Genomic DNA, 72089 nt, shown 5'->3' on the forward strand with positions numbered 1-72089 from the left:
AAAAAGGCTTGGCCCGCGCACAAGTCCCACAGGACTGCACAAAAGAACGCACATCACGTGATAAAGAAGGCCACCAAAAGGACCTACCAACCAAGTCTCTGGTACCAAAAATACCAGGATGACCAGTCAACACAGAACAGTGAACCTCAGAAATCACTCTACTAGTCCATCTGTCAGGAACAAACAGTTTCCCCACTGGACAGCGGTCAGGTCTGTCAGCTTGAAATTCCTGAAGAACCCGTCGTAAATCAGGGGAAATGGCAGAAAGAACCACCCCTTCTTTCAGAATGCCGACCGGTTCAAGGACCTCAGGAGAATCAGGCAAAAAACTCCTAGAAAGGGCATCAGCCTTAATATTCTTAGAACCCGGAAGATACGAGACCCCAAAATCAAAACGGGAAAAAAACAAGGACCATCGAGCCTGTCTAGGATTCAGCCGTTTGGCAGACTCGAGGTAAATCAAATTGTTATGATCGGTCAAGACCACAATACGGTGCTTAGCTCCCTCAAGCCAATGTCGCCACTCCTCAAACGCCCAATTCATAGCCAACAACTCCCGATTGCCGACATCATAATTGCATTCAGCAGGCGAAAATTTACGGGAAAAGAAGGCACACGGTTTCATCAAGGAACCAACAGGATCGCTCTGAGACAAAACGGCCCCTACCCCAATCTCAGAAGCGTCAATCTCAACCTGAAACGGAAGAGAAACATCCAGTTGGCGCAACACCGGAGCAGAAGTAAATCGACGTTTAAGCTCCTGAAAGGCAGAAACAGCCGCAGAGGACCAATTCGCCACATCAGCGCCTTTCTTCGTCAAATCGGTCAAGGGTTTAACCACGCTGGAAAAGTTAGCAATGAAACGGCGATAAAAATTTGCAAAACCCCAAAATTTCTGAAGGCTCTTTACGGACGTGGGTTGAATCCAATCATGAATGGCCTGAACCTTAACCGGATCCATCTCAATAGATGAAGGAGACAAAATAAAACCCAAAAAAGAAACCTTTTGTACCCCAAAGAGACACTTAGACCCCTTCACATACAAAGCATTGTCACGAAGGATCTGAAATACCATCTTGACCTGTTCCACGAGACTCCCAATCATCAGAAAAAATCAAAATATCGTCCAAATATACAATCAAGAATTTATCAATATAAGTCCGGAAGATATCATGCATCAAAGATTGAAAAACAGATGGAGCATTAGTGAGCCCGAACGGCATCACAAGGTATTCAAAATGGCCTTCGGGCGTAATGAACGCAGTTTTCCATTCATCACCCTGCTTAATCCGAACAAGATTATGCGCCCCCCGAAGGTCAATCTTCGTAAACCAACTAGCCCCCTTAATCCTAGCAAACAAATTGGAAAGCAAAGGTAAAGGGTATTGAAACTTGACCGTGATCTTATTCAAGAGGCGATAATCAATACAGGGTCTCAAGGAGCCATCCTTCTAAGCAACAAAAAAAAATCCAGCTCCCATCGGTGAAGATGGCCGAATATGCCCTTTCTCCAAAGACTCCTTAACATAACTCCGCATAGCGGTATGTTCAGGCACAGACAGGTTGAAGAGTCGGCCCTTAGGGAACTTACAGCCTGGAATCAAATCAATCGCACAATCACAGTCCCTATGCGGTGGAAGAGAACTGGACTTGGGCTCATCGAATACATCCTGAAAATCAGACAAAAACTCTGGAATTTCGGAAGAGGAAGAAGAGGAGATGGACATTAAGGGAACATCATTATGAACCCCCTGACAACCCCAACTAGTCACAGACATAGACTTCCAATCCAACACAGGATTATGTACCTGCAACCACGGAAAACCCAACACGATAGCATCATGTAAATTATGCAACACCAGAAATCGACAATCTTCCTGATGGGCTGGCGCCATGCGCATGGTTACCTGTGTCATGAATCCCAATGGCTAGGGATAGCACAGGACAAGCAAGGTACAAATATATAACGGACGAGCTCTAGGGTGATGGAACCTGGGCTGACCGCTGCCCTACGCCTGACAAACGCAACTAGAGATAGCCAGGGAGCGTGCCTACGTTGGTTCTAGACGCCACGCACCAGCCTAAGAGCTAACTAGTACTGCAGAGAAAATAAAGACCTCACTTGCCTCCAGAGGAACAAACCCCAAAAGGTATAGTTGCCCCCCACATGTATTGACGGTGAAATGAGAGGAAGGCACACACATAGAGATGATATATATAGGTTTAGCAAATTGAGGCCCGCTGTAAACTAGAAAGCAGAACAATACAAAAGGGGTCTGAGCGGTCAGCAAAAAACCCTAATCAAAAAACCATCCTGAGATTACAAGAACCCATGTGCCAACTCATGGCACATGGGGAGAACCTCAGTCCACTAGAGCTACCAGCTAGCATAGAGACATAATAAGCAAGCTGGACAAAAAACCAAACAACTGAAAATCAGCACTTAGCTTATCCTGAAAGATCTGGGAGCAGGTAGGCAGGAACAAAACAGAGCACATCTGAATACATTGATAGCCGGCAAGGGAATGACAGAAAGGCCAGGTAAAATAGGAAACACCCAGCCTCTGATGGACAGGTGGAAACCAAAGGCCGCAACCCACCAAAGTCACCCAGTACCAGCAGTAACCACCAGAGGGAGCCCACAAACAGAATCCACAACATACCTGTGTCCAAAACTGAGGCTTATTTTTAGCCAAAGGTGAAGCATCAATGCCCCTTAAAGGAATAAGGTTCTGCAAAGGCTGCAAGGGAAAACCACAACGCCTGGCAAACTCAAAGTCCATTAAGTTCAAAGCGGCGCCTGAATCCACAAACGCCATGACAGAAAATGATGACAATGAGCAGATCAAGGACACAGATAACAGAAATTTAGGTTGCACAGTACTGATGGTAAATGAACTAGCGATCCTCTTTGTCCGCTTAGGGCAGACTGAAATGACATGAGAAGCGTCGCCACAATAATAACACAACCTATTCTGACGTCTGAATCCTTGTCGTTCTGTTCTAGACAGAATCCTATCACACTGCATTGGCTCAGGACTCTGCTCTGAGGACAACGCCACAGCGCGCACAGTTCTGCGCTCCCGCAAGCACCGATCAATCTGAATGGCCAGAGACATAGAATCACTCAGACCGACAGGCGTGGGAAACCCCACCATAACATCTTTAACTGATTCAGAAGGACCCTTTCTGAAAATTGCCGCCAAAGCATCATCATTCCATTTAGTCAACACAGACCATTTTCTAAATTTCTGACAATACAATTCTGCCGCCTCTTGACCCTGGGACAGGGCCAACAAGGTCTTCTCCGCTTGATCCACAGAATTAGGTTCATCATTTAATAGTCCTAAAGCCTGAAAAAAGGAATATACATTAAGCAAAGCCGGATTCCAAGATTCCAGGGAAAATGCCCAATCCTGTGGATTGCCACGCAGCAGGGAAATGACGATTTTAACCTGCTGAATGGAATCACCAGAGGATCGAGGTCTCAAAGCAAAAAACAGTTTACAGTTGTTTTTAAAACTCAAAAATTTGGACCTGTCACCAAAAAACAAATCAGGAGTAGGAATCTTCGGCTCTAAAGCAGGAGTCTGAACAATATAATCAGAAATTCCCTGTACCCTAGCAGCAAGCTGGTCTACACGAGAAGCTAATTCCTGAACATCCATGCTAACACAAGACTCCTCAGCCCCCCAGAGAAAAAGAGGGAAGAAAAGACAAAACAAACTGCAGAAAAAAAAATGACTCAACACCTTTCTTCCCTTCTTCTGAGATGCATTTAACTCATTGTTGGCCAGTTGTACTGTTATGATCCGGTGACTTTGGAGCCGTATGAAACTTTCTCTGGAATAGGTGGAAACTGTACTGACCGCAAACCCTGAACTAACACCGCAACTAGAAGTAGCCGTGGGGTGTGCCTAACAAACCCTAGACACCTCGACACAGCCAGAGAACTAAATACCCCTATAGATGGAAATAGGAATACTATCTTGCCTCAGAGCAGAACCCCAAAGGATAGGCAGCCCCCCACAAATATTGACTGTGAATAGGCGAGGAAAGACACACGCAGGCAGAAAACAGAATTCAGCAAAATAGGCCACTCTAGCTAAATAGGGAAAGATAGGACAGAATACTAAGCGGTCAGTATTAAAACCCTTCCAAAAATATCCACAGCAGATAATACAAAAAGTTCCACAATCTAACTAAAGACATGGAATGTATATCTGCAACTCCTGAGAATCCAACAAGACTGAGAAAATACAGACACAATCTAAGCTGGACAAAAAAATGAATAGCACTGAATTATTGAGCACACAGCATGTGTGCCACAGAAACAAAACCAGACACTTATCTTTGCTAATTTGGTAGCAAGGCAGAAGGGACCAAACAAGGACCAACACCTCCCAACAACCATGGACAACTGGCAAGGACTAATGAATCCTGCATGCCTAAATACCCCAGTCAGAACTGCAATCAGCAGAAACACCTGACCAGGACTGCAACTCAGGGACAACTGCATTACCACCTACAACCACCGGAGGGAGCCCAAAAGCAGAATTCACAACACCACCCCCACCCTCTGCTCAGTCCAGTTCATTCACACCGTCTATTGCAGGGGAGAAGCAGAACATTCCATCACGCCTGACAAGGAGGTGCAGTCTCTTAAAGTGACAGCATGTTCCTTACTGTCCATAACAGCACCACCCTCTTACACTGCTGCCGTGGAAGGTGACTGGAGAAAATAGAATTAGTCTTACCGGTAATTCAGTTTCTAGGAACCTTCCACGACAGAACTAATTTCCCTCCCTATCTGACATTCTTATTGGATGATTCCTGCACTTGAGTGGTAACTATACATGCTACTGTGTGCAGAAAAAACACTGGTGGTTGCAGGGAGGGGAGGGGTATTTAACCGCTGTTTCCTGTCCCCTATAAGCCTATGTGCACACGTTGCGGATTGTATGCGTTTTTGCTGCTTTTTTCTCCACAAAAATGCATGCACAACACAGCCCATTGAATTCAATGGGATTCCGCAATGCTGTGCTAATGCTGCGTATTTTTCTGCCACAGAATCGCAGAAAAATTCCTGGCATGCTCATTCCTTGTGCGGAATCGTGGCGATTTCGCACACATAGGAATGCATTGAAACGCTCACTTTACTCGTGGCTATGCCGACCATGCGTAAAGTGAGCGCTTCATGTGTGGTGGTACCCGGGTCTGGAGGAGAGGAGACTCTCCTCCAGGCCCTTGGGAACCATATTTCTGTTAAAAAAAAATTAAAATAAAAAATATTGATATACTTACCTTCCGATGGCCCCCGGAGTCCTCCCGCCTCTTACCCTACGTTCACATTAGCGGCGGGCGCCGCATGCGTCATGCGCCCCTATATTTAACATGGGGGCGCATGGACATGCGTCGCACTTGCGTTTTGCGCCGCATGCGTCGCTGCGGCGCCCGCGTCCGGGCGCAGAGGACGCAGCAAGTTGCATTTTTGCTGCGTCCAAAATCAATTAAAAAAAGGACGCATGCGGCGCAAAACGCAGCGTTGTGCATGCGTTTTGCGGCGTTTTTGTTTGCGTTGTGCGCTGCGGCACCGACGCTGCGGCGCACAACGCAAATGTGAACGTACCCTTAGTGGTGCACGCGACGGCTTCTGTTCCCAGGGATGCATTGCGCGAAGGACCTGGGATGACGTCGTGGTCACGTGACCGTGACATCACAAAGGTCCTTCGCGCAATGCATCCCTGGGAACAGAAGCTGCCGGGAGCGCAGCTGAGATCGAGGCAGCATCAATAGTAAAAAGTTGGTCACACTTGTCAAGCACTATGCTTGACAAGTGTGACCAACCTGTCAATTTTCCAAGCGATACTACAGGTCGCTTGGAAAACGCTAGCATTCTGCAAGCTAATTACGCTTGCAAAACGCTAGTGTTTAGCGGGAAAACGCATGCCAATTCTGCATGCATTATATCCACGGCAGGGAGTTGCAGAATTGCTCCGGAAATTTCAGCGGCAATTCAGCAACGTGTGCACATAGCCTTAGGGCGGGGAGACATCCTCCAATACTGCTGTTGTGGAAGGTACCTAAAAATCAAATTACCGGTAAGGCCAGGATCACACATACGCGAGATACGGCTGAGTCTCGCAGGTGAAAACCCAGCTCTGGCGCCGACACTCCGGAGCGGAGCGTGCAGCTCCATGTATTGCTGTGCGGCTGCACGTTCCACTCCGGAGTGGCGGCGCCAGAGCTGATTTTTCACCTGCGACACTCGGCCGTATCTCGCGTATGTGTGATCCCGGCCTAAGACTAATTCTATTTTCATTCCTCTCATGCCACTTTGTATTAATTCTTGAAAATCACCTCAAGGATAAATAAGCTACCTGACAGAAGTTTTCAATATGTCCGAGGGTGCTGTTTTTAAAATGTTCTCACTTTTGGAGGTTTTACATTTCACGATGACCCTAAATAGGACAGTCCCAACTTTAATATTAAGACCTTACCATCTGTCAAGTGATCTACATGTGGATAAGGGTAGAGAAGCACTGAGCCCGGCTAGTAGACCCACAGCCATGTCCAGCTCAAAGAAAAGGCAGGCCACACCTTTTATATGCAAACAAATTGGAAACAGGAACACCGAGACTGCTGTGTATACATCAGAATCACAGGAGACATGGGACTGCAGCATATACACTTCAGGAGGAGACATGGGGCTGCGGTATAGACATCGCAGGAGACATGGGGAAGGAGACGATGGGGTTTCGACATAGACATTACAGGAGACATTTGGCTGTGGCACCGACGCCGCAGGAGACACTGGGGCTAAGGCTACTTTCACACTAGCGTCGGGAACAACCCGTCGCTGTGCGTCGGGCCGAGGTTCCCGACGCTAGCGTGGTCTCCGCCGCACAACGGGGGCAGCGGATGCATTTTTCCCACGCATCCGCTGCCCCATTGTGAGGTGCGGGGAGGTGGGGGCGGAGTTCCGGCCGTGCATGCGCGGTCGGAAAAAGCGGACCGTCGGGAGCAAAAAACGTTACATGTAAGGTTTTTTTTCCCGACGGTCCGCTACCACACGCCCAAGCGTCGCAAAACGGACGCGACGTTTTGCAATGCGTTGCAAATGCGTCGCTAATGTTAGTCTATGACGAAAAAACGTATCCAGCAAGAACTTTTGCTGGATGCGTATTTTCGGCAAAACGACGCATTTGCGACGTATTGCAGTTAACGCTAGTGTGAAACTAGCCTTACTCCATCCACAAAGCACATCCTGACAATGGCACTGGCAAGTATCAGGACGTAATCTGTTATTGCACGCGCAAGGATAATTTAGAAGGCTGACAACCGTCAAAATGTAGCTGCTGCCCCGAGCACTGCCGACCCCGGGATTCTGTCCAGGGGCCAGAGAAGAGGTCATCGAGGCCCAGGCCAGAGGTTCCCCACCCCTGCTGTAAGTCAATGGGAGGACTAAAAAATATAAGACCCGCCAAGGTTTTTTTGTGTGTGTGTGTGTGCTTTTTTTTACTGAAAATAAATGCTAGTGTTTTCTTAATTTCTTGATAAATATTTTTAAAAAAGTTTGCAACCCTCTGAAATAAAAACGCTGGCAAAAGACACATCAGGATTACAAAACTGCAGAGAAAAGGAACGAATGCTGAGGCGTCTTTTGCTTGGAAAACAGACACGCAGTGTGAACATGCCCTAATTTTATGCTGCAGAATCCAAGTGGAAAATAAACAGCTAATGAGCCCGACATGTGCTTTCTCTGAATGCCACCAGCAAGTGTTTCTCTACGTGGAGGAAAATATTGTAGAATCCTGACAGGAGGTTTAGAACAAGGTGGCAGTGACCGGCATGCGTGAAGATGAAGAACTTTGGCAGTGAGGAGCTTTGTCATGCACATTTGTTGCCGTCATCCTTGGACTTTCAGCCATGAAGTCACAATGTGACACCGTGCAATTAGCCCTAATGGAGCCATAGGCAGCGCAAAGATGAGAGCATGGGGTGGGCGATGCTCCGTGCCGTGGGCGTGGGCACTGCTGAGTAACCAGAGTCCTTAAATTCCCGGAGCCTCAGTGCAGAGTACCGGACTCTGGTGTGTCATCATGTCGGACCTGACCCTGTACTTGGACCTGCTCTCCCAGCCCTGCCGCGCGGTGTACATCTTCGCCAAGGCTAACAACATCCCCTTTAAAAACCAGAAGATGCTGCTGCTCCTAGGTCAGTCGGGGGTCTTGTGAAGTGAGGGCGGGGGGCAGTTCTTGGCATGAAACTTTTGAGACTTGCAGCTGCTGCAATGCGTTCTCTGAATAGATGGTGTCAGAAGTGTGCGGGCTGATGGAAAGGATGCTCTGCCTCTTAGTCCGGCACCGACTGCTTCAGTGCCGGACTAAGAGGCAGAGCATCCTTTACATCAGCAGTCAGGCAGGTAGCTGGGTCAGAGGTGACTGTCCGGTGTGGCCCCAGGGGCCCCTGCACTGCAGCCCTGTTAATCGGTGACGTGGTAGATGATCCATGCACCCAGGAGCTTTTTGTGAGGCAGCGGCATAAGGGGCACAGATCGCCCAAAGCCGCAATGGTGACTGATTCTGGGGCACTTTATCCCCTTAGTGACAGGGCCAAATTTTTTAAATCTGATCAATGTCACTTTATATGGTAATAACTCTGGAACACTTCAACAATTCCAGTGGTTTTGAAATAGCTTTTTTCGTGCCACATTATAATTTAAGATAATGGTAAATTTAGGTAAAATTAGGTAGATATGTTTTGTGTTTGTTTATAAAAAATTCAGAAATTTGAAAAAAATGGAAAAAAAATTTGCAGTATTCAAACTTTAACCCCTTAACGACCGCCGATATGCGGCAGTTAAGGGTACTTAAAGGGTACTTAAACCACAGCACTGTTAAAAAGTGTTTAGCGCCCCCTAGAGTCGAATTTTATCCGGGGTCTCGGCTGCCGAGGGTAGAAGAGACACCAGAGAACATGGGTTGCGATTGCTGGTATTAACCGTATACCGGCGACCGCAAAAAAAATAAAAGTCTGATGTGCCATTTAATTTCTCTGTTTTCCGATGTAATCGCACATCAGAGGAGAGAGAAATAGGGTCCCCAATCCCTCCCCAGTACCTCCCGGTGCTCCTCTGCCCTCCTGCTTCCCCCCCCCCATGGGTGCTGCCATCTTCTCCCGGGAAGAAAATGGCTGGCGCATGCGCAGTGCACCCGCTGAGATCTGCCAGCCGGCACCCAGCAGATCTCGGGGTCTTAGCTTGGTTTTTACCAACCCCGGGTTGCGATCACCAGTATTAACCTTATACTGGCGACCGCAAAAAAAAGAAAAAAAAAGTCCGATGTGCCATTTAATTTCTCTGTACGATGTGATCACACATCGGAGGACAGAGAAATAGGGTTTCCGATCGCTCTCCGATACTTACCAGTGTCTCCAGCTGCTCCTCGGCCCTCCTGCTTCCCCCCATGGGCGCCGCCATCTTCTCCCGGAAAGAAAATGGCAGGCACATGCGCAGTGCACCCGCCGAGATCTGCCAGCCGGCACACAACAGATCTCGGGGTCTTCGCTGCCGGGGGTAGCTAAGATCCCAAAGAACATGATTCGGGTCGGTTTTTACCGACCCCTGGGTTGCAATCGCCAGTATTAACCGTATACCGGTGACCGCAAAAAAGAAAAAAAAAAGTCAGATGTGCTATTTAATTTCTCTGTCCTCCGATGTGATCGTAGTGCGCCCGCCGAGATCTGCCGGCCGGCACCCGGCAACAGTAGGAAGATTTTTTCCTATTGGTTAATTTTGGTCACTGTGATAGGGTCTATCACAGTGATCAAAATAAAAAAAATAGTAAATACCCCCCCACTTTATCACCCCCTTAGTTAGGAAAAAAATAATAAAATAAAGAAAATGTATTTATTTCCATTTTCCAATTAGGGTTAGGGTTGAGGCTAAAGATAGGATTAGGGTTGGGGCTAAAGTTGGGGCTAGGGTTGGGGCTAAGGTTAGGGTTAGAGTTGGGATTCGGGTTAGTGTTCGTAGTAGGGTTGGGTTAAGGTTGGGATTAGGGTTAGGTTTGGGATTAGAGTTAGGTTTGTGGTTAGGGTTATGGTTAGGTTTGGGATTAGGGTTAGGGGTGTATTGGGATTAGGGTTAGGGGTGTTTGGGGATTAGGGTTGGGATTAGGGTTAGGTTTGTGGTTAGGGTTATGGATAGGGTTGGGATTAGGGTTAGGGGTGTGTTGGGGTTAGGGTTGGAATTAGAATTGGGGGGTTTCCACTGTTTAGGCACATCAAGGGATCTCCAAACGCGACATGGTGCCACCATTGATTCCAGCCAATTTTGCGTTCAAAAAGTCAAATTCTGTTCCCTACCTTCTGAGCTCTGCCGTGCGCCCAAACAGTGGTTTACCCCCACATATGGGGCATCAGGGTACTCAGGACAAATTGGACAACTTTTGGGGTCCAGTTTCTCCTTTTACCTTGGGGAAAATAAAAAACAATTGGGGGCTAAAAAATATTTTTTTGTGGGGAAAAAAAAGATTTTTTATTTTCACGGCTCTGCATTATAAACTTCTGTGAAGCACTTGGGCGTCCAAAGTGCTCACCACACATCTAGATAAGCTCCTTGGGGGGATCTAATTTCCAAAATGGGGTCACTTGTGGGGGGCTTCTACTGTTTAGGCACATTAGGGGCTCTGCAAACACAGCATGATGCCTGCAGACCATTCTATCAAAGTCTGCATTTTAAAACGTCACGACATCCGTTCCGTGCCCCGATGTGTGCCCGTATAGTGCCCCCCCCCCTACATATGGTTTATCAGTGTACTCAGGACAAATTGCACAACAACTTTCATGGTCCAATTTCTCCTGTTGTCCTCGTGATAGTAAAAATTTGGGGGGTGAAAAGATAATTTTTGTGGAAAAAAAATTATTTTTTATTTCACGGCTCTGCATTATAAACTTCTGTGAAGCCACACATCTAGATAAGCTCCTTGAGGGGTCTAGTTTCCAAAATGGGGTCACTTGGGGGTTTCTACTGTTTAGGTACATCAGGGGCTCTGTAAACGCAACATGACCCCCACAGACCTGTCTATCAAAGTCTGCATTTTAAAACGTCACGACTTCCTTTCCGAGCCCCGATGTGTGTCCAAATAGTGTCCCCCCCCCCTACATATGGGGTATCGGCGTACTCAGGACAAACCTGACAACAACTTTTGGGGTCCAATTTCTCCTGTTACCCTTGTGAAAATAAAAAATTGTGGGCTAAAAAATCATTTTTGAGGAAAATAAAACTATTTTTTATTTTCATAGCTCTGTGTTATAAACTTCTGTGAAGCACTTGGGGGTTCAAAGTGCTCACCACACATCTAGATAAGCTCCTTGGGGGGACCTAGTTTCCAAAATGGGGTCACATGTGGGGGGTTTCCACTGTTTAGGCACATCAGGGGCTCTCCAAACGCGACATGGTGTCCGATCTCAATTCCAGCCAATTCTGCATTGAAAATGTCAAACGGTGCTCCTTCTCTTTCGAGCTCTGCCGTGCTCCAAAACAGTGGTTTACCCCCACATTTGGGGTATCAACGTATTCAGGAGAAATTGCACAACAAATGTTGTGGTTAATTTTCTCTTTTACACTTGTGAAAATAAAAAAATTGGTTCTGAAGTCAAATGTAAAAAAAAGTTAAATGTTAATTTTTTCCTTCCACGTTGCTTCAGTTCCTGTGAAGCACGTAAAGGGTTAATAAACTTCTTGAATGTGGTTTTGAGTACCTTGAGGGGTGTAGTTTTTAGAATTATGTAACTTTTGGGTATTTTCAGTCATGAACACCCCTCAAAGTGACTTTAAGGCCGGGATCACACATACGCGAGATACGGCCGAGTCTCGCAGGTGAAATCCCAGCTCTGGCGCCGACACTCTGGAGCGGAGCGTGCAGCTCCATGTATTGCTGTGCGCAGGGCCGGACTGGGACTAAAATTCAGCCCTGGCATTTGAAGTCACACAGGCCCACTTGTCGCCTGGTGACTGTATAATATCTTTGTACAATTGTAGGTTACAAGAAGTGAGGGGAGTGTAACACGACTATATAACATATAATTACAGCTGTATCCAGCATTACAGCTCAGTCCCCATAGAATGTAATACAGCACTGCCCCATAGAATGTAATGCAGCACTGCCCCATAGAATGTAATGCAGCACAGCCCCCATAGAATGTAATGCAGCACAGCCCCCATAGAATGTAATGCAGCCAGTCCCCATAGAATGTAATGCAGCACTGCCCCATAGAATGTAATGCAGCCCAGCCCCATAGAATCATGTAATGCAGCACTGCCCCATAGAATGTAATGCAGCCCAGCCCCATAGAATCATGTAATGCAGCACTGCCCCATAGAATGTAATGCAGCCCAGCCCCATAGAATCATGTAATGCAGCACTGCTCCATAGAATGTAATGCAGCCCAGCCCCATAGAATCATGTAATGCAGCACTGCCCCATAGAATGTAATGCAGCCCAGCCCCATAGAATCATGTAATGCAACACTGCCCCATAGAATGTAATGCAGCCCCACAATCCAGTTATCACTCATTGATATGTAATAATAAAAAAAAAACCACTCTACTCACCTTACCTCTTGCCCTGCGCTGCTGCTCCTGGCTCCGGTCTCAGCAGCTGCAGTCTGCCCGCCCGGTCACACAGCAGGTGCGCGATGATATCACGTCATCGCGCACCCGCAGTGTCAGCGGCAGGCAGAGCGGGGAATGATGGGAGAGGGAGCATCAGCAGACGCTCTCTCCTCCATCATTGCATTCAACTGTACCGGCGTCTATGACGCGGTATAGTTGAATGCGGGGCCGGGAGTGTGCCCTCAACGGGGGGAGTGTGCCGACAGCGGCACACTCAAGCGGCCCACTACTGCCACCGGCCCTTCTGGCATTTGCCAGAACTGCCCGATGGACAGTCCGACCCTGGCTGCGCGGCTGCACGCTCAGCTCCGGAGTGCCGGTGCCAGAGCTGGGTTTTCACCTGCGAGACTCGGCCATATCTCACGTATGTGTGATCCCGGCCTAAATGTGAGGTGGTCCCTAAAAAAAATGGTTTTGTAAAATTTGTTGTAAAAATGAAAAATCGCTGGTCAACTTTTAACCCTTATAACTTCCTAAAAAAAAAAATTGTTTCCAAAATTGTGCTGATGTAAAGTAGACATGTCGGAAATGTTATTTATTAACTATTTTGTGTGATGTATCTCTCTGATTTAAGGGCATAAAAATTCAAAGTTTGAAAATTGCAAAATTTTTTAACCATATATCCATTTTTTTCATAAATAAAGGTAAGAAATATCAAATACATTTTATTACTAACATGAAGTACAATATGTCACGAAAAAACAATTTCAGAATCGGCGCGATCTGTTAAAGCGTTCCAGAGTTATAACATCATAAAATTACCATGTGAATTGTAAAAATTGGCCTGGTCATTAAGCTGCAAATTGGCTCTGTCACTAAGGGGTTAAATGATTATCTTTTTAATCAAAATAGTCACAGCACAGAAAAATATTAATAAATAACTTTCCCTCATGCCTGCTTTATATCAGCACCATTTGTAAAATTTTCTTTTATTTTGTTAGCCTTTTAGGTTTAAAAATGTAGCCGCAATTTTTCCTTTTTATCAAGGAAATTTACCATTTAATTTTTTGAGGGACCTATTCAGGTTTGAAGTGACTTTGGGGGTCCTATATATTGGAAAACCCCCAAATATGATACAATTTTTAAAACCACACCCTCCGACATATTGAAAACTACTGTCAGGTAGTTTATTTACCCTCCAGGTGCTTTGCAGGAATGAATGCAAAGTGACATGACAGGAATGAAAAAGTTTGTTTTCACCACCTAAATTTTGATAACTTTTGAATAAGTGCAGCGCCCCAGGGTCCTGGTCGTTGCAGTAATATCATTCTCCTCTAGGGGGGAGTGATGTTACGTTTGGAGGCAATAAAGGAGATCTCTTTACCAGGTATCACAAACATACAACACATTTCATACTCCAGCCCACCAGGGGGAGCTATGCTCCTATTTATTAGGGCACTCTTCACACTTAGGTAAAACTGGTGGCCTGGAGAGGAAGGTAGGCAGTTGCTATCTGAGCTCCACTCAGGAAGTTGGTCCCTGACAGGGGTGGGAGCCTGTCAGAGGCCTAGACGGAAGGTCACGGAGCTGCGCCTGCCCCATGTGCGGCAGTTCCTAAGAAAGGACACGAACAGAGAACTGTATTGTAGAGAGGGTGAGAAAGAAGTCATAGCAAAAGGAGCGGAAACCAGAAGGAGTTCTGCCCTGCACAGGCTGCCTCCTTCTGAGACGCAGGATCCGGTAGCCGGAACACCGAGGGAGCAACAGTCCTTTATGCCTTGCTCCAGAGACTGGCAGGACAGCTAATTTCACGTTACTGATCCGCCCCATATCCAGGAGGCAAGGTGGCACCCACGAGAGGTCGGGGCATGATAGAGTCCATGTAAAAAGCCTCATGTCACCGGTCATACGGGTTGTCCTATCCATCAGGGGGACAGAGAGAGAGACATAACATCTAGAACATCTGTGAGGACCTTATGAGAGGCTCAGCAATAAGGTACTACAACACCAAGGCGCTAGAGGAAGGCTACTGATTTCCACCTGGATAAGGGGACTCTGGACTTGCCTCCAAACCGACCGGACTCTGCCTGCCCTGTGATCTGGTGCTCTGGACTGTGGATGCTGAAGCCTTCAGTAAAAAGGTAAAGAGACTGCAACCTTGTGTCCTCGTTCTTCACTGCACCTTTCACCATCCACCATCCACACACTGGGAAGCCCTGGGGATACACTTCACCTGTGGGAAGGTACACCATCTAGCTGCAATAACATCACCCCAGCGGACCCCTTAAAGCAGCGTCTGTCACCCTGACCGAATACTACAGGTGGCGTCACGAACATATCCCTTTAAAGACCTTTCCCTTTTACACGGACGTCCCTTGGGCCACGGACCGGGTCAGCCACCGTGACATCCACTTTGATAACCGAAGGACCCGGTACCGAGTACCCCTAGCCCTACACGGGGGTGATCCACAGGCCTCTTTAGCCAGCAGACTGTAAGGTCATTATTTGGGCATGAACTGCCATGGCAAACATCAGGACCGCAGTCAAGATCTCAGGGTGCCAATGGAGTGAAAGAGAAAGCCCCCACAGTCTAACCATTTAGATGCTGTAGTCATTATTGACAGAAGCATTTAAGGAGTTAAACGACCATAGTCTGAGCCAACATTGATCGTGGCTGATGCAGCAAGTTGTCAGCTATAGTGTCCAGCGACAGCTGCTGGATTATCACCTGTATATGGGGATGCTAGTTTCTTATGTCTCAGGTCAGTAAAAAGACATATTGGCGGCCATTAAGGGGTTATCTATAAATCCGCTCTATCTGAATTGGATTGTTGCAGAGAAGTGAGGTGGTTACAGAGCTTTCTGCAACCAAATCTGCAGCATGTGAATTCAGCTTTCAGTAAACTTATATTGCAGTTTTTTCGTTTCAAATATAGATTTAAATTAGGGTTTTAGCAACAAAGTTTAACGTTTGTCCAGGACTTTTATATTGATCTGTGAGGGTATGACCCAACTGACCCTCTGTTCAGACATTGATGACTTATACCTGACGATAGGACATCAATGTAAATGTCACAGGTAAGGCTACACCACGCAGTACTCGGCAATCTCCGGTAGTCCCATGAAGAATGAAAGGAGCGGAGATTAATAGGCTCCACCACTAGGGTTGAGCGAAACGGATCGGTCATTTTCATAAATCGGCGACTTTTAGGCAAAGTCGGGTTTCACGAAACCCGAACCGATCCTAGTGTAGGATCAGCCATGCCGTACACGATCAGAGCGCCAAAGTCGCGTTTCATATGACGCTGTTACCGCCGTTTTTCAGCCAATGAATGAGGATGCAGAGTGTGGGCAGCGTGATGACATAGGTCCTGGTCTCCACCATCTTAGACAAGGCCATGGCAGTGATTGGCTTGCTGTCTGCGGCGTCACAGGGGCTATAAAGGGGCGTGCACGCCGACCGCCATCTTACTTCTGCCGATCTGAGCATAGGGAGAGTTTGCTGCAGTTAGTGCACGGTGCTGTGCAAACCAACTGCTTTTTTAAAAGCAAAATTCCTGTTGCTCCTTTCTGCACAGTTACCTATCTTGTTTATTTGTCCACATTTTTGTGTTCAGCAGTCCTTTTTATTGCTGCCATACTTGTCCTGAGCTCATTGTAGGGAGCTTCCTATTTTTTTATTTTTTTTTTAAATAATAATTCCAGCCACTTTCTGGCACGTTCAAAAAAAGGGAGATTAAAATTCGCACACAGTGTATATTCTGCTGTACTGCTAGTGTGTCGTATATATCAGGCAGCCACTTTCTGCCACGTTGATAGTTTACAGTTATACCACTGGGCCAGAGTTGTGGTTCTGTGTCTCCCCCCCAAAAAAGGGAGATTAAAATTCGCACACAGTTTATATTCTGCTGTACTGCTAGTGTGTCGTATATATCAGGCAGCCACTTTCTGCCACGTTCATAGTTTACAGTTATACCACTGGGCCAGAGTTGTGGTTCTGTGTCTCCCCCCAAAAAAAGGGAGATTAAAATTCGCACACAGTGTATATTCTGCTGTACTGCTAGTGTGTCATATATATCAGGCAGCCACTTTCTGCCACGTTGATAGTTTACAGTTATACCACTGGGCCAGAGTTGTGCTTCTGTGTCTCCCCCCCAAAAATGAGGAAGTCTGGTGGAAAAGGCCGTGGGCGGGGGTTGTCAGCTGGTACTGATGGTGGTGCTGCATCTGGTGGTAGTGGCAAAAGAACAGTAGCACCTAAGGCTGGAGGTGTTGAGCCTGCGTCATCGTCTGGCTACACAAGGCCTCGAAGGCTCCCTTACCTGGGAGTAGGAAAACAGCTTTTAAAGCCGGAGCAGCAGGAAAAAGTTTTGGCTTTCCATGCTGACTCAGCCTCTAGCTCTTTGGCCTCCTCTTCCCAAAGTTCGAAATGTCACAGCAGCCAGTCGTCAGTGGATGCTCCCGGTCAGTAACAAGACATTTCCTTGTGTGCTTCTCCCAAACCAAAAGTGAAGGATGCGTCAGGCGACACAACAGGTTACTCCATGGAACTCTTTACACATACCGTGCCTGGGTTAGAAAGGGAAATTGTTCCCTGCCCATTACAAGAAGATTCGGACATGGAGTGCACTGATGCACAGCCACAGCTAGATTATGATGCTGTTCCATTGAGTCAGATCACTACATTGCCCTCGCAGTTTGCTGAGCCACAATCTGACCCTGATGAGACTATGGTGCCCTGTCCCGAACGCTATAGTACCTTACACGGTGACACTGAGGAAGGTGCACATGACATTGAGGAGGAGGAGGTGATAGATGACCCAGTTGTTGACCCAGATTGGCAGCCATTGGGGGAAGAGGGTGGCGCTGCCAGTAGCTCAGAAGCGGAGGAGGGTTATCCGCAGCAGCACCAATCTACATCGCAACAGCTGTCATCTGGCAGGCCCGTATCAGGCAAAAAACGTTTGACAAAACCAGTTTTAGGACAGCGTGGCCATCCTGTGAAAGTTGCACAGCGTGCAATGCCTGAAAAGGAATTCCATAGTAGGAAGAGTGCAGTGTGGCATTTTTTTTTAACCAAGATCCCAATGATCAGTCAAAAGTGATCTGTAAAAAATGCTCAAAGACCTTTAGCAGAGGGAAGATTCTTAACAATTTAAATACAACGTGCATGCATAGACATTTAAACAGCATGCACTTGCAAGCCAGGACTAACTACCTAACGTCCCTTACCATTGGTGCACCAGGTCTGAATGAAGGTAGTCAGCACCGCAACATTGCTTCCCTCACTGTAAGCCCACCGATTAGTACACCAGCATCAGCAAATGTGGAGGGATCGTCGCTAGGCCAAAGCAGTCAGGGAGTCAGGTTATTGGTAGGAAGCACCGTATGTAGGCTAACATCACCAACTCACTCTCAATCTGCCATGTCCACAACCACCACCACCACCGCTAGTTCCACCATAGGCTCTCCAGTCCAGCTCACCCTAGAAGAGACTCTTGTTAGGAAACGAAAGTACTCATCCTGTCATCCGCATACACCGGGTTTGAACGCCCACATTGCCAGACTTATCTCGTTAGAGATGATGCCCTACCGGTTGGTTGAAAGCGAAGCTTTCAAAGCCCTGATGGCCTACGCAGTACCACGCTATGACCTACCCAGTCGCCACTTCTTTGCGAGAAAAGCCATCCCAGCCCTCCACCAGCATGTCAAAGACCGCATTGTCCATGCACTGAGGCAGTCTGTCAGTGGGAAGGTGCACCTCACAACAGATGCATGGACCAGTAGGCATGGCCAGGGACGTTACGTGTCCATCACGGCGCACTGGGTTAATGTCGTGGATGCAGGGTCCACAGGGGACAGCAATAGTGGGACAGTTCTGCCTAGCCCACGATCTAGGAAACAGTTGGCTGTAGACGTTCGCCACCCCACCTCCTCCACCTCCTCCTCCTCCTCCAGAAGCGAAAGCTCGTCAACAGAGCGCTGTCACACGACCACTCCATCCGCAGCTGCCAGTGTTGCACACGAGGTGTCCCATTACGGAACAGCTAGTGGGAAGCGTCAGCAGGCTGTGTTTGAAATGAAGTGTTTGGGCGACAACAGACACACCGCGGAAGTTCTGGCCAAGGTCTTGCAGCAAGAAACTCAGTCATGGCTGGGCAGTGTACATCTTGAGGCAGGCAAGGTAGTCAGTGATAATGGAAGGAATTTTATGGCTGCCATAGCCCTTTCACAACTCAAACACATACCTTGCCTGGCTCACACTTTGAACCTGGTGGTCCAGTGCTTTCTTAAAAATTATCCGGAGTTACCAGCCCTGCTCTTGAAGGTGTGAAGACTTTGCTCGCACATCCGCCGGTCGCCCGTACACTCCAGCCGTATGCTGAACCATCAGCGATCGCTCAATCTTCCACAGCACCGCCTAGTTATCGACGTTGCAACAAGGTGGAACTCCACACTGCACATGGTTCAGAGGCTGTGTGAACAGAGGCGTGCTGTCATGTATTTGTGGGAGGATACGCATACACGGGCAGGCAGTTGGATGGCTGACATGGAGTTGTCTGGTGTGCAGTGGTCCAAGCTACAAGACCTCTGTCAAGTCCTTCAGTGTTTCGAGGAATGCACACGGCTGGCAAGTGCAGACGACGCCATCATAAGCATGAGCATCCCACTTATGCGTCTGCTGATGCAAAGTTTGACGCTCATCAAGGAGCTGGCGTCTGCAGCCGAGGAGGAGGGAATCCTTGATGACAGTCAGCCATTGTCTGGTCAGGGAACTGTCCAGGACGAGGTGGCGGTCGAAGAGGATGAGGAGGAGGATGATGGGGATGACTATGTATGGGTGGAGGATGCTTCTCAGGGGCCACTTGAAACTGGTGGCGTTGCAAGGTCAGGTACAGGTTTCTTGCGGGACACTTGTGATGTGGATTTCCAAGAAAGTGCTCCTCAACCCAGCAGGACCAGTGAATTGACACCAGGAACATTGGCCCACATGGCTGAGTATGCCTTGCGTATTCTAAAAAGGGACCCCCGCATTGTCAAAATGATGACCGATGACGATTACTGCTTGGCCTGCCTCCTGGATCCACGCTATAAAGGGAAAATGCAAAACATCATGCCACATGAGAACCTTGAGCAAATATTGGCTACCAAACAAGCCACTCTTGTAGACCGTTTGGTTCAGGCATTCCCAGCACACAGAGGCGGTGATGGTCCTCACACTTGCCGTAGGGGGCAACATGACAGAGGTGCTAGAGGTGCCGAAATCCGAAGTGGCGTTGGACAGAGGGTTTTTCTGACAAGGTTGTGGAGTGATTTTTCAATGACCGCTGACACAACAGGTACTGCTGCATCTATTCAAAGTGACAGGAGACAGCATTTGTCCAGTATGGTTACAAACTATTTTTCATCCCTTATCGATGTTCACCCTCACAGGTCATTCCCCTTTGATTACTGGGCATCTAAACTAGACACCTGGCCCGAATTGGCAGAATATGCATTACAGGAGCTCGCTTGCCCTGCTGCCAGTGTGCTTTCAGAAAGAGTCTTCAGTGCTGCTGGTTCAATAATGACCGAAAAAAGGACACGTTTGGCTACCCAAAATGTAGATGATCTAACCTTCATTAAAATGAACCAATCATGGATTGCCAATTCTTTTGCCCCACCTTCCCCTGCTGACACCTAGCTTGGGTGATAAATGACTCGCTTTTGCCCACCTCTTACTGACTTTGCCAATTCCTCCATTTGCAGCTGCTGAATGTCCACCATAGGCCATTTTTATACCTCCCTAAATGGGCTGACTCCCCCCATAGGACCGTGGTCACCACTTGGCGCAAGCACCCGTGCAAGTGCCGTTTGCCTGGACAGGTGGGTGTACCCACTCTACCTTTACTAAAGAAAGCTGTGTTTGAATCTACAGGCTTTCAGCCTCTATCAACAATATGAAACTGCATTTGGCCTGGTTCTTGGTTTGGGCCTAGTTATGTCTGCTGCTGCCTCTTGGTTTCCTCAAAGAAACAAATCTGTGTTTGAATCTACAGGCTTTCAGCCTCTATCAACAATATGAAACTGCATTTGGCCTGGTTCTTGGTTTGGGCCTAGTTACATCTGCTGCTGCCTCTTGCTTTCCTCAAAGAAACAAAGCTGCGTTTGAATCTACAGTGTTATGATCCTGGTGGTAAAGAACACATGAACTGACCTGATGGGCAATCAAAAATAAGAACAAGCTCTGGGAATGTGGGAACTTTACTGACCGCAATCCTGATCCTATCAAACACACACTATAGGCAGCCGTGGAGCGTTCCTGACTCGGCCTAGACGCCTCTACACAGCCTGAGAAACTAGCTACCCCTAGAGAGAAACAAAGCCTCACTTGCCTCAGAGAAATTTTCCCCAAAGTGTAGGCAGCCCCCCTAGATAATAACGGTGAGTTAAGGGGAAAACACAAACATAGAAATGAAAAACAGGTTTTAGCAAATGAGGCCCACTAATAACTAAATAGTCAGAAGATAGCAAGGAATCTGTGCGGTTAGTATAAAATACTACAAAAATTATCCACGCAGAGAATACAAAAAGACCCCCACACCGACTCACGATGTGAGGGGCGCAACTCTGCACCCCAGAGCTTTCCAGCTACCAATAAAATAGCATATAAGCAAGCTGGACTGAACTCATCATATACTGAGAAACATTTTCAAGAAACAATGAGCAAAAATGGACTAGTATGAACTTAGCTTCTCCAAGAGGAGACAGGTCACAAGGGAAGTCCCAGAGAGATCTGAACCAGTACTGAGTACAACGACAGCAGGCAACAAGTAAAGGTCCAGGTGGAGTTAAATAGGCAGCAAGCCTAGCAGGAAACGAGGCAGCTGGAGTCCAGCTACAGACCAGCCGTAACACTCAAAGCCACCAGAGGGAGCCCATGAACAGAACTCACAAAGTACCACTCATGACCACAGGAGGGAGCCCGAGAACGGAATTCACAACACTACAGGCTTTCAGCCTCTATCAGCAATATGAAACTGCATTTGCCCTGGTTCTTGGTTTGGGCCTAGTTACGTCTGCTGCTGCCTCTTGGTTTCCTCAAAGAAACAAAGCTGCGTTTGAATCTACAGGCTTTCAGCCTCTATCAACAATATGAAACTGCATTTGGCCTGGTTCTTGGTTTGGGCCTAGTTATGTCTGCTGCTGCCTCTTGGTTTCCTCAAAGAAACAAAGCTACGTTTGAATCTACAGGCTTTCAGCCTCTATCAACAATATGAAACTGCATTTGGCCTGGTTCTTGGTTTGGGCCTAGTGACGTCTGCTGCTGCCTCTTGGTTTCCTCAAAGAAACAAAGCTGAGTTTCAATCTACAGGCTTTCGGCCTATATTTAGAATTTGAAACTGTATTTGGCCTACTAGTTTGGTTGGGCCCTACTAACGGTGTCTGCTGCTGCTTGTTGTTGTCCTCCACTGAACAAAGCAATGCTGCCTGTTTACTCCTGTAACCAATTTTTTCCTGCTTTTAGCCTCCTTTTTTATTTTGGGCCTATATCTGTGTTTCCTCCTCATCCTGCCTATTACCCAGCCACTGCTTGATGGGTCTGCTGGTACATTGACCCAGACCACTACATTCCCCTTGCACTCTACACAGCCAGAATCTGACCCTGCTGAAAGTCAGGTCCCCCTTCCCGCATACTATACCACCTTACACGGGGACAAAGAGGAAGGTGCATATGAAAGTGCAGGTTCCTTCATCAGGTGGGGGGGCATACTCGTTGGCGACGTCACTGTCACAGGGCCCGTCATAGTACGCAAAAGTGTCACTGCCGGTGGGAGGCGCCACCGCCAGCAAACACAACGCCGTACTTTGAGGGGCCCTGTGCCAGTGGCAATGCGAACGAGTGTGCCCCCCCTGCTTGCTCAGGATCACAACACTTGCAAAGTTGAAATACTTACCTCTCCCTGCTCCACCGCCGTGATGTATTCCACATTTCCTGGGCCCAAGAAAAAGTTGAGCCAGCCATCCACCCCCCCCCCCCCCCGCAACTTTAACCAAATGACCCCCAATTTTCAATACCTAACTATTATTATAAGGTTAATTAAGATTGTCAAGCTTAAGTAACAATAATTGATGTTTTTTACATTAAAATGGGCTCTGTAGGTGTTTTCCTGTCCTCCACTCACTGCTGACTTTTATTCCCCATTGACTTGCATTGGGTTTCGTGTTTCAGTCGGCCCCCGACTTTTCGCAATGATCGGCCGATTTCACCCGACCCGACTTTTGACAAAGTCGGGTTTCACAAAACCGGACTCGATCCTGAAAAAGTAAAAGTCGCTCAACCCTATCCACCACCACTTCATTGGGTTGATGTCAGGACTCCAGTCAAGTTCTTCCACAATCTGCCCAACCATGCTGGACCTTGCTTTGTGTAGTGTGCACAGTCATCCTGGGACTCTAAATTGCAAAGCCCTAAAAAAATAACTCCATGGCAGTATCCCTCATCCACTAAGCTTTAAAATTAGCACACTACAGTAGAGCAGGTAACATTCTCTTGGCTTTCCTTAAATCCAGACTCTTCCACCAGAGACAGAAGTGTGATTTGTCACTCCACAAAATATGTTTCCACTGCTTCAGATTCCAGTGTCGGCGTGCTGTACCCCATTCCATCTAGGCGTTGTGCTTGGTGATATAAGGCTTGTATCTGCTGCTCGGCCATGGAAATCTGGTTAACCCCATGTCTGCAGCTTAATAGCTTTCTTTGACATGACAGGTTCCCCTTAAAGGGGATGTCCGGCCTTGGGGTACAAGTCTGCATGGTGTGACACACTTGCAAATCCTCACATCACATGCACTGCGCACTGTGAGGATTCTCCGATGGCGGGTACGTAATCACAAGTATCTGATTTGCATCCACACAGTTACGTGCCGACTAGATGGTTGCGGCCTTAGAATTACTCTAGACTTGTACCCTAAGGCCGGACAACCCCTTTTAGTATTTGCTGCAGACATTTCTGCACCAAGAAGTGTCTCTTGTCAGAAATAATGCATCGTAAAATATTGTGTTTTTCCGTGTTTATTTTACTGCATTTGAATGATGTGGGAAAAAAATCTCTCTGTGTGTGTGTGTGTGTGTGTGTGTGTGTGTCTCTCTCTCTCTGTGTCTCTGTCTCTCTCTCTGTCTCTCTCTCTGTGTCTCTCTCCCTCTCTCTCTCTCTCTGTGTCTCTCTCTCTCTGTGTCTCTCTCTGTCTCTATCTCTCTCTGTCTCTCTCTCTCTCTGTCTCTCTGTGTCTCTGTGTCTCTCTCTCGCACTCTCTCTCTCTGTCTCTCTCTCTGTGTGTCTCTCTCTCTCTCTCTCTGTGTCTCTATGTCTCTCTCTCGCACTCTCTCTCTCTGTCTCTCTCTCTGTGTGTCTCTCTCTCTCTCTGTGTCTCTATGTCTCTCTCTCTGTCTCTCTCTCTGTCTCTCTCTCTCTGTGTGTGTGTGTATCTCTCTCTCTGTCTCTCTGTGTCTCTATGTCTCTCTCTGTGTGTCTCTCTCTGTCTCTCTGTGTCTCTATGTCTCTTTCTGTCTCTCTCTCTCTCTCTCTCTCGCACTCTCTCTCTCTCTCGCACTCTCTTTCTCATTTCTGGAAATATTCTGACCTGGATACAGATTACAATACTTGAATCCTTTTTTTAGGAGAACAGAAGAAAGAAGATTTTGGCAAGGTGAATCCACTTCGTAAGTTGCCGGCTCTCAAGGATGGAGACTTCACAATGGGGGAGAGGTAAAGAATCATATGTTAAAGCAAATTTATCAAACTTCATTCTAAAGAATATATATATATATATTTTTTCTTTAACTGTAGATTTTCTTTTTTTTTACGTGAAAAACTGATGCAACAGGGTTTGATCTGCACAGACGTAATTATGAAGGAAGGGAGAAGAGGTGATGTTGGATACATTTTTTTATGAAGATGATGATATAGAAAATAAAAACAAAACAAAATAAAACATACCATCCTTCTCCGTCCCTCCCAATATAAAGTCTATTTCCTGATGATCTGCGCCCTGTTGTATAGCCTAGATATGTTTACTTACAGTTATCAGTTCTAATTCCACCATTAATATATACATTAAGTAGTTATGTACATTAAGTATGTGAATAGTTTCCAGAGAGCGTATATCAGGAATAAAAAATAAAGGTATTTTACATAAAAAATAAAATAATCGCTCGGATTGGATTTTTTCTCTCAGATGGCAGTTCTCACTCATTATTACTACAAAATGGAGTAACAGTATATTACATTTTGAACATTGGGATTGCATAGCAGATGCTACAAATCCATGTTTAGATCACTTCCTAACCCTTATAATCTTGGATTAAGTTGCTGTTACATTTTCATTTATGAATTCATTTACTGACTGCACATTATAATTACTGTGTATTTTACAAAGGGAATACAGCAGAAGATAACCCCTAATGCTCCAGAAAACCTTTTTTTTTTTTAATTTACTCTAAAGGAAAGTTTACCCACAACAGAATTGTTGCAGAAATATCTGAATCATATTTCTGAAAGGTGCCAGGTGAAATGCATGCTCTTGTTGCAGAAACCTCACCTTTCAAAGAACCTGAAGACAAGCCTACAACCTGCAGTAACCACCGATCGACCAAACCGCTGCCCAACCAGCTCTACCCTCACCTACTGTATCCTCACCCATCCCTTGTAGTTTGTGAGCCCTCGCGGGCAGGGTCCTCTCTCCTTCCGTACCAGTCGTGACTTGTATTGATTAAGATTATTGTACCTGTTTTTATTATGTATACCCCTCCTCACATGTAAAGCGCCATGGAATAAATGGTGCTATAATAATAATAATTCACATCTATGGAATAGAGTCTCAGTTGTCACAATAATAGTGTGTGAACAATGTTTAATATTGTTTTTTTTATTCCTCGTGTCCTTGGTACGTTTTTAACAACTGCCTAGTAATCCAGAACATGTGATGATCCAGCAACTATCATTAATGTTGTGTACATAATTATATATTTACCCTAATAGTTTGTGTTTTCATTCTCTTTCCAGCACTGCAATCCTGCAATATCTAGCTAACAAGTATAACACCCCTGATCACTGGTACCCATCAGACCTCCAGAAACGTGCTCATGTAGATGAGTACCTGTCTTGGCATCATGAAAATACACGTCCCAACGGTGGCAGAGTGTTTTGGGTCAAGGTATGGTTTTTGGAATTTGGATAGGAGTTTGGGTGGCCCAGTGTTCAGTCTCTTCTGGTGGATTGTTTGCACTGTTTGGCATATGAAGAAATGGAGGCCACACTCTGAAGTGCACTATTTGGAGTGATGGCTGCCACAGCTTCTTATCTTTTCTTTACAACTTGCATAGTTGGCCTAAGGCCGGGGTCAGACTTGCGTGTGCAATGCGAGATACTCGCGCATCAATACCCGGCAGGCCGGCACTGCTGCCAGCAATTGGGACCAGTGTGTGAGGCTGTATTTCAAGTCTGACCCCGGCCAAATGCTGTACTCTGCACCAGCAGTACAAAAGTGAGACTGGAGCAGTGGTGCATATGCACAGCCATCTTTAAATTAAAAGAGTTTTTACACAAACAAAGTACATTTTAATCAATAGATCTTGGAATAATAATAATTTCCACAATTGGATCTTTTTAAATACAATGGCCCTGTGCTGAGATAATCTTATAAATGTGCCCCTCCTGTGTACTGTGTAACTATTATTATTATTATACATTTTTTATAGCGCCATTTATTCCATGGCGCTTTACATGTGAAAAAGGGGGAAAATATAAACAAATACAATAAACATGAGCAAAAAACAAGGCACTAACAGGTACAGAAGGAGGGAGGACCCTGCCCGCGAGGGCTCACAGTCTGGAGGGGATGGGTGAGGATACACGAAGAGAGGGTAGAGCTGGTTGTGCGGTGGTTCAGTAGGTTGAGGATCACTGTAGGCTGTAGGTTTGTCGGAAGAGGTGAGTCTTCAGGTTGTTTTTGAAGGTTTCTATGGTAGGCGAGAGTCTGATGTGTTGGGGTAGAGAGTTCCAGAGTATGGGGGAAGCACGGGAGAAGTCTTGGATGCGATTGTGGGAAGAAGAGATAAGAGGGGAGTAGAGAAGGAGATCTTGTGAGGATCGAAGGTTGCATGTAGGTAAGTACCCTGAGACCATGCCACAGATGTATGAAGGAGACTGGTTGTGGATGGCTTTGTATGTCATAGTAAGGGCTTTGAACTAGAGTCTCTGGATGATAGCAAGCCAGTGAAGGGCTTGGCACAGGGGAGAGGCACGGGAATAGCGGGGAGACAGGTAGATTAGTTGGGCAGCAGAGTGTAGGATGGATTGGAGTGGTGCCAGAGTGCTAGAGGGGAGGCCAGAGAGTAGGAAGTTGCAGTAGTCAAGGCGGTAGATAAGTGCATGCACTAGTGTTTTTGTGGTTTCGTGGTGAAGGAATGCCCGGATCCGGGAAATATTTTTGAGTTTGAGACAACAGGAGGAGGCAAGGGCTTGGATATGTGGCTTGAAGGAGAGGGCAGAGTCAAGGATCACCCCGAGGCACCGAGCATGCGGGACTGGGGAAAGTGAGCAGCCATTGACATTGATGGATAGGTCTGATGGAGGGGTAGAGTGAGATGGGGGAAAGATGATGAATTCTGTTTTGTCCATGTTCAGTTTTAGAAAGCGAGCAGAAAAGAAGGCCGAGATAGCAGACAGACAGTGTGGGATTTTGGTGAGTAAGTAGGTGAGGTCAGGTCCGGATAGGTAGATCTGCATGTCATCCGCATAGAGATGATACTGCAAACCGTGGGATTCTATGACCTGTCCCAGGCAGAAGGTGTAGATAGAGAAGAGTAGGGGGGAGGAGGTGGTGTGGGAGAGGGAGACACTGAATGTTCGGTCTGTTAGATATGACGACATCCAGGATCGGGCCAAGTCTGTGATGCCAAGAGATGATAGAATCTGTAGCAGGAGGGAGTGGTCCACAGTGTCAAAGGCAGAAGACAAACTTAGGAATAAAGGCCCCGTCTCACATAGCGAGGTCGCTAGCGAGATCGCTGCTGAGTCACAAGTTTTGTGATGCAACAGCGACCTCAGTAGCGACCTCGCTATGTTTGACACGTACCAGCGACCAGGCCCCTGCTGTGAGATCGCTGGTCGTGTCGGAATGGCCTGGACCTTTTTTTGGTCGTTGAGGTCCCGCTGACATCGCTGAATCGGTGTGTGTGACACGGATTCAGCGATGTCTTCGCTGGTAACCAGGGTAAACATCGGGTTACTAAGTGCAGGGCCGCGCTTAGTAACCCAATGTTTACCCTGGTTACCATCGTAAATGTAAAAAAAAAGCAAACAGTACATACTAACATTCCGGTGTCCGTCAGGTCCCTTGCCGTCTGCTTCCTGCACTGACTGAGTGCCGCCGTACAGTGAGAGCAGAGCGCAGCGGTGACGTCACCGCTGTGCTGTGCTTTCACTTTACGGCGGCACTCAGTCAGAGCGGGAAGCAGACAGCAAGGGACCTGACGGACACCGAAAGGTGAGTATGTACTGTTTGTTTATTTTGGTAACCAGGGTAAACATCGGGTTACTAAGCGCGGCCCTGCGCTTAGTAACCCGATGTTTACCCTGGTTACCCGGGTGCTGCAGGGGGACTTCGGCATCGTTGAAGACAGTTTCAACGATGCCGAAGTCGTTCCCCTGATCGTTGGTCGCTGGAGAGAGCTCTCTGTGTGACAGCTCCCCAGCGACCACACAACGACTTACCAACGATCACGGCCAGGTCGTATCGCTGGTCGTGATCGTTGGTAAATCGTTTTGTGAGACGGTACCTTAACATGCATCATTTGCTGCTCTTGCATGTAATGGAAGGGAAGGAGAGGGGAAGGGAAGGAGGGAATTTCTGAAACTAATGACCATTGTTAATGTTGTTCTCATTGCGATTTTTGTTTTATTGCTTTGTACCTTGAGTTTGGTTAAATAAAAATGTATCTGATTTAAAAAAAAGTTGCAGGAGACAAGTCCAGGAGAAGGAGGACAGAGTAGTGTCGCTTGCTCTTGGTAGTTAGTAGGTCATTGGTGACTTTAGTTAGGGTAGTTTCAGTTGAGTGATGGGGTCGGAAGCCAGATTGTAACCAGTCAAAGTGGGAGCAGAATGAGAGGTGGGAGGACAGTTCAAGATGGACATTCTGTTCCAGTAGTTTTGAGGCATAAGGGAGAAGAGATATTGGGCGATAGCTAGAAACAGAGAATGGGTCGAGGAAGGACTTTTTGAGGATGGTTGTGATCTTGGCATGTTTGAAGGATGAGGGGAAGACACCAGTTGTGAGAGGTTGAAGAGGTGTGTTAGGGTTGGGATGAAAACTGTGGTGAGGTTTGGGATGAGGTGGGACGGGAGCAGATCAAGCGTGCAAGTGGTGAGGTGTGATCTTGACAGGTGGGTGGAGAGCTGATCTTCTGTCATGGTGGAGAAGCTGGTTTTGGAGGAACAGGGTTGAGCCGCTAAGAGGGGCATTGGGTGCTGTGGGCCAAAGCTTTCTCTGATTGCCTCTTTCTTTAAACAGAAGATCGATACTAAGTCGTCAGCAGAAATGAGAGGAGAGGGAGGAGGTGCTGGGGGACGGCGTAGCGAATTGAAAGTGTTGAAAAGCTGTTTAGGGTTGTGAGTCAGGGAGAATATGAGAAATGAGAAGTAAGTTTGTTTTGCGGCAGTGAGCGTGGACTTGAAGCTGGCGAGGGACTGCTTGTATGCAATGAAGTGCTCGGCAGAGTGGGATCTCTTCCATCTCCGCTCAACGACCCTGGAAGCCCGTCTCAGTTCTTTGGTCAGGCTGGTCAGCAAGTGCTGTCTGTTGATAGTACGAGTTTTGCTATGCATGAGAGGGGAGGCCGAATCGAGTGTCGCTATTATTGGGGTGTTATAAAAAGTGCCAGCAGCATCTGTGTCATGAAGGGAAGCTATGTCTGTAAGAGGGAGAAGTGACTCAGAGAGTGATTGTAAATTGAGGTGTTTAAGATTTCTGCGAGGGTGAGTGAGTTTGTGGAGTGGAGGTTGTGCACTAGGAGAGGAGAGGGAAGAGAATGTCAGTAGGTTGTGGTCAGACAGGGTGAGGGGTGTGTTAGTAAGGGAACAGAAGTGGGTAAAGATATTGTCTAGGGTGTGACCATCTTTGTGAGTGGCCGCAGAAGACCATTGAGTGAGGCCGAAGGAAGCAGTGAGCGATAAAAGTTTAGAGGCAGCTGAGGTGGAAATGTCAATGTAGATATTGAAGTCACCCATGTTGATAGTGGGGATGTCAGCAGATAGGAAATGAAGTAGCCAGGTGGTGAAGTGGTCGAGAATGGTGGAGATGGCTAGTTCTGGGGGTCGGTAGATGACAGCCAGCTGGAGGTTGGAGGGGGAATAGATGCGGATGGAGTGCACCTCAAACAATGGAAGAGTAGCGGAGCGTGGTAGCAGGATTGGAGTAAAGAAGCAGGTGTTGGACAGGAGCAAGCCAACTCCTCCACCACGTTTGGTGCTGAGGCGAGGGGTGTGAGAAAGGTGGAATCCGCCATAGGAAAGTGCAGCCGGAGAGGCTGAGTCAGAGGGGGTGAGCCAGGTTTCAGTGATGCCAAGGAACGAGAGTTTGTTGGTGATGAAGAGGTCATGGATAAATGGCAGTTTGTTGCAGACGAAGCGTTCGTTCCATAGTGCTCCAGGTAGGGGGATCGGTGGAGTGGGGGCTGGATGAATGGGTATGAGGTTATCACGATTGGGAAAACATGCAGAAGATCTTGGCAGGGGGTTAGAAATGAGTGTGGGGATGTGTTGAGGAGGGCCAGGATTTGGGGATACATCACCAGCAATGAGGAGTAGCAGACAGAGCGTTAGAAGGTTGGAGCAGGATAGGACATGACGCGGACGTGTATGTCTGGCGAAAAAGGGTTGTATGTGGAGAAACAGATGTGAGGAGGAGGTGAGATGGCTGGGGACAATGAAGGGTAAAATTACTAGTTCCTTACTAGGTGCGGGGATTAGAGGAGGTAGGGAAAAATAGAGTAGTATGGGTGTGAAAGAGAAAAGAAACCGAAACATTGTAGTTGATTGGCTGTGTCTGACCATACAGGAACATGGTGTGATCATACCACATCTCCTGGGCAGGGGAGGAAGGAAATGAGTATATAGACAGGACAGCATGGGATCACAGCTGATTCTTTCTGTGAGGTAATACATTTCACTGCCTGTTTTTATGTTTTTAAACGTGTTTTACTTCACAGAAAGAATCAGCTGCGATCGTGTGCTGTCCTGTCTGCATACTTTCTTGCCAGGAGCTGTGGTATGATCAGACCTTGTTTCTGTACAGTCAGACACAGCCATTACACAGCAGGGGCACATGTATAAGATTATCTCAGCACAGGAAAAACATTTATTTAAACATGTTCAATTGTATTATTATTCCAAGATCTATTGATTATAGTGACTAAAATTAACTTTATTTGTGGGGAAAACGCCTTTAAAAGAGCACTTGAAAACCCCAGGGTCAGGATAACGGGACTCCCAGTGGAGGGCCCCCCTAAGCAATCACCAAGTTATGGTGGTGCAAGGTTGTTTCAGTAATTCTATGGGCATCCTGCCTTTTATATGTGAAATGCATACTGTCAATTTATGATTGTAAATTGATGTTAATTACCGTATATACTATGTATAAGCCGAGTTTTTCAGCACACTTTTTTGTGCTGAAAACGCCCCCCTCAGGTTATACACGAGTCATTGTCCCAGAAAGATGGCGGGGGAGGGGGAGCGGCGGCGAAGCTGGTCACAGAGGCAGGAGCCGGCGGATGCGGCTAAAGCCTGTGCCCGCTTCTAAAAAGAAATGAATATTCACTGTACTGGCAGTGAATATTCATTTCTCTTATAGCGGGCACAGTTACAGCCGCAGCCGCTGGCTTCCAGCACACATCCTACTTACCTTCCCTGCATATAAGGATAGGGGATAAGGAGCCATGCAAAGAGGGACAGGGAGCCATGCATACAGGACAGGGATGGGGAGCCATGCATACGAGGACAGGGACGGGGAGCCATGCATACAAGGTCAGGGATGGGGAGCCATGCATACCAGGATAGGGATAAGGGGACAATGCATACTCAAGTCAATAAATATTCCCAGTTTTTCGTGGCAAAATTAGGTGCCTCGGCTTATACTTGGGTCGACTTATACATGAGTATATACGGTAATATTTGTTACAGTAGGATGTAGTTGTAATAAAATATAAGTACTCCTTCATTTTTGTTCCAGGCCATGACTCCATATGTCCATGGTCATGAAGCCGCACCTGAAAATTTAAATCCTGCTCTATCCGAGCTTAATGGGACTTTGACAGCCATAGAAACTAAATTCCTGCAGGACAAACAATTCTTTGCAGGGGATGAGATCTCCATTGCGGATGTGGTTGCTATTGCAGAAATTATGCAAGTGAGTAAATACTATTTTCTCTATTTTGTTTTCCCACTATAATCTCTATTAGACAACCACTGCTCAATCATTTCGGACCCCATTTAAAATAAAACAGTGGATAATCGGCACCTGAAGTGGTGCCCTTCCATTCATGTTGGCATTACTATTGCCAGTGGGTCATGTGACGGTCTGTTATGATCTGGTGGCCTAGGAGCAGCATGGACGAGCTCTGGAGAAGGTGGCCTCTATACTGACCGCAGACCCTGAGCTTAACACCGCAACTAGAAGTAGCCGTGAGATGTTCCTGTCACTCCCTAGACACCTCGTCACAGCCGGAGGACTAATTACCCCTAAAGAAGGAAACGGGAAAACTATCTTGCCTCAGAGAAAATCCCCAAAGGATAGACAGCCCCCCACAAATATTGACTGTGAGAGGAGAGGGAAATTACATACGCAGACTGAAAACAGAATTTAGCAAAGGAGGCCACGCTAGCTAAAAAGAAAGGACAGGACAGAGTACTGTGCGGTCAGTATTAAAATACTACAAAATATCCACCACAGAGAATACAAAAATCTCCACACCTAACTAAAGGCATGGAGGGTAACTCTGCATCTCCAGAGCTTCCAGCTTGGCTGAATAAATCCTTACACAGACGAAGCTGGACAAGAAAAAAAATAGAAATGCACTGAGCAATAAGGTCCACAGCATGTGGACTGCAAAAACAAAGCCAGGACTTATCTTTGATGATTTGTACAGTATAGCAGGAGAAACCAAGCAGAGATGTGAATCCTTCAGAAACAATGGACAACTGGCACTGACTAAAGGATCTAGCCAGAATAAATAGCCCAGTCAGAATTGGTAGTAAGTGAAAGCACCTGATGACTGCTGAGATCCAAAGGAGCAGCAGTACCACTTACAACCACCGGAGGGAGCCCAAGAGCAGAATTCACAACAACGGTCAGTCCCGTGATACAACAATCGCCATCATCCCTGGAAGAATGCAGCTGTGGTAGGAGCGTAGTATTCATCCTTTTTTTCTTATGGGGTCCAGAAGTCATAGTAGTATAAGTTGTCCAGTAGTAGACAACCACCTTTTAAAAGGAGCGTGTGAGTAATTCCTGCTGCCCAAACACCGGCAGAATGAACGGTTGCAGCCAGGTATAAAACTATATGAAACACTCCGGCGTTTGTAGAAGGTATAGTTTGAAGAGCCGGCCCAGAACGATAGGCAGATACGAGACTAGGCCTGGGCTGCTCCTGGCTATCATTTCCCAGCACCGCTCCAGGTGATTGACAGGTCTCTTTAGTGTTGAAGCACTTGTAAATTTACTGGAGTGGTCCTGGCAAAAGACAGCCAGGTACGGCACAGGACTGGTCTCATCTCTGCTTATGCTCCCCGGTCAGTTCTTCAAACTATTTAGAAAATTATACCTGGCTGCAGTCTGTAGCCATATTCTCATACATGCTGCCTGTGGTTTGAGAAGCATGAATCAACCGACGTATTACATTTAATGCCTATCTGATCTGCAACTTGATCAATTGCTAGTTTACAGAATGGCTTAAAGAGATCCAATCACCAATCTAGGGCTACCTTATTTTATTCATTTTTTTTTTTTTAGTAAGGGTGGGCTGCCCCTTTTAATTAATAAAAGAATGGGCAGCCCCAGACTGGTGATTTTTCTAACTATGAATTGTCAGAAGTCTGCAGAACAGACCCTAATGCCCCAGGTCTCAACTTTCTAGCAAAAGTTGATCTTGAACATCCGGGTTTGTGGGATCCCAGCATGCAGAGTGGGTCCCATGGCCCCTCTCTCACATTGAAAGCTTGATTTGTGCAGCAGGAATTGGATGTTCCCTTTAATATCTAGTGTATTATCACAACTCTTTATTTACAGGCAATTGCATGTGGGATTGATGTTTTTGAGGACAAGCCCAAGTTGTCAGCCTGGAAGCAAAGAGTGGAGGAAGCAATCGGAGCAGATCTGTTCAAAGAAGCACATGAGTCAATAATAATGCACATGAAGGAGCATCAGTCACTCCCTCCTGAGCTCAAAGAGGGATATAAAACCAGATTAGATTGGTATATCAGAGGCTCCCAAGCTCCTGTACGACAAGTATAACAAATGAGCAGGGAAGTGATCTGACTACATGCTGATACATTTCATAAGTGAGCAGAATTATTAAATTAACAAAGTTTGTTAAAAGGACTTGTTTTATTGCATGCAAAGTGTTATGATTCCAGCTACATGCATCTATAAATTGGGATTTGGTTATTTTCTGCTACACTAGATTATGTTGTTGCAGTTTTCTTATTTCATCATCATTGTATGTCTGTCTTAGTTTTCCCCAAGTGCCACATACTGGGGCTTTATCCCAGCTGCCGACCTAATTCCACAGGAAAAGGGGCTAACTGTCTACTCAACTTTTACATATAGATCTTATGAAAATAAAGTCTATTGTGAAAATGTACTTTTGTTCTCCTCCTATTCTGACACTTTGGTTCCCTGCGCTGTGGGACTCTTCTTGAGTCCACCTTCTGACCTTTTCCCATTGGACTGAATGCTAACTGGAGTGGAGAAAAGACTCACCCTGAAACCCTCCTTCTGTGTGTTACCCACTATGTTTCTATGAAATCAGCAGTCACTACTGCCTCACCTCTGTAAGATTAACAAAATCTAGCTAAAAAAGTCAATTGCTGAAACTGAGCCCCATTTGCTTGATTGTGGTATCATAATGACCCAGACAGCAGTGGTGTTCTAGAGAGAACATGGCACAGAGGCCTTGTCCCCTTCATGACTGATGGCAGTCTTTATGATTGGAGCAAGTAGTGATAGCATATTCTAGAAATATCCTGTCACTTGCAAGGACTACACTTTAAGTACACAGATATCTGCTTGTTGAGATAATGTTAATGTATTCTTCACAATAATATACAGAGTTAAAGAAAGACCTTAAATTACTAATGTAGAGAAATGATGTAATGAAAAAATAGCTTTTATATCTTCTTTATATTTTAGAACAGCCATTTAAATCTGTCTTCAAATTGTATTGCATCTGTACGAAGACTCTGTCCTCGGGCATCATCTTTACTTTGGTTCTTTTTCTAGTTCTGTAACTGACTCAAGTGTAGTTCAATCTGTGGATTGTTTGAAGAATATCTGGTGAGAAATCAGGGAGAATCTGACAAAAGTTCAAGTTAACCAATGTTCTGCCAATAAAAGATGAGTGGTTGCACCCAGTGGGAGACAGTGCGGTTAGCCGCTATAAACAGCAACATTAAAATACTTTCTCTAAGGCCGGGGTCACACAACCATAGAATATGGACGAGTGCTATTTGAGAAAACATCGCTTAGCACTCGGACCAGTTTGACCAGCTTAGAGATGCCCTTAATCTGGTAGACTGGGACAATATCCTCAGAAATAAGAATACAGATAATAAATGGAAAATGTTTAAGAACATCCTAAATAGGCACTGTAAGCGGTTTATACCTTGTGGGAATAAAAGGACTAGAAATAGGAAAAACCCAATGTGGCTAAACAAAGAAGTAAGACAGGCAATTAACAGTAAAAAGAAAGCATTTGCACTACTAAAGCAGGATGGCACCATTGAAGCTCTAAAAAACTATAGGGAGAAAAATACTTTATCTAAAAAACTAATTAAAGCTGCCAAAAAGGAAACAGAGAAGCACATTGCTAAGGAGAGTAAAACTAATCCCAAACTGTTCTTCAACTATATCAATAGTAAAAGAATAAAAACTGAAAATGTAGGCCCCTTAAAAAATAGTGAGGAAAGAATGGTTGTAGATGATGAGGAAAAGGCTAACATATTAAACACCTTCTTCTCCACGGTATTCACGGTGGAAAATGAAATGCTAGGTGAAATCCCAAGAAACAATGAAAACACTATATTAACCCCTTCACCCCCAAGGGTGGTTTGCACGTTAATGACCGGGCCAATTTTTACAATTCTGACCACTGTCCCTTTATGAGGCTATAACTCTGGAACGCTTTGACGGATCTTGGCGATTCTGACATTGTTTTCTCGTGACATATTGTACTTCATGTTAAAGGTAAAATTTATTCGATATAACTTGCGTTTATTTGTGAAAAAAATGGAAATTTGGCGAAAATTTTGAAAATTTTGCAATTTTCCAACTTTGAATTTTTGTGCCCTTAAATCACAGACATATGTCACGCAAAATACTTAATAAGTAACATTTCCCACATGTCTACTTTACATCAGTACAATTTTGGAACCAAAATTTTTTTTTGTGACGGAGTTATAAGGGTTAAAAGTTGACCAGCAATTTCTCATTTTTACAACACCATTTTTTTTTAGGGACCACATCTCATTTGAAGTCATTTTGAGGGGTCTATATGATAGAAAATACTCAAGTGTGACACCATTCTAAAAACTGCACCCCTCAAGGTGCTCAAAACCACATTCAAGAAGTTTATTAACCCTTCAGGTGTTTCACAGGAATTTTTGGAATGTTTAAATAAAAATGAACATTTAACTTTTTTTCACACAAAATTTATTTCAGCTCCAATTTGTTTTATTTTACCAAGGGTAACAGGAGAAAATGGACCCCCAAAGTTGTTGTACAATTTGTCCTGAGTACGATGATACCCCATATGTGGGTGTAAACCATTGTTTAGGCGCATGGCAGAGCTTGGAAGGGAAGGAGCGCCATTTGACTTTTCAATGCAAAATTGACTGGAATTGAGATGGGACGCCATGTTGCGTTTGGAGAGCCCCTGATGTGCCTAAACATTGAAACTCCCTACAAGTGACACCATTTTGGAAAGTAGACCCCCTAAGGAACTTATCTAGATGTGTGGTGAGCACTTTGACCCACCAAGTGCTTCACAGAAGTTTATAATGCAGAGCCGTAAAAATAAAAAATCATATTTTTTCACAAAAATGATCTTTTCGCCCCCAATTTTTTATTTTCCCAAGGGTAAGAGAAGAAATTGGACCCCAAAAAATGTTGTGCAATTTGTCCTGAGTACGCTGATACCCCATATGTGGGTGTAAACCATTGTTTGGGCGCATGGCAGAGCTTGGAAGGGAAGGAGCGCCATTTGACTTTTCAATGCAAAATTGACTGGAATTGAGATGGGACGCCATGTTGCGTTTGGAGAGCCCCTGATGTGCCTAAACATTGAAACTCCCTACAAGTGACACCATTTTGGAAAGTAGACCCCCTAAGGAACTTATCTAGATGTGTGGTGAGCACTTTGACCCACCAAGTGCTTCACAGAAGTTTATAATGCAGAGCCGTAAAAATAAAAAATCATATTTTTTCACAAAAATGATCTTTTTGCCCCCAATTTTTTATTTTCCCAAGGGTAAGAGAAGAAATTGGACTCCAAAAAATGTTGTGCAATTTGTCCTGAGTACGCTGATACCCCATATGTGGGTGTAAACCATTGTTTGGGCGCATGGCAGAGCTTGGAAGGGAAGGAGCGCCATTTGACTTTTCAATGCAAAATTGACTGGAATTGAGATGGGACGCCATGTTGCGTTTGGAGAGCCCCTGATGTGCCTAAACATTGAAACTCCCTACAAGTGACACCATTTTGGAAAGTAGACCCCCTAAGGAACTTATCTAGATGTGTTTTGAGAGCTTTGAACCCCCAAGTGTTTCACTACAGATTATAACGCAGAGCCGTGAAAATAATTTTTTTTTTTTTTCTCAAAAATGATTTTTTAGCCCCCAGCTTTGTATTTTTACAAGGGTAAGAGAATAAATTGGACCCCAAAATTTGTTTTCCAATTTGTCCTGAGTACGCTGATACCCCATATGTGGGGGGGAACCACTGTTTGGGCGCATGACAGAGCTCGGAAGGGAAGGAGCGCCATTTGGAATGCAGACTTAAATGGATTGGTCAGCAGCCGTCACGTTGCATTTGCAGAGCCCCTGATGTACCCAAACAGTACAAACCCCCCACAAGTGACCCCATATTGGAAACTAGACCTCCCAAGGAACTTATCTAGATGTGTTTTGAGAACTTTGAACCCCCAAGTGTTTCACTAAAGTTTATAGCGCAAAGCCGTGAAAATAAAACATCTTTTTTTTCCCACAAAAATGATTTTTAGCCCCCCAAATTTTTATTTTCCTAAGGATAACAAGAGAACTTGGACCCCAGAAGTTGTTGTTCAATTTGTCCCGAGTACGCTGATAACACATATGTTGGGGTAAACCCCTTTTTGGGCGCACGGGAGAGCTCGGAAGGGAAGGAGCACTGTTTTACTTTTTCAACGCAGAATTGGCTGGAATTGAGATTGGACGCCATGTCGCGCTTGGAGAGCCCCTGATGTGCCTGGACAGTGGAAACCCCCCAATTCTACCTGAAACCCTAACCCAAACACACCCCTAACCCTAATCCCAACGGTAACCATAACCACACCCCTAGCCCTGACACACCCATAATTCTAATCCCAACCCTAATCCAAACGTAAATGTAATCCAAACCCTAACCCTAACTTTAGCCCCAACCCTAACTTTAGCCCCAACCCTAACTTTACCTCCAACCCTAGCCCTAACCCTAACCCTACCCCTAACCCTAACCCTAAACGTGACTGAAATACGTGGCACTGAAATACGTGATACGTGGCACTTAAATACGTGGCACTGAAACACGTGGCACTGAAATACGTGGCACTGAAATACGTGGCACTGAAATACGTGATACGTGGCACTTAAATACGTGGCACTGAAACACGTGGCACTGAAATACGTGGCACTGAAATACGTGGCACTGAAATACGTGATACGTGGCACTTAAATACGTGGCACTGAAACACGTGGCACTGAAATACGTGGCACTGAAATACGTGGCACTGAAATACGTGGCACTGAAATACGTGGCACTTAAATACGTGGCACTGAAATATGTGATACGTGGCACTTAAATACGTGGCACTGAAATACGTGGCACTTAAATACGTGGCACTTAAATACGTGGCACTTAAATACGTGGCACTTAAATACGTGGCACTGAAATATGTGATACGTGGCACTTAAATACGTGGCACTGAAACACGTGGCACTGAAATACGTGATACGTGGCACTGAAATACGTGGCACTGAAATACGTGGCACTGAAATACGTGCAACTGAAATACGTGGTACTAAAATATGTGGCACTGAAATACGTGATACGTGGCACTGAAATACGTGGCACTGAAACACGTGGCACTGAAATACGTGATACGTGGCACTGAAATACATGGCACTGAAATACGTGGCACTGAAATACGTGGCACTGAAATACGTGGCACTGAAATACGTGGCACTGAAATACGTGGCACTGAAATACGTGGCACTATGACTGTCAGAAAATGTTCATTAAACGGTTAGGGGTGAGGTTAGGGGTAGAGTTAGGGTTTGGATCCCTTTATCACCTTGATGGTGGTGGGTGGCTTTTCAGTGGGTGTTTTCTGTTTTTTTCGATAAAAATGCATGCGTTTTTAACGCAAACAAACGCATGTGCTTAAAAACGCAAGAAAATACTGCAGGTTGTATTTCTGAAAATGAACGCATGCAGAAAAAAAACGCATGCGTTTGAAAACGCGACCAAACGCGTACAAAAAAACGCATGCGTTTTCAATGTTAAATATAGGGAAAAAACGCATGCGTTTTTTTGTGCAAAAAACGCTGCAGACAAAAACGGAAGTGTGAAACCAGCGACGCTTTTTATAGCAAAAAAGTTTTTGCGTCTCCACATTTTGAGACCTATAATTTTTCCACATTTGCTCCACAGAGTCATGTGAGGTCTTGTTTTTTGCGGGACGAGTTGACGTTTTTATTGGTAACATTTTCGGACACGTGACCGTTTTTGATCGCTTTTTATTCCGATTTTTGTGAGGCAGAATGACCAAAAACCTGCTATTCATGAATTTCTTTTGGGAGAGGCGTTTATACCGTTCCGCGTTTGGTAAAATTGATAAAGCAGTTTTATTCGTCGGGTCAGTATGATTACAGCGATATCTCATTTATATCATTTTTTTTATGTTTTGGTGCTTTTATACGATAAAAACTATTTTATAGAAAAAATAATTATTTTGGTATCGCTTTATTCTCAGGACTATAACTTTTTTATTTTTTTGCTGATGATGCTGTATGGCGGCTTGTTTTTTGCGGGACAAGATGACGTTTTCAGCGGTACCATGGATATTTATATCAGTCTTTTTGATCGCGTGTTATTCCACTTTTTGTTCGGCGGTATGGTAATAAAGCGTTGTTTTTTGCCTCGTTTTTTTTTTTTTTTTCTTACGGTGTTTACTGAAGGGGTTAACTAGTGTGGCAGTTTTATAGGTTGGGTCGTTACGGACGTGGTGATACTAAATATGTGTACTTTTATTGTTTTTTTTTTTTAATTTAGATAAAGAAATGTATTTATGGGAATAATATATATTTTTTTTTTTTCATTATTTTGGAATATTTTTTTTTATTTTTTTTTACACATTTGGAAATTTTTTTTTTTACTTTTTTACTTTGCCCCAGGGGGGACAATACAGATCGGTGATCTGCCAGTTTGCATAGCACTCTGACAGATCACCGATCTGCGAGAAGTACAGGCTGCTTCACAGTGCCTGCTCTGAGCAGGCGTCTGTGAAGCCACCTCCCTCCCTGCAGGACCCGGATCCGCGGCCATCTTGGATCCGGGTCTGGAGCAGGCAGGGAGGGAGGTAAGACCCTCGCAGCAACGCGATCACATCGCGTTGCTGCGGGGGGCTCAGGGAAGCCCGCAGGGAGCTCCCTCCCTGCGCGATGCTTCCCTGCATCGCCGGCACATCGCGATCATGTTTGATCGCGGTGTGCCGGGGGTTAATGTGCCGGGGGCGGTCCGTGACCGCTCCTGGCACATAGTGCCGGATGTCAGCTGCGATATGCAGCCGACACCCGGCCGCGATCGGCCGCGCTCCCCCCGTGAGCGCGGCCGATCGGCTATGACGTACTATCCCGTCGGCGGTCATACGGGCCCACCCCACCTCGACGGGATAGTACGTCGGATGTCAGGAAGGGGTTAAGGGTCACCAATCTAACCCAAGAAGAGGTGCGAAACCGGCTAAATAAGATTAAAATAGATAAATCTCCGGGTCCGGATGGCATACACCCACGAGTACTAAGAGAACTAAGTAATGTAATAGATAAACCATTATTTCTTATTTTTAGGGACTCTATAGCGACGGGGTCTGTTCCGCAGGACTGGCGCATAGCAAATGTGGTGCCAATATTCAAAAAGGGCTCTAAAAGTGAACCTGGAAATTATAGGCCAGTAAGTCTAACCTCTACTGTTGGTAAAATATTTGAAGGGTTTCTGAAGGATGTTATTCTGGATTATCTCAATGAGAATAACTGTTTAACTCCATATCAGCATGGGTTTATGAGAAATCGCTCATGTCAAACCAATCTAATCAGTTTTTATGAAGAGGTAAGATATAGGCTAGACCACGGTGAGTCATTGGACGTGGTATATCTCGATTTTTCCAAAGCGTTTGATACCGTGCCGCACAAGAGGTTGGTACACAAAATGAGAATGCTTGGTCTGGGGGAAAATGTGTGTAAATGGGTTAGTAACTGGCTTAGTGATAGAAAGCAGAGGGTGGTTATAAATGGTATAGTCTCTAACTGGGTTGCTGTGACCAGTGGGGTACCGCAGGGGTCGGTATTGGGACCTGTTCTCTTTAACATATTCATTAATGATCTGGTAGATCATTTGCAGATGATACAAAACTATGTAAAGCAGGTAATACAAGAGAAGATAGTATTCTGCTACAGATGGATCTGGATAAGTTGGAAACTTGGGCTGAAAGGTGTCAGATGAGGTTTAACAATGATAAATGTAAGGTTATACACATGGGAAGAAGGAATCAATATCACCATTACACACTGAACGGGAAACCACTGGGTAAATCTGACAGGGAGAAGGACTTGGGGATCCTAGTTAATGATAAACTTACCTGGAGCAGCCAGTGCCAGGCAGCAGCTGCCAAGGCAAACAGGATCATGGGGTGCATTAAAAGAGGTCTGGATACACATTATGAGAGCATTATACTGCCTCTGTACAAATCCCTAGTTAGACCGCACATGGAGTACTGTGTTCAGTTTTGGGCACCGGTGCTAAGGAAGGATATAATGGAACTAGAGAGAGTACAAAGGAGGGCAACAAAGTTAATAAAGGGGATGGGAGAACTACAATACCCAGATAGATTAGCGAAATTAGGATTATTTAGTCTAGAAAAAAGACGACTGAGGGGCGATCTAATAACCATGTATAAGTATATAAGGGGACAAAACAAATATCTCGCTGAGGATCTGTTTATACCAAGGAAGGTGACGGGCACAAGGGGGCATTCTTTGCGTCTGGAGGAGAGAAGGTTTTTCCACCAACATAGAAGAGGATTCTTTACTGTTAGGGCAGTGAGAATCTGGAATTGCTTGCCTGAGGAGGTGGTGATGGCGAACTCAGTCGAGGGGTTCAAGAGAGGCCTGGATGTCTTCCTGGAGCAGAACAATATTGTATCATACAATTATTAGGTTCTGTAGAAGGACGTAGATCTGGGGATTTATTATGATGGAATATAGGCTGAACTGGATGGACAAATGTCTTTTTTCGGCCTTACTAACTATGTTACTATGTTGCTATGTTAATCTATAGGGCAGCTCCCATCACCGTATTTTATTCTCAGGCGTATTCGACGTGCGTGTAAAATCGCAGCATGCTCCGATTGGGCGCGTGTATTGTCCGAGACTCGCCTATGGGTGCGAGAAAAAAATCGGACACCACACGGACCATCAGTGTAGCTTGTGACAAATACGCACACATTTTCCTCATTTCAGCCCATTGAGCCATTAAATTCAATGTTGAAAATCAGTAAGAAATATAAAGCCATACGGATGTCATACGGATACATAGGTGAGAGAAAATTGCATTGCAAAAGCATTGCACAAGGATTACCACGCGGAGAACACTTGTGCGACTCTCGGCACGGAGACTTTTACCGATTTTTTCATACGTTAAGTGTGATCCCAGCCTAAAGTTGGATCTCACGTATATAAGTTGATATAAATTCCGTCTTCTTATATAATATCTAGTGAATTTCACAAATCGCTGCTTAAAGGGATTGTCCCAGAATTTTTTTTCTTTTTCTCTTAATACCAGATTGCAGGCACAGACAATAACATACACCAATACTTAGGCTATGTGCACACGTTGCAGATTTAGATGCGGATCCGCAGCGTTTTTGGCCACACGGATTTGCATCAAATCCGCAGTGTAGTGCACAGCCAATGTTAATCTATGGGAAATGGAGATTTGTTGTGTACATGCTGCAGAAAAATCCGCACAAACACAGCAGTGTTTTTTTTCCGCAGCATGTCAATTCTTTTTGTAGATGTGCAGCGTTTCTGCACCCATTGACTTCCATTGAATCAGGCACATCCGCAGCAAAACCGCAGGTCTAAAAAAGATTTGTGGATTTGCTGCAGATGTAGGTGCTAGAAACTCTGCAGATCGGGAGGAGGGAAGAGTGTGGGCGGAGCTATGTGCTTGTATGTGTGTGTGCGGTGTCTGTGTGAATCTGTGTTCGGGTGTGTGCGGGGCTGTGTGTGTGTCTGTGTGTAGGCAAACATCGTCTGATGGCACGACTAATCCCACCCGACTATGCCTGCTACAGTGACACCATTAGCCAATGATGGGAAAGTAGTCCAATCATCCGGCTAATGTGTTGAATGTTAAAAAAAACACATACAGTACACATATAGTACATACCTACCATATACACCTAATCCTCGAAGCTATCGATCATCTGCAAATAAAATTAAAATAATAAACAATATACTCCCTGTGTCCGACATAATCCAATTAATAACGATTGTCCCACAACAATCTCCTGTGGAGAGCTGTCACATCAGCAGATGCTACCGCGCTCCAGGGGTTCCAGGATACAATGACGGAGATAATCCTCCGCACTGTATCACTCTGCATACGACAGGTCACCTGAGTTCACCTGTCACTTGAGGCACTACAGCGTGAGAATTTTCTCACGGCTGTAGTGCCGTAAAATGAACTCCGATGATACACTGCAGGAGGGTTATCTATGGTCAGTGTGTCATCGGAGGCCCTAGAGAGCGGTCACATCTGCTGATGTGACCACTCTATAGGGGAGATTGTCCTGGGACACTCGTTATTAAAGAGGGACTGCGTCGGACCAAGGAGTATTTGTTTGATTTTTTTAATTTTTTGCAGGTGCTCAATGGCTTCGATTGGATTAGGCATGGAATAAAAATGATGAAAAAAGGTATAGTGTTTTATTTCATTAAAATACTTTTTTCTGGCTGTGTCTTTTTTTTTTACCCATTAATAACTTAATTAAGAGAGAGGCTAAGTGCCAGAATTGGCACATCGTACAGATCCGCCAAGTCTGGGGCGGCTGAGTGCTGGTATTTGTAGCCGGGGGGGCAATATCCATGGCCCCTCTCTAGGCCATGAATATCAGCCTGCAGCTGTCTGCGTAGCCTTTTCTGGCTATAAATTATAAGGGGACCCAACGTCATTTTTTTGGGGGGGATCCCCCTATTTTAATAGCCAGTAAAGGCTAAATCATTTGTGGGCTGATATTCATAGCCTGGGAAGCTCCATGTGAGTATTAACCCCTTCCCAGGCTAGAAATATTGGCCCCCGGCCATCGGCTTTCCCTCTCTGGTGCACAAAATTGCGTGGAAGCCCAGGCCATTTTTTTTTTTAAATTAAAGATATTGCGTGCAGATTTTGTGAGTGTGTGTCTTTAACTATTTATGTACCATTTTTATCTATCATCTACCTATATCTGTCTATATCTATCTATGCATCATCTATCTACAGTATATCTGTCTATCTATCTACACTGCAAAAGAAAATAAAGGGAACACTTAAACAACAGATTATAACTCCAAGTAAATCAAACTTCTGTGAAATCAAACTGTCCACTTAGGGAGCAACACTGTTTGACAATCAATTTCACATGCTGTTATGCAAATGGAATAGACAACAGATGGAAATTATGGGCAATTATCAAGACACACTCAATAAAGGAGTGGTTCTGCAGGTGGGGACCACATACCACATCTCAGTACAGCTTTCTGGCTGATGTTTTGGTCACTTTTGAATGTTGGCTGTGCTTTCACACTTGTGGTAGCATGAGATGGACTCTATAACCCACACAAGTGGCTCAGGTAGTGCAGCTCATCCAGGATGGCACATCAATGCAAGCTGTGACAAGATGGTTTGCTGTGTCTGTCAGCATAGTGTCCAGAGGCTGGAGGTGCTACCAGGAGACAGGCCAGTACACTAGGAGATGTGGAGGGGGCCGTAGGAAGGCAACAACCCAGCAGCAGGACCGCTACCTCAGCCTTTGTTCAAGGAGGAGCCCTGCAAAATGACTTCAAGCAGGCCACAAATGTGCATGTGACTGCACAATCGGTTAGAACTCGACTCCATGAGGATGGTCTGAGTGCCCGACGTCCACAGATGGGGTTGTGCTCACAGCCCAACACCGTGCAGGACGCTTGGCATTTGCCACAGGACACCAGGATTGGCAAATTCGCCACTGGCGCCCTGTGCTCTTCACAGATGAAAACAGGTTCACACTGAGCACATGTGTCAGATGTGCTCATCTGGAGATGCCGTGGAGAGCGATTTGCTGCTTGCAACATCTTTCAGCATGACCGGTTTGGCAGTGGGTCAGTAATGGTGTGGGATGGCATTTCCTTGGAGGGCAGCACATCCCTCTATATGCTCGCCAGAGGTAGCCTGACTGCCATTAGGTACCGAGATGAGATCCTCAGACCCCTTGTGAGACCATATGCTGGTGCGGTTGGCCCTGGGTTCCTCCTAATGAAGGACAATGCTAGACCTCATTTGGCTGGAGTGTGTCAGCAGTTCCTGCAAGATGAAGGCATTGAAGCTATGGACTTGCCCACCCATTCCCCAGACCTGAATCCGATTGAACATATCTGGGACATCATGCCTCGCACCATCTACCAACATCACGTTGCACCACAGACTGTCCAGGAGTTGGCGGATGCTTTAGGCCAGGTCTGGGAGGAGATCCCTCAGGAGACAATCCGCCGCCTCATCAGGAGCATACCCAGGCATTGTAGGGAGGTCATACAGGCACGTGGAGGCCACACACACTACTGAGCATCATTTCCTTGTCTTGAGGCATTTCCGCTGAAGTTGGACAAGCCTGTAATTTGATTTTCCACTTTGATTTTGAGTATCATTCTAAATCCAGACCTCCATGGGATATTAATTTAGATTTACATTGATCATTTCTATGTTTTGATGTTCTCAACACATTCCACTATGTAATGAATAAAGATTTGCAACTGAAATATTTCATTCAGTGATATCTAGGATGTGCTATTTTAGTGTTACCTTTATTTTTTTGAGCAGTGTATATTTGTCTATCTATCTATCTATCTATCTATCTATCTATCTATCTATCTATCTATCTATCTATCTCTGTCTATCTATCTGTGTGTGTGTAAACACTATTCTTTCATGGAGTATGTAAAATAAGAGGTTGGACAAAGAAATGACATCACAATTCCTTTTTTTTTTAAATAATATATTATTATTTAGGTTGCAAAAACACATACAAATCCACATGAAAAAAAACATCAAATCAGCATCAAAAACGCACAGATTTTTACTGCGTTTTCTGCCAAGAGGTGCAGATTCTGTGCAGAAAATTCTGCAGGCAAATCTGCAACGTGTGCACATACCATTATCCTCCCTACGTTCAGCATGGCTGCTCCGCTATGTTTTTGCCAACATTGACGTCATGAGTAGTGTTGAGCGATACCATCCGATATGCAAAGGTATCGGTATCGGATTGTATCGGCCGATATCCCAAAAATATCGGATACCAATGCATATCAATGGGACACAAAGTATCGGAATGGTTCCAAGGGTCTGAAGGAGAGGAAACTCTCCTTCAGGCCCTGGGATCCATATTCATGTATAAAATAAATAATAAAAATAAAAAATATTGATATACTCACCCCTCCGGCGGCCCCTGCTCTTAGCGGTGCCTCCGATCCTAAGAATGCAGCGTTAAGGACCTTCGATGACGTCGCGGCTTGTGATTGGTCGCGTGAGCGGTCACATGAGCGGTCACGTGACCAATCACAAGCCGCGACGTCATCGAAGGTCCTTAACGCTGCATTCTTAGGATCGGAGGCACCGCTAAGAGCAGGGGCTGCCGGAGGGGTGAGTATATCAATATTTTATATTTTTATTATTTATTTTATACATGAATATGGATCCCAGGGCCTGAAGGAGAGTTTCCTCTCCTTCAGACCCTGGGAACCATACACACCGCACACTTCTGATTCCGATTTCCGATATCACAAAAATATCGGAACTCGGTATCGGAATTCCGATACCGCAATTATCGGCCGATACCCGATACTTGCGGTATCGGAATGCTCAACACTAGTCATGAGCTGCTAAACTCCGTGACTGGCTGCAGTGGTCAAATCCTCTGGAGTCGTGACATCATCACTGCAGCCTGTCAGCAATGACAATAAGCACAGAGGTGTCGATGGACCTGGGGACAGAGGAGTATTATTTTATGTTTGAACCCTCATTATAATAAGAAAAAATCCAGGAGAACCTCTTTAAAGAGTGACAAGACTGTATGGCACCAATTTGACATTTAATGTCACGGGGAGAGTAGGTGAGCGAGAGCTAATAACCCGGGCCCCTGCAATTTCCCTCAGACTAGGGAAATCCTGACTGACCCTCTACCTGGAGTTTACACTGATGGTGTGCATGTCCAGGCCTCGAACCTCACCCTGTCTCCTGTTTCACCCCTAGACTGAAACCTCCGACCACCACCCAGTGAAGAGGTAATTCACCAATACCCACAGTTAGCACAGACAAGGATAAAGGAAAACATACACCACGCCGCAGACACTCAGGAATACACTATAAATGTGCAGGGCAAAATAAATACAAATATAGGAAGGAGTAAATAAGACAAAGGAAAATACACCACCAGCAACAAATCTCCAACAACCAGCTCTCCACTCCAGACCGAGATAACAACGCACAAGACAGAAGCTATAATCGGCGACGCCCAATGATCAGGAGAACTATTTAAAGGCAATGGGCATGCCCCAGCTTCCAATCCGAGGATCAGGTAAATTAACCCCGGAACAGCTAGATAAAATGTAGCCGACGCCAATGAGCAAATAGTGGTCAAAAGCGGAATTACCGCTGTCTGTCAAACGACCTGGTCTGAACAGCGTCCGACATGACAGTACCCCGCCTTCTACGAGGGACCCCAGGGCCCTCACGGCTTATAGGACCCGGCTTGTCTGGATGGCGACGATGAAAAAACCTGACCAGCCGATCCGCATGAATGTCCGAGGCTGGTACCCAGGACCTCTCCTCAGGCCCATAACCACGCCAGTGTACCAAGTACTGTAAAGTGCGGTGCAATACACGAAAGTCAACCACCTTGGAGACTTCAAACTCCAAATTACCATCCACCAAGACTGGAGGTGGCATAGGCGCCGCGTCCACAGAACCCACCACCTTCTTTAGAAGAGACCTGTGGAACACGTTGTGTATCTTATACACCGTAGGGAGCTCCAATCGGTACGCTACTGGGTTAATGACGGCGGTGACCCTAAATGGACCAATAAACCGTGGACCCAATTTAAGGGACGGTATTTTGAGTCTTATGTTTTTTGTGGATAACCACATCCAGTCATCCACACTCAGGTCCGGACCTGGCACACGCCTACTGTCAGCCACACGTTTGTACCTAGCACCCACACTCAACAGGCGCTGTTTAACTCTTCTCCAGACTGATGACAATTGTGCTCCTAACTGGTCCTCCTCCGGAACGCCGGAAGAGCCCCTCTGACTCAACATACAAAATTGAGGATGTAGCCCGTAAACACAAAAAAACGGAGACTCCCCAGACGACTCCTGGCGGTGATTATTGATGGCAAACTCAGCCAAAGGAAGAAAGGTAGACCACTCCTCCTGGTTATCAGAGACAAAGCAGCGTAAGTACTGTTCCAAATTTTGGTTCATACGCTCAGTCTGACCATTTGACTGAGGATGAAACGCCGAAGAATGAGACAACTTGATCCCCAGCCGTGAGCAAAATGCTTTCCAAAATTTTGCCACAAACTGAGTACCCCTATCAGACACGATGTCAGACGGAACCCCATGAAGTCTGACCACCTCCTGCACAAATACCTGAGCCAGAGTCTTAGCATTAGGCAACGAAGGCAAAGACACAAAGTGCGACATTTTTGAAAACCGATCAACAATCACCAAGATGACCGTGTTCCCAACTGAGGAGGGCAAATCAGTGATTAAATCCATGGAGATTTCCGTCCACGGCTTACTAGGTACCTCAAGAGGAAGTAGTGTGCCAACAGGACGGGAGCGGGGCGTCTTAGACCCAACGCACGTGGTACAAGCTGACACGTATGAGACCACGTCCTGTCGGATCTTGGGCCACCAAAACCGACGTGACACCAACTCCAAAGTACCTCTAACCCCTGGGTGGCCAGCCAGCACAGCATCATGATGTTCCGCCAAAACCTTTAAGCGGAGATGAAGCGGTACAAAAGATTTGTTGATGGGAAGCTCAGATGGTACCTCCTCCTGAGTCTCGGCAATCTCAGCCTCAACCTCAGTAGTGAGAGCCGAAACCACAACACCCTTTTGGAGGATGGGTACTGGATCCTCCCAAGGTTCTCCCCCCGGAAAACACCTGGACAGGTGGACATCCGCCTTAGTGTTTTTAGACCCCGGTCTATAAGTGACAACAAAATTGAACCGCGTGAAAAACAATGCCCAGCGAGCCTGCCTGGGGAACAGACGCTTGGCTAACTCCAAATACAGCAGATTCTTATGATCGGTAATAACAGTTACCTGATGTACCGACCCCTCCAAGAAGTGTCGCTATTCCTCAAAGGCCAACTTAATTGCCAACAACTCCCTGTTGCCGATATCGTAGTTACGTTCGGCGGACGACAGTTTCTTGGAGAAATAGGCGCATGGACGCAAATCACTCAAAGATGAGCCTTGTGATAGTACCGCCCCCGCACCAACCTCAGACGCATCGACTTCCACAACAAAGGGTTTTGATACATCTGGCTGCACAAGAATGGGGGCTGAAACAAAACTGTTCTTAAGAAATGCAAATGCGCGCACAGCAGCCTCAGGCCAAACAGAGAAATTGGTACCCTTTTTAGTCATGTCAGTTAGCGGTTTAGCAATGATGGAAAAATCCTTGATAAATTTCCTATAGTAGTTAGAAAACCCAAGGAACCGCTGAAGTGCTTTCAGGTTATCAGGACGTTCCCAATGCAGCACCGCTTGTACCTTAGCGGCGTCCATTTTAAACCCAGAAGCAGACATAATATAACCCAATATAACCCAAGAAAGGCAACTCTTGAACAGAAAATACACATTTCTCAAGATTAGCATACAGCTTACCCTCTCTGAGAAGCTGTAACACCTGCCTGACATGATCTAAATGAGCATCACGGTCGCAAGAGTATATGAGAATGTCATCTAGGTACACGATAACGAATTTCCCCAAAACATGCGAGAACACATCATTGATGAAATGTTGGAACACTGCAGGTGCGTTAGTCAACCCAAATGGCATCACCAAATTTTCAAAATTACCCTCAGGGGTATTAAAAGCCGTCTTCCACTCATCACCTTGACGGACTCTTATGAGGTTGTACGCCCCCCTGACGTCAAGCTTGGTAAACCACTTAGCACCTGCCACCTGGTTGAACAAATCTGGTATCAGTGGCATAGGGTATGGATCACGAACCGTAATCTGGTTCAACTCCCTGAAATCCAAACACGGGCGTAAACCGCCATCTTTCTTCTTCACGAAGAAGAACCCTGCTGCCACCGGCGAGGATGACGGCCTGATGTGTCCTTTGCTCAAGCTTTCAGCAATGTAATATTTTAACGCTTGTCTCTCCGGACCGGAGATGTTAAACATCCTTGCTTTAGGCAATTTGGCCCCTGGTTTAAACCTGATAGAATAGTCATAGGGACGATGTGGCGGCAACGCTGAACAACCCTTCTCAGAGAACACATCCACAAAATCCAGAAGTGACTCCGGAACGCTTGAAGTCACCGCAGCCACACATGTGGCCAGGCAATTCTCCTGGCAGAACTCACTCCACTGAATTATGTCCTGAGTTTTCCAATCAATTACCGGGTTGTGCATAGACAACCAAGGAAAACCCAAAACCACCTGAGCAAGATTCCTGAGCATCTTACATGTAACCCGCTCGGAATGTAGAACTCCAATGTGGAGTTTCACCTCAGCCACAAATTCAGTAATCTCCCCCTGAGAGAGAGGAGCAGCATTGATGGTGACCACGCAGATAGGATGAGACAGTTTTTCAATCCTAAAACCTGCTGTGCGCGCAAACTCCTCATCAATGAGATTTGTGGCTGAACCACTATCCACAAAAACAGTAATTGGCAGCTCACTGCCAGCGATAAAAACCTTAGCAGGGAGCATGCATTGTGAAACCACCATGGAGGATATACATAAGCTCAGCTTGGTCTCCTCCACACCCTCTGAGCTTAGAAGTTTTCCGCCGTTGCGTTTTTCTTTGACAGCAGAGGACAGATGTTAATAAAATGACCAGTTTTACCACAGTAAAAACAGGCTCCCTGCTTCCTGAGCTCAGGGACTCGACGCTTCACATGTGACACCCCTGCGATTTGCATAGGCTCCGTGGGTTCACCTGCAGCAACCTCACGTGAACCTAAACCCTCTCCCATAGGCGGTGTCTCATGCTCCCCGATGCAAACGACGACCAATGCGGACAACCAGACTCATAGCGGAATCTAGAGAAGCAGGAGTCTCGTACATCAGAAGGGCTTTTTTAACCCTTCCAGAAATCCCATGTATAAACTTACTCCGCAATGCTGGATCATTCCATTGTGTATCGATCGCCCAGCGACGAAATTCAGAACAGTAATCCTCTGCAACTCGCTCCCCCTGGCGAATAGTGCGTATCTTAGACTCTGCTAGAGCCATTCTGTTCATTCAGGTTCATCGTAGATTTTCCCAAGAGAGGAAAAAACACTCTCCACAGAGTCAAATGCAGCAGAATCAGATGGCAAAGAAAACGCCCATGCTTGGGGATCCCCGCTTAACAATGACAACACCAGGCCCACACGCTGAGCCTCATTACCTGAGGAGATCGGGCGCATACGGAAATATAGTTTGCAAGCCTCACGAAAAGAAACAAATTTACTGCGTTCCCCAGCAAATTTTTCAGGCAAAGGAAATTTAGGCTCAGCAACTCTTCCTGTCGCTCCTGCTTGCACATTAGATACTGCTAGTCCCTGTTGCTGTACTGCCCCCTCAACTTAGTGACCTGTAGGGACAGCACCTCCAACTGGCGGGTTGTGGAAGTCATGGGATCCATGACCAACACAAAAAAAAAGAAACCCTTTTTTTTTTGTTGGGCCGATTATAATGTCACAGGGAGACTAGGTGAGCGAGAGCTAATAACCCGGGCCCCTGCAATTTCCCTCAGACTAGGGAAATCCTGACTGACCCTCTACCTGGAGTTTACACTGATGGTGTGCATGTCCAGGCCTCGAACCTCACCCTGTCTCCTGTTTCACCCCTAGGCTGAAACCTCCGCTCACCACCCAGTGAAGAGGTAATTCACCAATACCCACAGTTAGCACAGACAAGGATAAAGGAAAATATACACCACGCCGCAGACACTCAGGAATACACTATAAATGTGCAGGGCAAAATAAATACAAATATAGGAAGGAGTAAATAAGACAAAGGAAAATACACCACCAGCAACGAATCTCCAACAACCAGCTCTCCACTCCAGACCGAGATAACAACGCACAAGACAGAAGCTATAATCTGCGACGCCCAATGATCAGGAGAGCTATTTAAAGGCAATGGGCATGGCCCAGCTTCCAGTCCGAGGATCAGGTAAATTAACCCCGGAACAGCTAGATAAAATCTAGCCGACGACAATGAGCAAATAGTGGTCAAAAGCGGAATTACCGCTGTCTGTCGAACGACCTGGTCTGAACAGCGTCCGACATGACATTTAATCATTGTATAATGCAGATTAGAAGTATTATATCTTTGTCACCACAGCAGAACAATCACACAAGTATCATTGTGAAACTCTTAGGCCACGTTCACACGTTCAGTATTGGTCAGTATTTTACCTCAGTATTATTTGTAAGCCAAAACCAGGAGTGGGTGATAAATACAGAAGTGGTGATGTGTTTCTATTATAATTTTCCTCTGACTGTCCCACTCCTAAAACTATTGTGACATCATTATATTAGAATCCAGGACGGCATCTTTGTCATCACAGTTTGAATTTAGATGTAAAAATGTGGAGTATAACCTTTATGATATCATCTAAGTTTAACTCCTTCCAGTCAAAGCCCATTTTCACCTTTGACGAGGCCAAATTTTTCAACTGTGACCAGTATCACTTTATAAGGCAATAACTCTGGAGCATCCGCATATCCCATGATTTTAAGATTGTTTTTTGGGATATTGTACTTTACGGTAGTGGAAAATGTAGGTTGTTATAGTTTGCATTTATTTATGAAAATAATAATTTGACAACAAAAATTTGCAGTTTTCGAACTTTGAATGTTTACGAATTTAAACCAGTCATACCACACAATATATAATAAATAACCTTTATCACATATCTACATTACATCCGCATCATTCTTGAAAAGACTAGTTAGATGTTAAAAGGGTTACAATTTTAGCAGCAATTTTTCATTTTTTTCAATGCAATTTACAAAAAAAAAAACTATATTTTTAAAGTCCACTTTGTTTAACAATATCTTTTTATTTGGTTTTAACAAAATAACAACAAACCGTGTATACAATACTGACAAACATTGAAGTCTACATAGGGATTAAACGTGCAGAAAATAAAATACAACATAACAAACAGGGCTATAGTCAACAGATTTCAAGGATTACAATCATTAATAACTACTATTAAATTAGAACAATATTTTCTGGATGATTCAACCAACTCTTACAATAAACATGGAAAACTTGTAACTTATTATTTTTGTGAGCTATCATTTTTTCAAAAGCACAAGTTTTATTTATCAATTGTATTATCTCTTTTTTGGCAGGAATTCCTGGGGACGTCCAATACCTTGTAATCGATACTTTTGTAGATAGAAGAATTTGTGAGGCAATCACTCTGCCATTGGAGAGGATAGAATGTATAGCTAATAGTGATTAGAGAGTGTACTCGTTGCTCGAGTTTTCCCGAGCATGCTCAGGTGATCTCCGAGTATTTGTTAGTGTTTGGAGATTTAGTTTTCATCCCAGCAGCTGAATGATTTACAGCTTCTACCCAGCCTGAGTACATGTGGGGGTTGCCTGGTTGCTAGGGAATTCCCATATGTAATCAAGCTGGCTAGTAGCTGTAAATCATTCAGCTGCCGGGATGAAAACAAAATCTCCGAGCACTAACAAATACTCGGAGGTCACCCGAGCGTGCTCGGGAAAACCCGAACAACGAGTACACTCACTCATCACTACTAACTAACAAAAGTAATGCTAAAGAAGGAGATGGTTTTATTTTTTGGTGGAGTAGAGAAGAGATCAGATGAAAAGTAAACAATCAAGTGGAAGTGATTACTGGACAGCTCTAAAATATGTGGATTAAAGAACCTTTTTGGCCACAGTTACGCCAGCAGAGTTTAGTAGAAGAGGGGAACAGAGAGTAAAGCCTCATTGGGGTATAATACCATCTTAAAACTGTTTTCATTTAGGACTCAAGATAAGAGGCACATTTGAAGGTGTGAGCTGCAAAAACAAGTGAGCTTGTCCATTCACTGATCGAGAATGTCTTATTCAATTCTTTTTCCCACGATAAAAAGGGAGTCGACTTTATAAAAACATTTTTCGTGTCTATTAAATTATATATAGGTTTTAGGCCCACTTTATTGGATGCAACATTTGAAAAAGTCAATATTAATCCTGAGTTAACCATTTCCTCTGATATCGGAAAATGTTGTAATGTGTGCCGAATTTGGAGATATTTATAAAACTCTTTATTGGGAATTTTGAAATGATAATGTAAAGAAGCAAAAGACAGGAGGCTAGGGACTTCATACAAGTCTTTCACTAGTACAATGCCTTGTTTTGTCCAATCTATAATATTAATATCTGGTATTAAGAGTTCTAAGGTTTCCAATGGATTTATGGACATAACAGGGGCTGAGATGTTAGAACCTTTCTTATGGAATGCTTTCCAGCAGGAAATTGGGAGGAATATGGTCAGGAACAGAGGATAAGTTATAAAGTGAGGAATAATATTCCTTAAATTTATTTGCAATATTTTTAGAGCTGAATAATTTCTGTTGTTGACTGCCATTTTTGAGATAGGGGATTTTTGCTTTAATTTCTCTAGATTTTAGTCTATTCTCCAACAATTTCCCAGCTTTGTTGTCTTGAGAATAATAATGAGCTTTTATTTTCTGAAGATTTCTTTCATATTTATACAATAAACATTCTCTCGATTGAATTTGAAGATTACATAGTTTACCAGCTTTTTCTCTACTGAAGGAACGTTTAAGACTTTTAGATCGTTGGAATTTCATTGAATTTTGTATCCCTTTCTCTTTTAATTTTATGGCCTAGTTTAATAAGAATCCCTCGCATGTATGCATTGTGTGAGTTCCATAGGAGGAAAGGACTATCTACTGAATTGGCGTTAATTTAAAAAAAATTCTTGTAGATTCTTTTTGAGGTACTCTACGTTTTTGTGGAGAGGATAAAAGATACGAATTAGCTTTCCAAAGATAAGAGGGAGGGGATGAGTGTCTCTCCTCCACATGTAACATTAACGGGGCATGGTCCGACCATGTAATGAGGTCTATGGACGAGAAGAAGGAATAATCTTGGAGAGCCCCATAGGACCGTGGGGTACTTGGAACTGGGTCGGCACAGTTCTTAAGGGGATGTGTCACGGCAGCAATGACCCGGTCCCTGGTCCTGGGCATCCAATTAAAGGGGATGAAGTGTAGTGGAAAATAAAGTCTATGGGGAATTGTTTGTGACACCACTTGTGGTACTCGGTCAGGGATGGCCAACGCTGCTTAAAGGGGACCACTAGGGCTGATGGTGTTTCAGCAGTGATGGTTCTGCTCCCCACAGGTAGAGCTTAGTCCCCAGGGCAGTTAGAGATATTTTGTAGAGTTCTGATGGTGGTAGTGGTGGTTCAGGGCTTAGGGTGCAGGAAATAATTGGAGGACACAGGGTTTTCAGTATCCTTTACCCTTAACTGGTGAACTTCAGGTGCAGTCCGGGGCACAGGTTACAGGTGTAGATGGGGTCCAGGTGGCCTGGGAGTAACTTGGGATCAATTTTGCCAGGTGGATTCGGAGGCCTTCCTTCTGCGCTGAATTCTCTGTCCCTGGCTGCCTGAAGCTTTATACAGGTTCCTCTCAGTGTCTGTTCCTCCTAACCTGTGGTTAACAGCATGAGCCTTTCATGGGCACTTTCTTCTCACTGGCAGCCCCAGGCTCCGGACTTGCTGTGGTGCCTCCAGGTATTAGATGGGTGTTATGGTTCTCAATGGCAAGAGAACATAGCCCAGCAAACATAAGAACTAGCTCTTGGAAGGATGGAAACTAAACTGACCATGAACTACACCTGCCGCACAACTAACAGTAGCCGGGTAGCGTTGCCTGCGTTTTATCCCTAGACGCCCAGCGCCGGCCGGAGGACTAACTAATCCTGGCAGAGGAAAATACAGTCCTGGCTCACCTCTAGAGAAATTTCCCCGAAAGGCAGACAGAGGCCCCCACATATATTGGCGGTGATTTTAGATGAAATGACAAACGTAGTATGAAAATAGGTTTAGCAAAATTGAGGTCCGCTTACTAGATAGCAGGAAGACAGAAAGGGTTTTCAGCTGACCATGAAAGTGCCCTATCAAAACACCATCCTGAAATTACTTTAAGACTCTAGTATTAACTCATAACATCAGAGTGGCAATTTCAGATCACAAGAGCTTTCCAGACACAGAAACGAAACTACAGCTGTGAACTGGAACAAAATGCAAAAACAAACGAGGACTAAAGTCCAACTTAGCTGGAAGTTGTCTAGCAGCAGGAACATGCACAGAAAGGCTTCTGATTACAATGTTGACCGGCATGGAAGTGACAGAGGAGCAAGGCTAAATAGCGACTCCCAAATCCTGATGGGAACAGGTGAACAGAGGGGATGATGCACACCAGTTCAATTCCACCAGTGGCCACCGGGGGAGCCCAAAATCCAATTTCACAACAGTACCCCCCCCTCAAGGAGGGGGCACCGAACCCTCACCAGAACCACCAGGGCGATCAGGATGAGCCCTATGAAAGGCACGGACCAGATCGGAGGCATGAACATCAGAGGCAGTCACCCAAGAATTATCCTCCTGACCGTATCCCTTCCATTTGACCAGATACTGGAGTTTCCGTCTGGAAACACGGGAGTCCAAGATTTTTTCCACAACGTACTCCAACTCGCCCTCAACCAACACCGGAGCAGGAGGCTCAACGGAAGGCACAACCGGTACCTCATACCTGCGCAATAATGACCGATGAAAAACATTATGAATAGAAAAAGATGCAGGGAGGTCCAAACGGAAGGACACAGGGTTAAGAATCTCCAATATCTTGTACGGGCCGATGAACCGAGGCTTAAACTTGGGAGAAGAAACCCTCATAGGGACAAAACGAGAAGACAACCACACCAAGTCCCCAACACAAAGCCGAGGACCAACCCGACGCCGGCGGTTGGCAAAAAGCTGAGTCTTCTCCTGGGACAACTTCAAATTGTCCACTACCTGCCCCCAAATCTGATGCAACCTCTCCACCACAGCATCCACTCCAGGACAATCCGAAGATTCCACCTGACCAGAAGAAAATCGAGGATGAAACCCCGAATTACAGAAAAAGGGAGACACCAAGGTGGCAGAGCTGGCCCGATTATTGAGGGCAAACTCCGCTAAAGGCAAAAAAGCAACCCAATCATCCTGATCTGCAGACACAAAACACCTCAAATATGTCTCCAAGGTCTGATTCGTCCGCTCGGTCTGGCCATTAGTCTGAGGATGGAAAGCAGACGAGAAAGACAAATCTATGCCCATCCTAGCACAGAATGCTCGCCAAAATCTAGACACGAATTGGGTACCTCTGTCAGAAACGATATTCTCCGGAATACCATGCAAACGGACCACATTTTGAAAAAACAGAGGAACCAACTCGGAAGAAGAAGGCAACTTAGGCAGGGGAACCAAATGGACCATCTTAGAGAAACGATCACACACCACCCAAATGACAGACATCTTCTGAGAAACAGGAAGATCCGAAATAAAATCCATCGAGATGTGCGTCCAGGGCCTCTTCGGGATAGGCAAGGGCAACAACAATCCACTAGCCCGAGAACAACAAGGCTTGGCCCGAGCACAAACGTCACAAGACTGCACGAAGCCTCGCACATCTCGAGACAGGGAAGGCCACCAGAAGGACCTTGCCACCAAATCCCTGGTACCAAAGATTCCAGGATGACCTGCCAACGCAGAAGAATGAACCTCAGAAATGACTTTACTGGTCCAATCATCAGGAACAAACAGTCTACCAGGTGGGCAACGATCAGGTCTATCCGCCTGAAACTCCTGCAAGGCCCGCCGCAGGTCTGGAGAAACGGCAGACAATATCACTCCATCCTTAAGGATACCTGTAGGTTCAGAATTACCAGGGGAGTCAGGCTCAAAACTCCTAGAAAGGGCATCCGCCTTAACATTCTTAGAACCCGGCAGGTAGGACACCACAAAATTAAACCGAGAGAAAAACAACGACCAGCGCGCCTGTCTAGGATTCAGGCGTCTGGCGGACTCAAGATAAATCAAATTTTTGTGGTCAGTCAATACCACCACCTGATGTCTAGCCCCCTCAAGCCAATGACGCCACTCCTCAAAAGCCCACTTCATGGCCAAAAGCTCCAGATTCCCAACATCATAATTCCGCTCGGCGGGCGAAAATTTACGCGAGAAAAAAGCACAAGGTCTCATCACGGAGCAATCGGAACTTCTCTGCGACAAAACCGCCCCAGCTCCGATTTCAGAAGCGTCGACCTCAACCTGAAAAGGAAGAGCAACATCAGGCTGACGCAACACAGGGGCGGAAGAAAAGCGGCGCTTAAGCTCCCGAAAGGCCTCCACAGCAGCAGGGGACCAATCAGCAACATCAGCACCCTTCTTAGTCAAATCAGTCAATGGTTTAACAACATCAGAAAAACCAGCAATAAATCGACGATAAAAGTTAGCAAAGCCCAAAAATTTCTGAAGACTCTTAAGAGAAGAGGGTTGCGTCCAATCACAAATAGCCTGAACCTTGACAGGATCCATCTCGATGGAAGAGGGGAAAAAAATATATCCCAAAAAGGAAATCTTTTGAACCCCAAAAACGCACTTAGAACCCTTCACACACAAGGAATTGGACCGCAAAACCTGAAAAACCCTCCTGACCTGCTGGACATGAGAGTCCCAGTCATCCGAAAAAATCAAAATATCATCCAGATACACAATCATAAATTTATCCAAATAATCACGGAAAATGTCATGCATAAAGGACTGAAAGACTGAAGGGGCATTTGAAAGACCAAAAGGCATCACCAAATACTCAAAGTGGCCCTCGGGCGTATTAAATGCGGTTTTCCACTCATCCCCCTGCTTAATTCGCACCAAATTATACGCCCCACGGAGATCTATCTTAGAGAACCACTTGGCCCCCTTTATGCGAGCAAACAAATCAGTCAGTAGTGGCAACGGATATTGATATTTAACCGTGATTTTATTCAAAAGCCGATAATCAATACACGGCCTCAAAGAGCCATCTTTCTTAGCCACAAAGAAAAAACCGGCTCCTAAGGGAGATGATGAAGGACGAATATGTCCCTTTTCCAAGGACTCCTTTATATATTCTCGCATAGCAGCATGTTCAGGCACAGACAGATTAAATAAACGACCCTTAGGGTATTTACTACCCGGAATCAAATCTATGGCACAATCGCACTCCCGGTGCGGAGGTAATGAACCAAGCTTAGGTTCTTCAAAAACGTCACGATATTCAGTCAAGAATTCAGGAATCTCAGAGGGAATAGATGATGAAATGGAAACCACAGGTACGTCCCCATGCGTCCCCTTACATCCCCAGCTTAACACAGACATAGCTTTCCAGTCAAGGACTGGGTTATGAGATTGCAGCCATGGCAATCCAAGCACCAACACATCATGTAGGTTATACAGCACAAGAAAGCGAATAATCTCCTGGTGATCCGGATTAATCCGCATAGTTACTTGTGTCCAGTATTGTGGTTTATTGCTAGCCAATGGGGTGGAGTCAATCCCCTTCAGGGGTATAGGAGTTTCAAGAGGCTCCAAATCATACCCACAGCGTTTGGCAAAGGACCAATCCATAAGACTCAAAGCGGCGCCAGAGTCGACATAGGCATCCGCGGTAATAGATGATAAAGAACAAATCAGGGTCACAGATAGAATAAACTTAGACTGTAAAGTGCCAATTGAAACAGACTTATCAAGCTTCTTAGTACGCTTAGAGCATGCTGATATAACGTGAGTTGAATCACCGCAATAGAAGCACAGCCCATTTTTTCGTCTAAAATTCTGCCGTTCACTTCTGGACAGAATTCTATCACATTGCATATTCTCTGGCGTCTTCTCAGTAGACACCGCCAAATGGTGCACAGGTTTGCGCTCCCGCAGACGCCTATCGATCTGGATAGCCATTGTCATGGACTCATTCAGACCCGCAGGCACAGGGAACCCCACCATAACATCCTTAATGGCATCAGAGAGACCCTCTCTGAAATTCGCCGCCAGGGCGCACTCATTCCACTGAGTAAGCACAGCCCATTTACGAAATTTCTGGCAGTATATTTCAGCTTCGTCTTGCCCCTGAGATAGGGACATCAAGGCCTTTTCCGCCTGAAGTTCTGACTGGGGTTCCTCATAAAGCAACCCCAAGGCCAGAAAAAACGCATCCACATTGAGCAACGCAGGATCCCCTGGAGCCAATGCAAAAGCCCAATCCTGAGGGTCGCCCCGGAGCAAGGAAATCACAATCCTGACCTGCTGAGCAGGATCTCCAGCAGAGCGAGATTTCAGGGACAAAAACAACTTGCAATTATTTTTGAAATTTTGAAAGCAAGATCTATTCCCTGAGAAAAATTCAGGCAAAGGAATTCTAGGTTCAGATATAGGAACATGAATAACAAAATCTTGTAAATTTTGAACTTTCGTGGTGAGATTATTCAAACCTGCAGCTAAACTCTGAATATCCATTTTAAACAGGTGAACACAGAGCCATTCCAGGATTAGAAGGAGAGAGAGAGAGAAAGGCTGCAATATAGGCAGACTTGCAAGAGATTCAATTACAAGCACACTCAGAACTGAAGGGAAAAAAAAAAAATCTTCAGCAGACTTCTCTTTTCTCTCCTTTCTCTGTCAATTAATTTAACCCTTTTGTGGTCTGGTCAAACTGTTATGGTTCTCAATGGCAAGAGAACATAGCCCAGCAAACATAAGAACTAGCTCTTGGAAGGATGGAAACTAAACTGACCATGAACTACACCTGCCGCACAACTAACAGTAGCCGGGTAGCGTTGCCTGCGTTTTATCCCTAGACGCCCAGCGCCGGCCGGAGGACTAACTAATCCTGGCAGAGGAAAATACAGTCCTGGCTCACCTCTAGAGAAATTTCCCCGAAAGGCAGACAGAGGCCCCCACATATATTGGCGGTGATTTTAGATGAAATGACAAACGTAGTATGAAAATAGGTTTAGCAAAATTGAGGTCCGCTTACTAGATAGCAGGAAGACAGAAAGGGCACTTTCATGGTCAGCTGAAAACCCTATCAAAACACCATCCTGAAATTACTTTAAGACTCTAGTATTAACTCATAACATCAGAGTGGCAATTTCAGATCACAAGAGCTTTCCAGACACAGAAACGAAACTACAGCTGTGAACTGGAACAAAATGCAAAAACAAACGAGGACTAAAGTCCAACTTAGCTGGAAGTTGTCTAGCAGCAGGAACATGCACAGAAAGGCTTCTGATTACAATGTTGACCGGCATGGAAGTGACAGAGGAGCAAGGCTAAATAGCGACTCCCAAATCCTGATGGGAACAGGTGAACAGAGGGGATGATGCACACCAGTTCAATTCCACCAGTGGCCACCGGGGGAGCCCAAAATCCAATTTCACAACAGATGGGCCAGGAGACCTGCAATCTCCTGCCCTCCGGTTCTAGCTGCTGGGCCTTTAGTACCCGTGCAACCACGGACTCCGGTGTCCGGTTTCTTTTGTGCTTTATCCTGGGAAGAGCTCAGTTACATCTCCATTCCTGGTCTCTTTCCTCACGTCCTTCCTCTCCATTCACTGTCTTACACTACTCCCTAACCCCGCCTTCAGACCAGAACTTATAGGGAAGTTCCCCTGTTTGTGTTACCTGTTAAGGGAATTCCCTCCCACTGCTCCGCCGGCTTTCTGTACAGTGACTCGTGTATAAGCCGAAGGGGTGGTTTTCAGCACAAAAAAATGTGTTGAAAAACTCTGCTTATACACGACTATATATGGTACATTTTTCATTAACTCCCCTCTGAACCTGTCTGTCATTGTAAATTTGTTTACTATAAACACTATCTATAAGCCTATACGTAGCCCCTTTTCTCATGTACAGCACCATGGAATTAATGGTGCTATATAAATAAAAAATAATAATTAACTTACGCAAAAAATTTAACTGAGATATTAGGCGCATAAACTACTACAATGGTAAATATAACATTATTAATGGAACATACCTGAATTATGCATTTCCCTTGTGAGTCAAAATCCAAGTATACTGGAGAGAAAGCCACAGTATTGCTAATAGCTAGTATTACACCTCTGTTTTTCCTATAATTTAATTGGCTTGTAACACATATGGAAAATGGGGGTATCGCTGTCTACCAGCATCTTTATGGATAATATGAGTTTCCTGGGCACAAAAGATGTCGCATTTAGAAGAAACCGCCTCTTTCCGCGTAAAAGATCTTTTCTGTGGACTGTTAAGACCATTAAAGGGAACCTGTCACTAGGTTTGGCCGATATGAGTTATGGCCACTGCCTTTCAGGGCTTATATACAGCATTCTATAATGCTGTATACGCCCCTGATCCAGCCTACAAAAGAAGACAAATAACTTTTATTGTACTCACCTGTGGGTGGTCCGGTCCGATGGGTATTGCAGGTCCTGGTCCACAGCCTCCCATGTTCTTGCAATGCCGCACTCCTGCTTGCTTCCCAAGCTTCCAGGTATTACGCTCCTGCACAGACGTACTTATCTGCTCTGTTGAGGGCAGAGCAAATTCTTGCAGTGCGCAGGCACTGGGCCTCTGACCTTCCCCGCAGCCTGCGCACTGCAGTATTTTGCTCTGCTCTTAAAGGGAACCTGTCACCACGTTTTTGGAAGATGGGATAAAAATAGCGTTAAATAGGGGCAGAGGTGGGCGTTACATTAGTGTGTGTGTTATGCGTTTATTACCCACCTAAGTTGCCGAAATAACTTTGCAAAGTCTCCGTTTTCGCCTGTCAATCAGGCTGGTCTGGTCAGATGGGCGTGGTGTCTTCACCCAGATTTGGGGTAGTTTTCCGTTGGTGGCGTAGTGGTGTGCGCATGCCCAAAGTCCGGAATCCTCTTCCAGGGGATTTAAAATAGCGCGGTGTTCGTTATTGCATTGGTGATCGGTGGGCGCGGCCATCTTCCTTTGGCCGCGCGTGCGCAGAAGCGGCGCTCTGCTGGCCGCGGCTTCAGGAAAATGGCCGCCGCGATATCCATCTGCGCACGCGCGGCATCCCGCGGCCATTTTCCTGAAGCCGCGGCCAGCAGAGCGCCGCTTCTGCGCACGCGCGGCCAAAGGAAGATGGCCGCGCCCACCGATCACCAATGCAATAACGAACACCGCGCTATTTTAAATCCCCTGGAAGAGGATTCCGGACTTTGGGCATGCGCACACCACTACGCCACCAACGGAAAACTAAGCAAGATCTGGGGGAAGACAACGCCCATCTGACCAGACCAGCCTGATTGACAGGCGAAAACGGAGACTTTGCAAAGTTATTTCGGCAACTTAGGTGGGTAATAAACGCATAACACACACACTAATGTAACGCCCACCTCTGCCCCTATTTAACGCTATTTTTATCCCATCTTCCAAAAACGTGGTGACAGGTTCCCTTTAAGAGAACAAATAAGTACGTCTGTGCCGGATCATGATTCCGGGGAGCATGTGTGGATGACGCAGGGACATATCATCCACATGAAGCAAGCAGGAGGTTGGCATCGCAAGAAGATGGGAGGCGCCGGACAAAGACCAGCGACACCCGTCGGACAAGACCGCCATGAGTTGAGTATAATAAGTTATTTTTCTTCTTTTGAAGGTCAGATAGGGGTCTTATCTACAGAATTATAGAATGCTGTAGATAAGCCCTGAAAGGCGGTGGTCATAACTCATATCAGCCAAACCTGGTGACAGGTTCCCTTTAACATTAATTGACCATATCTTAATCACCATTTTTATACTCGGAAAAATGCTGAAGCCAGATAAAATCTGTGACCAACCACATACAGATGTGCAACATTAACTCCATCCATTGCCTGTTCCTGACCAAAATATGAGTTGGGTGCATGCTTAGAAGAATCAGACATCAGACAAATAAGTCAGATATATGCTCCTCTCCCAGCAAAGGCTAGCACACAACTGAACTTTATTTTCAGGACAAAAGAATCATGCTACAGGCAGGAAATGGGTGGTGCACAACTTCTGAACAGCTATTGTTACTTTATGATTGGTCCATTCCAACTTCACTTCCATATATGGTATTCAGTCCAATGTCCAGTGACTTCTTCACATTCCAAAAATTCCTTCCAGAGCGCTGCTCCAGGAAATAGAGCCATCTTGCTACACCATAGCTGAGCTAGCTTATTTAAGGTTTAATAATTTATTTCATAAGCTATTCTCTCCTTCACACACCAAACTTTCAGAATTAGCCTGTATGTAAAAGAGAACATAAATGCAAAACATTAATTTGACCAACATTAAAAATTAAGTAGCAGATCAACTAAAGGATTTACTTATTCTGTGCAACTGACTAGTCAGTAACCCAGAAGAGGGGGGAATAGTTCTGCCTAATTGGCCGAAAAAGGTACATGGATTCCCTCTCTACCCAGATGAAGAAGGTTCTATCATTCGGTGCTTAGACTTGTTCTTAGTTGAAGAAAGTCGCCAGACGGCTTTCACAAACTGTGTGTGGGGTCTGTGAGGGGCGAGTGGGTTCTATTAGTGTAATGCTCCAGGTATGCATGAGGTTTTCTCCCTCTTCCAAGGAGGTAACCGTGTGCCACTCTCCTCTGTAATTTATGAGAAGCTTCAGCGGGAAACTCCATCTATATGTCACTTCCTTTTCTCTCAGAAATATCTGCGAAGATTTTAATTTGTTGATAAGGGTGTGGGAGTTCTTTTTTCTAGAGAAGAGTAGTAGGTCTTCTTTTATATGAAAGAAATGGATATAAGCCAAGACATCTCTGGGCTTTGATTCAGGTATATGCTATGGGCATTGTACCTTGTGGATTCTGTCAATGATAGTGTCTAATGGGGAGCTGCTTTAATCAAACCTTGAAGGAATCCCCTCAGTTCTTGAAGAGGCACATCTTCTGGTTTCCCTCGCAATTTTACATTGTTTCGCCTAGAGCGATCTTCCAAATCCACAAGTTTCTATTGAATAGCTTTCAAATCATCCAAGAGTTCATTATGTGTATCTATCAGCTTGTTGTGTGATTCAGCAAAGTCTTCCATTTTAGTTTCCATGTGAGATACTCTCTTAGGCTACGTTCACATTTGCGTCTTGCGACGCAGCGTCGTCGACGCAATGCATGATGCATTAGAACGCACCAGAAAACGCACTATTTTCAACGCATGCGTTTAACGCATGCGTTGTAAAACGCAGCGTTTTTTTGTGCGTTTCAGTGCGTTTTTTTTAAAAAAACGCAGCGTTTTACGACGCATGCGTTGTCAAACAATGATGTCATTTTTTCACCCAATAGCATGTCGAAAAGCCTCATTAGTGTCTAGACTCTAGATAAGACCACCAATGGATAGAAGAGGGTGGGTATAATGGAATTTTAGTATATATACCCCGGCATAGATGAATTCCTCCCATTTTGCATGTTTTTTACAGCATCAAGATGGAGCGTCCCATGGAGAGCATTTACCTCAATATGGAGCTGGATTTAGCCATGGCTAATGCTTACGCTATCGCCTTTCATGAACAAAGGAAAAGAGATAAACAACGGAGGAGTCATCGGCGTTTTTGGCTACACCCTATAGTGGAAGTCCGAGAGAGCCGTGGAGCCTACCATTGTTTGTTTGGCGAGCTAAATGAGAACCTGGAAAAATATTTCGAGTATACCAGGATGTCTCAAGACAGCTTCCGCTATCTTCTGCGTCGGGTGGAAGGAGCCATTACCAGGCAGGACACGCAGCTCCGGAGATCAATTTCCGCCGAGGAACGTCTGCTGGTGACTCTACGGTACGTAATGCAGCTATTTGAAGGACTTTAAATGTTGTGCCCTTTTTTTAATTAACCTTTTTTTTTGGTTTTGGGGGGGGGGGAGGGATGTAAAATGTAATTTTATTTTATAACAATGTACATACTTTAATTACATTTATTTATTTTTCTTCTTGGCAGTTTCCTGGCTACCGGAGAGACCTTGAGATCCCTGCATTTCCAGTTTCGGATTGGAGTCTCTACACTTTCGGGTATTATTGCCGACACATGCCGCGCATTGTGGGACAATCTCCGTGAGGAATTTTTACCAATCCCAACAACAGAGTTATGGGAGGCCAACGCCCAAAAATTTGACCAAGTGTGTTCTTTCCCTAACTGTATTGGAGCAGTTGTTGGGAAGCACATTAGGATTACAAAGCCTGGAAGAAGTGGTTCGCTGTTTTTTAACTACAAAAAATACTTTTCCACCGTCCTCATGGCCATTGCAGGTGCGGACTGCAGGTGACATTGGAGCGTTTGGCCGTGCCAATGATTCACGGACATTTAAGGAGTCTGATATGGGCCGAAGATTATATGAGAACAATTTTAATTTCCCCCAGCCAAGACCTCTTCCCAACACCGAAGGCCCGGCAATGCCATTTGTGGTTGTTGGTGATGAGGCATTTCAAATGTGTGCCAACCTTCTGAAACCGTACTCCAGTCGGGGCTTGGACCACACAAAAAGCATTTTTAATTATAGACTGTCCAGGGCCAGAAGAACTGTGGAGTGCGCCTTTGGAATCCTTGTCTCCAAATGGCGGATTTTAGGATCCGCTATAAATCTGAAAATTGAGACAGTTGATCAGGTGGTGAAGGCGTGTGTGGTTCTACACAATTATGTTATTGCCAAAGAGAGAGTCAACGTTGAACTAGGTGAACCCATACCAAACCCATTGCCCGATTACCAAGATCATCCTCTGAGGACAACTTTGGAAATTGCTCAGATGAGGGATCAATTTGCATCATATTTTGTTTCAGATGTTGGCCGTGTGTCATGGCAAGATCAAATGGTTTAATGTAGATACTGTACTTTATCCTGCTGTAACTGTAAGTAAAATTATTGTGATTAATAAAAATCTAAACACTGTCATTTAAAAATAATTAAACACTGTTGAGTCCATGACATATTACCAGCCAAATGTACTGTTCTTTAAATGTTGTTATGTACCGTGATTTTCTACTGTGTTGTGTTTTGAAATAAAGTTTTTTATTGTGTCTTTACGTTTTAAAAAAAATCCTCCCCTATGTTACAAGGTTGTTGCCAATAAAAAAAAAGTTAAAACAAATCCAATGTTCTAGAACCAAATGTGTGTCCCACAAAATGTAGTAATGTGAGCACCAGTTCCCAAATTGACTCTGACAAAACAACCCAATTGTTCACATAGCCGTGTGTTCCATAGTTTTGAAAGCGAACATGATCGGCTCCCACCTTGTCAAGCAATTAATCTTGCAGACTATTTGCATATGGAACCTGGCATCATGGAGCGTGATGGCTGAAGCAGGTTTTCTGCTGCTGCATGTGCTGCGGCTGTGTGACAGGCACTACACATGCATGGCGAGGCCAACAAATAGGCCTTGGATGTGCATGTGTTCTGCCTGTCACACAGCCTCTGAACATGTGGCTGCAGATCATATCAGCACTCCATGAAACCGGGGGCCATATGCTACTAGTCTGCAAGTGTTTTGCTTGACAAGGAGGGAGACGATCATGTTCGCTCAACTGTAGCGAGTTAACACTATTGAACTCAGGATGCTGGAATACGTCCTGAGTCAAATAGTGGCGACACTTGGCCACGTGAACATTGCTACAACCTCACCTGACCAATAGCCTTAAGGTACAGTTACACTAAACTATTAACCAACGATCACGACCAGCGATACGACCTGGCCATGATAGTTGGTAAGTCGTTGTGTGGTCGCTGGAGAGCTGTCACACAGACAGCTCTCCTGCGACCAACAATGCCGAAGTCCCCGTGTAACCATCGGGTTACTAAGCGCATGGCCGCTTAAGCCGATGTTTACCCTGGTTACGATTGTAAATGTAAAAAAAATAAACAGTATATACTTACATTCCGGTGTCTGCCACGTCCATCGCCGTCAGCTTCCCGCACTGTGCCGGCCCAAAAGCACAGCGTTGACATCACCAGTGTGCTCTGCTTTTACTTTACAGCCGGGACTCACAGTGTCAGTCAGTACGGGAAGATGACGGCGAGGGACGTGGCAGACACCGGAATGTAAGTATATACTGTTTATTTTTTTAAAATTTACAATGGTAACCAGGGTAAACATCGGGTTACTAAGCGGCCCTGCGCTTAGTAACCTGATATTTACCCTGGTTACCAGTGAAGACATCGCTGGATCGGTGTCACACACACCAATACAGCGATGACACCGGGTGATCATCGACCAAAAAAAGGTCCTGATCATTCGCAGCGACCAACGATCTCCCAGCAGGGGCATGATCGTCGGTCGCTGTCACGCATAAAGATTTTGTTAACGATATCGTTGCTACGTCATAAAAAACAACGATATTGTTAACGAAATCGTTATGTGTGACGGTACCAGTACAGTAGGTTTGAAAATTGATATATTTTTTAAACCTCTTTGTGTTTGTAACAACTCATAGTACAATGAGAGACAGGCCAAAAAAATAAAAACAAACTGCATAAAAATCTGTCATACATTGCAGATATGAGGTGTTGAAAACACAAGATTTGTGTATACGGCGCACGGTGTGAGTTGGTGCAAACTTTATTTTAGACCAAGAAACTCCAATATGGTTACCAAAATAACAATTTTACTAGGGGTGACACAAAACGAAAAATGTGGAAAGGTTCTAAGGGGTAGGAACTTCCGCAATTATGGGAGATTGATATCCACCAGTTTGGGAGTGGGTGGAGGGGGAGGAGGAGGAGGAGGAGGAACCACCATACTGCAGAATACTTGATGGTATGCCAACATCTGACCACCCTGTGGTCGACGGTGGCGAGAATGCCAACGCAGGAGGGGAGGGAGGAGGCACGACCAGTGTCATTGGCACTCTGGGCTGACTCTGGCTACTCCTGCTCCGGCTAGACCCCTGCCGAGAGCTCGGTGCAGGTATTGGAGCAGCCAGAGCCGCCGTAGCGGTTGATGTTCTTGCCCGTTTTCTCCTCTCTCCCTCTGCTCCTGCCGTCTGTGGGTCCTTGAAGGCCTGGCAGGAGCAGGACTTTGCGGCTCTGTTCTATGGTGTCGGCGGCGGCGGCGGTGGCCCTCGGCACGCGGAGCTCGGTGTGGCTGCTCTGCAGCAGGAGTCGGAGTCATGCTAGCCAGCGATGGTACTACGGGCATTGTAGTCGCTGACTGCATGACCCGAGCCTGCTGCAGAGCAGTCACGTACGCATTGTTGCAGGCCTGCATCACCGAAATCTGGAGTTCCGGCGTAAGATGTTCCACCATGCCCTTCGCAATGGCACTAAAGAAATGTTTTGCCGGCCTCGAGAGCTCGGATTCCATATTTTCAAGGCGCCGGTCGATATTGGACAGAGCAGTGTCCATTCTATCGCCCAGCGCCTTGAAACAATTCTGGAATACCGTGCTCAAATGGAAAAATTCGGGCAGTAGTGGCCTGTCCGAGGCCCGCTGACGCTGTCGGGAAAACCCGAAGGAAGGAGCGCCAGTGGCCTCGGCCAGGGGAACATCTGATGGACCGGCTGCCGGTTCTCCAGATGGTGGTGCAAGCCTACTGTCGCTGTGGGATGGCTGTGACGGTCCAGATGGCGATTCACGAAGGACCGCTCCAGAGGGCCGAACAGGCTCAAGGGTGCTGCTGTGTGTTCTGTGAAAACATAAGGAAAACATTAGTATACAAAATATAACATTTCACATTCGCCACCTCCTGTCTATAATATAAAGTGAACATTGCATCACATACTTTAAAATTTAACTTTGAAATAATTGTAACAGGTCACTTCCGTCTGTCAGTCCTAACGGTATTAATTCGCTGATTGTTACGGCCAGCTGCCTGTCATGGCTGAAGCGACCAATCAGCGCCGGGCACAGTCCTCCTTACTCCCTGCAGTGAAAGCCTGTCGCCCCCATACTCCCCTCTGTCATGGATAAACACTTACCGGCGGTAACCGTTGCCGCCGTTAAGATGTAACCAAATTTTTACTATTGACACTGCCGATGACGCATCAATATTAAAAATTGAAAAAATTTTGTGTTTAAAAATTACCATGCTATACTCACCCATGGTTGCCGTTTGTAACGGCCGCCATGGTTTACGCTTATCGTCGGAACTGTCATGACGTCACGGACATGTGACCGAGACATCATCACAGGTCCTGCGATCAGACCAACCCTGGGTACAGAACCTGCCGTGGACTACAAGGTCTCCCTTGTCAATTATTTTAACGTTATTGGAAACTGTGATGAACCTGGATGTGCAATATACTACGCCACAATGAAATATTGCAAGTGGCTGGCCAATATACTATGTGTCTGTGTGCTGTATACTACGTCACTGGCCAATGTAATAAAAATGGATGGGCAATAAACTACGTGGCTGGGGAATATACTACGTGCATATGCATGTTGTACAATACACGATGTGTGGGAATAGGTAATACTTACTGTCGGCGGCCAAGGACCGGTCTCAGGAACTGCAGAATCCTGCTGTACTTATATGGTATTGACCTTGCCGCTGCAGCACCACTACGAGTCTCTCCCTCCTTCCGCAGGCCCCGATTGAAACGGTCCTTCATGGAGCGCCATCTGGTCTTCAATTTTTTGACTGTGGAAAAGGCAAACAATTAGTTTGAGAGAAACTTTTATTGATAACACAACCGTGTGCGATGATACAAAAGTTGAACACATCACAGACGGTTGTGCATCCTGGCCTGATGGGTCAGAGCGGCATTTCGGCAATACTTACCAAATTTATTTTGGTCAGTGGGTGAAGCGCTGTCAAAGACATCCCACAGCGATTTGGCCACCTCAGCCCACATACGTTTCAAAACCACCTGGTCCGCGTGTCGGGGGTCACGGGGGTCCCACAACAGGCCTCGCTCCTGGATTGATGCTACCATGACGTCTACATCAATGCCCTCTTCTTGGTCCCGTTGTGAAACCTAGAATAATAGGAAAACATTAATGTTTGCAATATAAATAAAAATTGGTCTCCCTCCCTTCCTTCTTCCCCCCCCTCCAAAAAAAAAAAAAATAATGATAAAAAAAAATTGGACTAGGTTGTTTGAAAAAATACTTACTCGCCGTCTTGCCACCACAGCTTGGCCCCG

General features: G+C 45.5%; 1 protein-coding gene across 1 annotated transcript; it reads left to right on the forward strand.

The window, feature by feature from the left end:
• The first annotated feature begins 7964 nt into the window (after positions 1-7964).
• On the forward strand, positions 7965-34337 carry LOC143793922 (glutathione S-transferase theta-3-like). The gene is made up of 5 exons (XM_077280856.1): positions 7965-8217; positions 24282-24369; positions 25666-25816; positions 31890-32066; positions 33945-34337. The coding sequence occupies exons 1-5, from the start codon at positions 8103-8105 to the stop codon at positions 34167-34169; spliced, it is 756 nt and encodes a 251-aa protein (XP_077136971.1). The 5' UTR covers positions 7965-8102; the 3' UTR covers positions 34170-34337.
• Positions 34338-72089: the final 37752 nt, after the last annotated feature.

Source organism: Ranitomeya variabilis, chromosome 1 (assembly GCF_051348905.1).
Source record: "Ranitomeya variabilis isolate aRanVar5 chromosome 1, aRanVar5.hap1, whole genome shotgun sequence".
In the NCBI taxonomy this organism is placed as follows: Eukaryota; Metazoa; Chordata; class Amphibia; order Anura; family Dendrobatidae; genus Ranitomeya; species Ranitomeya variabilis.

What these genes read in the sequence shown, in the direction of transcription:
- LOC143793922 (XM_077280856.1), top strand. Translation starts at nt 8,103, where the DNA reads ATGTCGGACCTGACCCTGTACTTGGACCTGCTCTCCCAGCCCTGCCGC. An exon ending in GAAGATGCTGCTGCTCCTAG is followed by an intron (nt 8,218 to 24,281) that starts GTCAGTCGGGGG and finishes TCCTTTTTTTAG; the next exon opens with GAGAACAGAAGAAAGAAGAT. An exon ending in CTATTGCAGAAATTATGCAA is followed by an intron (nt 32,067 to 33,944) that starts GTGAGTAAATAC and finishes CTTTATTTACAG; the next exon opens with GCAATTGCATGTGGGATTGA.